The sequence below is a fragment of the Schistocerca gregaria genome, chromosome 7 (assembly GCF_023897955.1).
Source record: "Schistocerca gregaria isolate iqSchGreg1 chromosome 7, iqSchGreg1.2, whole genome shotgun sequence".
Classification (NCBI taxonomy): Eukaryota; Metazoa; Arthropoda; class Insecta; order Orthoptera; family Acrididae; genus Schistocerca; species Schistocerca gregaria.
The window spans coordinates 374137225-374209313 of NC_064926.1; positions in this window are offsets into that span (position 1 = coordinate 374137225).

The window sequence follows — 72089 nt, forward strand, 5'->3', positions numbered from 1 at the left end:
TTACATATTAATATGTGGATCGGCGGAAGCAGAATGTGGTCTGTCTCTAAGGCAACGCCATCTCGTAGTGCGGAGACTGACGAGCGCTGTGCCTGCGCTGTTGTATTAGCGGGGCGCGCTCTAGTGGGAAAGTTGTGTACACGCTGACTATGGTATCTGTCGGATACTTAACTGTTAACATGAACATAATGCATGCTTTTACTTAAAGAGGAAGCTAAACAAATGTGCATGCAAAAAACAAAACAAAAATATCGCTGGTCTGTGCATTGTTCGTACAGAACATTCTGACCGACAGAATCGGATGTTAGGGATAAGTGGGATTATAACATGATTGAAGAGAGGGAAAAATTTAATGACTTCATTTGGCGGTCAGTGGCTGTTAAATTCGCGCGCAAGTAGGTAATTTCACATGACTGTATTAGTTTGTAAAATGTGACCGAGTAGCTATTGTTATGTGCTTAGAGAAAAGTCTAGCTAGAGTACTCTTCTGTCCAGTAAATTGACCTGAATTAGCGATGTATGAGATCTGCACCTGAGAATCCTGGGTGATGCATGGAAATCACTGCCTCATTATCAAAATCATCTGAGTATACAGTAATAGTTCTGAAATGGTGTCTTTCAACTGAGAAAGTGGAACAATTTTTGTCTCAAGAATATAGATGTATTATTTGTTCCGTTTTTCCTCTCTTAAACTCTGTTTCACGCCGAAGCTAAAATATTACCGTTAAATGTTTCTACAAATCATACAATATTATGTATATTGTGGCAGTTATCTGTGATAGCATTATTTTCGTCTCTTGTGCCTATTCACTCCCATAGTCTGTAATAAAAATGTTTGATACTGATTCGACTTTACTGTCAGCTTTAAGGGCGTACAGAAGACATGTGATTTAAAGAGAAGGGGTGGGCAACTTGTGTTACATGACGAAATTATTCTGAGATTTTGCGACAAGTGGCTTCACGAATATTTTCTACTACTCAGTATCCATTACTTGGGATTTTCTTCAAGCTCACACTGAACTGATGCTTCTGTCTGTTTGTGTTTGACTGGCCCACACGTGAGATTGGTTTTCGAAGATTTTGTTTCCGGATGGGGAGGAGAAATGGGAGCCTCCTCCCCCGCCTCTTGCCGGGTATACCTTTGTCGAATATGTATATTTCAGTTTCATTGCCAGTTGGCAAACTTACGAGTTTTTTGTACATAACTTTGTCTTTCACAGCACTACTACGATCTGTGAGGTGCTCCAGATCATTCCTCATTTAGAAATCTTGTAAGTTTTCAATTTTGTGCCTGCACATATAGTAATGAATTAACGATGCAGTGTTTCCATTAGCATTCCTTAACAAGTCATTGCTCTCTCGATAAAAGTGCTTTAGAAAATGAATACTGATTTATCGTGGAACGTCTAGAAATTTTCGTCACTCTACAAATTTTTCTCACCTTGTCATGGATGCGTCCACAGGTCTTGGAAAGCTTCCTTTAAGCTGAATATAAAAAAATATTTATAAAATGATGGGGCTGTAGACTTTTAAAGACGTATAGTGCATTCTGAACCCTTCAAACGTCAGCGCCTGATCCTATGTGCCTAGAATACACACACAAACGATCGTTAGGCGCTCGTGTAACAATATTAACTCTCCTTTAGGTACGCTTTTAACTCACGATTCCAGACGCTTTTGGTTAAGCGACAGTTCTCATAAGCTCCGAAACTATCTCGGAATGAGGACGGTGACATCCTGTTTAATACAGGGTTTTCTTCGATTCGTCGCCTGCATACATCTCCACCTAGCAGAGGGAAGAAAATCTGCTCAGAAATTTACGGCCTCAACAAAGTTATTGGATGTGAATATATTTATGACCGCAATATCGGGACTCCTCATGAAATATCGTTTCGTTACTGGGGAAAAATAACGGTCTCCATTGACTCTGAAGAAATCTAAAGTTTCTTTCCATACCATGAACTCCATTAAGTCTCATGATTTTAAAGATTACCATCTTTTACTTTTGGGAATTATCAGATTTAGGGATTTCCATATGTGAAACATGACGAGATGTGTGTGTCCTCATATCAAATCCAACCGTCCTCTTTCCCCTTCCCTGCCTCTCTGTTCCTCCTACTCCCCCCCCCCTCTCTCTCTCTCTCTCTCTCTCTCTCTCTCTCTCTCTCTCTCTCTCTCTCTCTCTCTCTCTCTCTCTCTCTCTCTCTCTCTCTCTTTTTCTCTCTCATCAACTTCCAGGATAAAAAGGTTAAGGGTTCGTATTACGACGCACAGAACTCACTAGAACGTCCAGTAAGATCACATCTATAGCGGCACCATCATATTCATATGACAGTTCGAGCTGGTTACTTACTACCAAAGAACAGGGTGTATCAAAAAGAATCATCCAATTTGGCACGTCTATATTTATGAAACTAATAAACATACACAATGATTTTTTTATGAACAGATAACTTGAAAAGTTTTTGTTTTCATACTTTTCATAGGTGTTCAATATGCCCCCCTTGAGATGCACGCCACCCTTGCTGAACAATGGCGGATGGGTTCGACGTCTTCATCAGACACTTGGGGACGACCCGACGATCTGCCTTTACACAAAGAGCCTGTTTCTCGGAATTGTTCATGCCATCGTCTAACGCTCTGTGCTGCAAGGGCATCCCCACGATACCTAACACGAAAGACGCTGAAGAGTTATTACTGACCCTCACTGCGCAGAACGTAGAACACAAAACGCTTTCTGTTGTCCCGATGCCATTTTTACTAGAATTGAAGTGGGTGCACATTTCTACTACCTAGCGGGACCACGTAAAACGCGAGAGTTTGCTCTTTCTGACACTACGGTTTTAACGCACATAGCTCAAATAACATGATTTTTTAAATAGTTGGGTTGTTCTTTTTACACACCCAGTACATACATACTTTTTTTACGATCATTTCAGCCTTAACTTCACTTTATTGTATCTTTTTATGGAACTGATCTAAACTACCGTTCAACTGGAAAATCAGTATGTCATAGTGTGCTACTCAATTGAAAGAAATAACTTGAATAGTTGACAGGTATCTGTATAGATTATAAACATATCTGTGGAAATCATGAACTATATTTATTAAAATTCTGCGAACAGCAAATGAGCTACGGCTCTCTGATGAAACGAGACTCTGTCAGGCAATGGATGTTCATATGGAATTTACTTTATAAAATTTTACCTAACAAGTTATTAAAATAAATTGGCCTGCGTAAGTTGCACAAGTGATAAACGCTGTAGAGTGTATCCTATGAAACAGAGATTGGGATAAAACGTTAACAGTGAAATTTAATTTAAACTAAATTTAGCATTTGTTTTCCGTAATCAAATTAGAAAAGCACTGTACATTTCTATGAAAACATAACGGTTGCTGGTGCCTGCTTTAGAAAACCACGTGAGTGCAACACATAATCACATACCTTGACTGATATGCTACTACATTATTAGATTCTCATAAAATAAGAATCACATAATATTAAGGAGTTATTCATGTACTTCACATTCATACTAACACCACATAATGCATATAAAAGGAACTAGAAGAAGTACAAATTGCACCACAAACACACATAGTCGGCTAAATGTTTGCTTCATCGGCCTAATGCACAATACGGAAAACTCAGGCCGCGGAAATGAATGAGAATTACCATCCAAAATGCAGATCAGACCGGGAATACGTCTAAAAGAGAACACACTGTGAAGGCAATGTAATTTAAGCCCTATAATTATAGAATAAGAAGGGGAAACCGACGAGCTGAAGACTCGTTCGTTTTTCGATCACATGGCCCACATAGCCGTACAAAATTAGACGGAGAGTAAATATAAGAATTCTGAAAAGTCAGTTAATCCGTGGCAGGAACTACCAATATGAGTAAACTATCGCAAAATAATTGCAAAGTGAAATGGATTCCGAAAACTAAAGCTTCTCCAAAACAACGACGAAGACGTAGGATTGATCAAAGGAAGGCACACGCATTAACGGATGGAAATTACGGAATACCGACGAAGCTAACGAAACAGAAGACGAAATAATATAAGAAACGCAAACGCAAGCACGTTGACACTGGGAGACACGAATTCTAACTGAGACTCAGCAGAGTTTGCGTACCACGCTCTCACATTTCCAAGGTGGTGTCACGCGTGTCCGAAGGAGTTTTGCATCATATTTCTGAATGACACACACACTACATTATCTTATTAAATGCCGACACCGAGCAAGTGGCTTCCAAGCAAAATGTCTCCACTGAACGGGAATATACACCATGAATGTGCCAGTACAGGATGTAGACAGATGGTTGATGATATGTGGAACATTGAGTCTGTCCGTGAGTCATCCTCGGATAGCCAAATGGTAAGGCGAACGGTCGCGATAAGCGAGAAATCCGGCTTCGAGCCCCCGTGCGGCACCCATTTCGCTTGTCATCATCCATTTCTACATCCACATTCGTAACAGCGAAGACATTTCATGAATTTCATAATGAGTGTAGTCGCAGCAGTGCCTGCTCATTCGAACATGCTTGCATGTCTGAAGGAACTTTGCACCGTATGTTTGAGTAACACAGACACCGCAATATCAGATACATTAATATGTTTCACTCTGGTAGAAATGGTGGTGATAGGACTAAAATATAGCTAGTCAAGCAATTAGTCCTGCCAAACCTGTACTACTATTGCTTAGGGAAATGGTGCTTTGTGTAGTGTGGCCACTTGGCGTGTTTCGGATTTGCCGCAAAACGGTGGATGCTTACGGTGGGTGGAATAAAGCGCCATACAAGTCAATTTTTGTTTTGTGTTTGCCTTTAGGGCACGATGCTAAGGTTCAAGGAGAATCGAGGGGAGTCATCCGAGACTAAAACAAAGAAAGTAGTTCACGGAGACAAAAGAAGATCTAGAGGAAGTCCTTAAAACAATGGAACAAATTCTATGCAATCAGTATGGAATGAGAATAAACAAGAAAAAGACTAAAGTGATGATATGTAGTACAGGAGCAGAATATGAACCTGTGAGAATGAGAACTGGGAGAAAGGAGCTGCAACTGATAGAGGAATTTAATTTCCTTAGAAGCAAAATCACAAGGTATGGTAGAAACCAGGAAGAAATTTGAGCAGTATACAAAAGGCCAAAATTACATTTAATCGGAGAAGGAACTTAGTCACCAGCAAAAACATCAGTCTGAAAATAAGGAAACATATCATGAAATGTTTAGTTTGGAGTGTGGCCCTATACGAATGTGAAACTTGGACAATTTGAAGAGAGGAGAGAAGACGGCTAGAGGTCCAGGAGATGTGGTGCTATAGAAGGATGATGAATATCAGCTCGAGAGACAAAGTAACAAATGAAGAGGTGCTTAAAAGAGTGCAGGAAACCAGATCTCTGTAGAGGCACATCCAAACAAGAAGAGATAAACTTGTAGGGCACATCATACGACACAACAACAACAACAAGATCAACATCATAGGAACAATAGCAGAAGAAGCTATTGAGGGAAGGAATCGGCGGGGGGCGACCAAGGATATCATATATGCAACTGATCAATGAAGGGGAAGGCAGACAGAAGAGAGGAATGGCTCTGTGCTGCAAAGCAGCCTCAGGGTTGAACACTAAGAAAAAGGAAGAAGCAGTTTCAGGTGCTTTGGAAGTGAAAATGACAGAGAGGAGTGCTGCCGATTGTTTTGATATTTCTAGAACTACACTGCAAAAGAGATTCATATCTTGCAGGAAGTCAATAAATATTTAATGATACCTCAGATAGGGTTTATAACCAACATTTGTAGAAAATTTCGAAGAAATGCTTCTTAACATACATGAGAGATTTAGATCCCAGATTACTGCCGCTAACTAAGACAGAGTGTCAAAAGTTGGTTTACAATTTAGTAAAAGAAACTACCTCACAGACTTAACTAGAAAAGAAGTTGGTAGGTAAATATTTCTATCAAAAAATTATGAAGAAGCCTCCCAGCTGCCTTGAAAGGAAACCTGAGTCAGTTAGTTTAATGCGACTTGTCATGTTCAGTCGACAACAGTTTGAAAGGTTTCTTTATCAATTGTTTATTCATTATGTTGTACTTCTGATGGATAGACAATTAATCTGTTTAGGATCACATAAACACCATTTATATTTAAAAACTTCAGTCTCTTTTATGGCCCATACTAAGCGACACTTTCCTTAACATAGCGAATTAAATGTCCTAGAGAACCTTTTGTTGCTGTGTTTTGCTTTGGTTACAAATCTTTTTGACCATTTACAACAAACGTTGAAGTAAAGGTTTCATTCAGTTGCACCTTACAGCAAAACACCAAAAAAAGTCTTATACCATTTGTGACTTAAGCGAGGCATACTATCCTTCGTTTCACTAGTAGATCTCTGCATAAATGGAAGCCGACTCGAGGTACCCATGAATTCTCGATTAAGATTTGTGTGTCATTAAGCCGTCTGGTCCTGCCAGTTTTTCTCAAGCTCAGTTAGGTTGAATGCGAACGGATTGGCGACACATTCGTCACACGCTCCGCGCTCTTCTTCAGTTCTTTGGTCATTATGCCTCTCAGTACCAATTCTTCCACATAAAACATCAACGGCAGTTTCATGTCCACTACACATCAGTGTTTGGGTTGTACACAGGGAAAAAAGAATGATATACTTCTCCACCTCGTCTACATGCCAGTGGTACTAGGCACCCACTACCCTTCGCCTGTCATAAATAGGACGGTTTTCCTGTTAAATTACGTCTAAAAGCACATTCCGCAAGCTGCCGTAAGGTGAGTGGCGGAGGGTATCCTATACCACCACAAGGCATTTCTCTTCCTGTACCACTCGCAAATAGAACGCGGTGGAAACGACAGTCAACGAACCTCTGTACGAGTCCTAATTTTTATCTTCGTGGTCCTTACACGAAAAGTACGTTGGCGGCAGGGTAATCGTTCTGCAGTCTCTTTCACATGCCGGTTCTGTAAATGTTCTCAATAGTGTTCCTCGAAGAGAAGGTTGACTTCCTTCCATGGATTCCCATTCGAGTTCCTCACATGTATACGTAATTTTTTAGTGTTGTTTGAACCTACCTGTCACAGATCTAGCAGCCAGTCTCTGAATTTCTTTGATGTCTTCCTGCAGTCCCCTGTGGTGCGGACCCCAAACATTCGAGCCGTACTGGAGAATGAGTCGCACTGTTGTCTTCTAGGCCGTCTCATTCACAGATGAACCACAGTTTCCCAAAATGCTTTCAATGAACCGAAGTCGCCTATTTGCCTTCCCTAATACAATGCTTACGTGTTCCTTCCCTTTCACATCACTCTGAAACTTTACACATTGATACTTAATCGACGCGACTGTCACGCAGCACACTACTGATGCAGTATTCAATCGTTACGGGTTGGTTTCTCCGACCCATCTGCATTAACTTACATTTTTATACCTTCAGATGTAGCTTCCATTCATAGCATCAACTAGAAAATTCGTCTAAGAATAACGTCTCTTTAAAATATCCCTTTGCCACCCTACAACCCAATAGCGAATTGTCCAATAGTCGATTATCCCTTGCCTTTCTTGAGATATCCATTCCTCTTCCAACGGACGGCCTGTTGTGGCACTTACTGTCGCAGTTTCTACTGCCTTAGAGAATTACAAACGCTTCTGACCGTTCCGGAGTAGCTTAGTATCCAACTATGCTCCGGGGTACGCCTTAAAATCCAGTACAGTGGAGACTCGATTATATGGACTGATTGTTGTTATACGTCATTCGGATGATTGAAAATCCGGATAACTGAATGTATGAAGAAAAGCTAAATTGTGTTATTGACACTAGAAAGAAAAGCTACGTCGCCTATGTATGGTTATCTTTCAGTTACGTTTCAAATGGTTATCATTCTAGGTTTAATAAACTGTATAAGGAGTTTCATAAAAATAGAAAAACAAAACAAACTTATTACAAAGAATAAAATACATTTTCGTGCATACGTGAGTATTTTCTTGGAATTACTAAAATAACGCGGACGTTTATCATGAAATACATAACAAAAGTCACATTAAATAGTCATTGTAATTTTATATTGTTTAAAATATTACTTGCATTCTGCAGCAAACATTTTTTTTATGTATGAATTACTGCTTTGTATAAATGTGTTATGTTAGTTTATTATCTTTAATACTACAAAAAAAGTATGCATCGTACTTAGAATACTTCTATCAGCCTAGTCAATATTTAGAAAACAATAGCTTATCTTAGAATCTCAAAACTTTCGTAAAAATATAACTCTGTCCATAGATAAACCATTTGTATGTAAACAAAAACTGTCAGTCAACAACATGGCGGATAACGCAGTGCGCCTGTGCAAAATACGCGATGAAAAGTGTTTGTGTTGTTGCGAAGAAGAAGAAAATCTAAGGAAAAACAAGGAGAGGAGAATGAGGGTAAAATGAACAACTGATAGTGTGTGACTTTAAACTCACGAAATTGAAGTAAATGATTGGAGTCGTTGCTTTTGCACAGACCTGCTGCAGCATCGAAACTGCTGTTGAGATTGTACTACTGTAGTAACTGAAGATCCATGTAATTTGCCAGCTGAAGATGGGTGCAAACCCGAAATGCATATTGGCGTAAATAAAAAAACGCATTAAAAAGTGGCTGGTTGCCGTATTTTTTCAGTGAAATATTTTTTTTCTCTTCATTGCTGCTATATCACGAATTCTCTTTAACTTTAGTAAACTCATGGTAACACACTCTTTTCTTTATGACTCATTTGAAAGCTGTTTCCAGGACTTGAAATGATCCATCACGAGACAGTACTGCATCATTTCCTGCATCTGCGTTTCCCTCTATTTCATCTTTTTGGCATTTCCTGGTGTTCGTTTGCCGCTCGGGGCGCGGGCGGGTAGTGCGTGGGCTAGGCAATACATAGAAACTTGTTCGCGGTTAACAATCCGGATAATCACGAATCTGTGTAACTGATAATCGCGTCTCCACTGTATCTGATTCCAAAATCTCTGTTGAAATTTGCAGCACAACTCAATTAGACTTCCTCCTCTCTTATTCTTTCGAAAGACTCTACACTGGCTGTCCAGTGTTTCTCTCTCACTACAATGTTCCAATCACCGATTCATTTATATTAAAATTTGCTACCATTTCTGTGTAACATTACATGGTCCCAGCCAAATGCAGATGTTAAATATTTGTCGAGAATTCTTCCGGGTTGTATGGCCATGGTCCATGGAACACTTCTATCCTTCACGTTTCGTCCAAAGCTACGTTGGACAAATTTGGGGGTGCTCCTGGTTGTGCTGAGTGTTGCCTACTAACGAGTCGGACGTGGAAGAGCGATCTTAATACCGTGAAAAGCGGGCATGGTCTGGATTTCACGTGATAGCGGAAATAAACCTTGTCAAGGATAAAATATAACTATCGATCATAGTAGGTCAAAGATAAAAATTTCTCATCGATTCTGTAGCGCCAATGTCCATATAAATGAGTTTCATAGCTTCTAGTTTCTGTTAAAATTATACGTGGATAATAGTTCATCATAGTACATAAAAATTCAGTTTCCAAAAATTTCACTACGTGATCACCCGACTGAAGAGCCTGTTCCGCAACGGCTGATTTCTCTGTTTTCCCTAGTCGGCAAAGACTTTCATGTTCCTTCAACAGTGTATTCACATTTCTCTTTGTAGTTCCAATGTAGACCCTACCACATGTACATGGAATCTTGTATGCACCACTTGCAGACAGAGGGGGACGGTTATCCTTAACGGAACGAAGTGCCTGGAATATTTTTTTAGTCGGTTTGAAAATCGGTCGAACGTTATGTTTCCTTAAAATCGTGCCGACTTGATCCGTTACATTTTTGATGAAGGGTAGAGAAACTGTGTTCTTCCATTGCTGTGTCCTATCGTAGTCCTTAGGACTCCTGTTATTCGGTCGCAAAACTCTATTTAATTCCTTACTAGAGTACCAATTCTTCTCAAAGGCCTTCTTTAGATGCTTTAACTCGGTGTCCAGGTATTCCGGCGCACAAATCCTTTTAGCTCTGTCCATTAGACTTTTAATTACACCTCTTTTCTGTTGTGGATGATGACTGGAATCCTTATTCAAGTATCTGTCGGTATGGGCAACCTTTCAAATGACTTTGTTTCAAGCTGCCATCAATCTGTCTCATAAGAAAGACACCCAAGAAGGTTATTGCACTGTCTTTCTCCATTTCCATGGTAAACTGCATTTTGGGATTTATACTATTTAAATAACTAAAGAATTCCTCTAAACCTTTTTTACTATGTTACCAAACCACAAATGTATCATCCACGTATCGATACCATCGACATGGTTTCTTGTTCGCTTTTTCCAGAGCTAATTGTTCGAATTTTTCCATGTAAAAAGTGGCGATCGTAGGACTCAATGGGTTACTCACGGCCACACCTTAACCTCCTCATAACACTCATCCTCCCACTGGAACTGACTAGAGGTGAGACAGTGTCTGAAAAGAGCAGCCAAATTAGCTGGGAAAACATACGCCATGTAAACCATAACTTCGTTAAGCGGAATTATCGTAAATAAAGGCACTATGTCAAAACTGGCCAGAATATCCTCACGAAGCAAAGTTAGTATCTTCAGTTTCTCAATGAAATGGTTCAAATGGCACTAAGCGCTATGGGACTTAACATCTGAGGTCATCTTCAATATGCTAGCTGCAAGGTCTTTCTTAAGTTTATTGTATTGTCCTGACGTTAAAAGATCCTAAATCTTACTTCTATAATCCTCTGTATTCATAAGAACAATAGCATTGCCTTTGTCAAAAGGGAGAACCACTATTCCTTCGTCTGCATTTAAATCTCTGGGAGCCCTTACCTCACCTTTCGTTAGGTTACTTTCCAAAAATTTACCACGGCGCAAGACCCTGGTGTTCAGAAAAAAACAAGCACCTTCAACGACTAGAGACTGGACATTCATATTCACAGCACATGTACGTTAGTATGTTGTGTAGAAATGATTCGCATTTGAAACATGTGGGCCAAGACCAACATCGATATTGCGGCGTAACACTACCTACCAGTGAAATATGTCTGTGGCTCTCATTGTCGCTATAAACCGTAGGTAACTGATCAGTTTAACGTGATCAGATGTGCGGAATGTCTCGCAGATGTATGCGCGAACCGTACCGTCAAATCAATGAGTTTGAAGGAGGTCATTATTGACATGGGAGAATGTGATCCATCTATTCTGAAAATTGCACTTGTGTGGGACGAATAGATTCGGCAGTGCAAAGGGTGTGTGAAGAATAGTTCACGGAAGGTCGTACAACAGGACGAGATGGGTCAGGTCGCACCATCCAACTTCCGAAAAGGTGGACACCTCATTCGCATGGCACTGCGGGATTGATCTGTGTCCTCTAGGACTCTGACGAAATACTGGAACAGTGTAACACATGGCACACTATCAGGGGTGACAGTCCGTGTCGTTTATTACGGCATGGGTTACGTGCACTTCTCAATCTACCTTTAATGAATGTGCAGAAACATGCTATATGGCAGTAATGCGTTTAACGACGTCACTGGGGACAGGAACGGCAGCAGATAGTGTTTTCGGACAAATCCAGGTTCTGTTTGATTGAATATTATCGCCACAGACTGGGGTACAGGTATCACAGTGACTGCATTCACAGAAGACATACAGCACCGCCTGAAGGCCTTATGCTGTGATGTGCTGTTGGGTACAACCATTTATCACAGTTGTTGCACGTACAGGGCACTGTGACCCGTGTGATTTACGTGGATGAGATTCTGCGACCCGTAGCCACACCCCAGACGCCATCTTTCAGCAAGACAGTGCATGACCACATGTTGGTGGAAACATGTGCAATCTTGGTGTCACTGGATGTCAGCCTTTTGCCCTGGCCCGCCAGATCAGCTGAAATGTCACCAATCGAATGCCTGCCGAAGTGGCCGTGCGGTTCTAGGCGCATCTGTCTGGAACCGCGCGACGGCTACGGTCGCAGGTTCGAATCCTGCCTCGGGCATGGAGGTGTGTGATGCCCTTAGGTTAGTTAGGTTTAAGTAGTGCTAAGTTCTAGGGCACTGACGACCTCAGAAGTTAAGTTGAGCCATTTGAACCATTTTGAACCAATCGAAAACATGCCATTAAACATGGAAAGAATTATTAGGGCTCGTGGCGGACCTTGTACCCGCTAGCACATGTTGAACCGAGGTGACAGAAATGGTGCCCATTTCTGTAGAACATACTAATACACATGTCCTGTGAATACGAACGTCTGGTCTCCAATCGTTCGAGGTTTCCTGCTTTTTTCTGAACGTGTGTGCATCTACAGCTGCAAGATATTTATAGGAAACAGTTTATAGTTACTATAGCTGGATATACGGGATGTGAGCATAAAGTAATGGGGCTATCGCTTTAAAATACTTTATTTCAAAAACATACTTATTTACTTATTGTCAGCTTCAATAAACTCCACTCCTCCTCTATCCTTACAACGCTCCATGCGAATTTACCATTAGCAGAAACAGTGCTCAGTGTCTTCTTTCGTGAGCTCCTTGATGACGCATGCCGCTTTTCCTTTTACTGCTTCAATGGACTAAAATATTGTTCCTTTTTATGCAGATTTGGTCTTCTGAAATACACTCCTGGAAATGGAAAAAAGAACACATTGACGCCGGTGTGTCAGACCCACCATACTTGCTCCGGACACTGCGAGAGGACTGTACAAGCAATGATCACACGCACGGCACAGCGGACACACCAGGAACCGCGGTGTTGGCCGTCGAATGGCGCTAGCTGCGCAGCATTTGTGCACCGCCGCCGTCAGTGTCAGCCAGTTTGCCGTGGCATACGGAGCTCCATTGCAGTCTTTAACACTGGTAGCATGCCGCGACAGCGTGGACGTGAACCGTATGTGCAGTTGACGGACTTTGAGCGAGGGCGTATAGTGGGCATGCGGGAGGCCGGGTGGACGTACCGCCGAATTGCTCAACACGTGGGGCGTGAGGTCTCCACAGTACATCGATGTTGTCGCCAGTGGTCGGCGGAAGGTGCACGTGCCCGTCGACCTGGGACCGGACCGCAGCGACGCACGGATGCACGCCAAGACCGTAGGATCCTACGCAGTGCCGTAGGGGACCGCACCACCACTTCCCAGCAAATTAGGGACACTGTTGCTCCTGGGGTATCGGCGAGGACCATTCGCAACCGTCTCCATGAAGCTGGGCTACGGTCCCGCACACCGTTAGGCCGTCTTCCGCTAACGCCCCAACATCGTGCAGCCCGCCTCCAGTGGTGTCGCGACAGGCGTGAATGGAGGGACGAGTGGAGACGTGTCGTCTTCAGCGATGAGAGTCGCTTCTGCCAATGATGGTCGTATGCGTGTTTGGCGCCGTGCAGGTGAGCGCCACAATCAGGACTGCATACGACCGAGGCACACAGGGCCAACACCCGGCATCATGGTGTGGGGAGAGATCTCCTACACTGGCCGTACACCTCTGGTGATCGTCGAGGGGACACTGAATAGTGCACGGTACATCCAAACCGTCATCGAACCCATCGTTCTACCATTCCTAGACCGGCAAGGGAACTTGCTGTTCCAACAGGACAATGCACGTCCGCATGTATCCCGTGTCACCCAACGTGCTCTAGAAGGTGTAAGTCAACTACCCTGGCCAGCAAGATCTCCGGATCTGTCCCCCATTGAGCATGTTTGGGACTGGATGAAGCGTCGTCTCACGCGGTCTGCACGTCCAGCACGAACGCTGGTCCAACTGAGGCGCCAGGTGGAAATGGCAAGGCAAGCCGTTCCACAGGGCTACATCCAGCATCTCTACGATCGTCTCCATGGGAGAAAAGCAGCCTGCATTGCTGCGAAAGGTGGATATACACTGTACTAGTGCCGACATTGTGCATGCTCTGTTGCCTGTGTCTATGTGCCTGTGGTTCTGTCAGTGTGATCATGTATCTGACCCCAGGAATGTGTCAATAAAGTTTCCCCTTCCTGGGACAATGAATTCACGGTGTTCTTATTTCAATTTCCAGGAGTGTATAATAGACGTCACTGTGTGTTGGTTGGATTTACAAGTATCGAAAATACCGAAATGTTACGTGGAAGTTGTGAAATCGATAAACCGAAAAGACTCTAGCGATTTTTTAAAAATTGTGATTTCATCCTTTATTCATCGACAAGTGTGTGATCTCGGGACGCTTTTTTGCATAGCGAAAACGACACCCAGTTGGTGGTAGTGTGTACGTTTCATAACTTTTTTATACACCCATAATTGATAGTAATGCTATACTGCTGTTTGAACGGTAAGGGACTGTGACTTATGTTCAGGCATATCACCAGACGTTTGTGGGACGCAATCAAACTACTATTAACGTAAAAAAGAAAATTACGTATGTGTAGTCGTAAGGGAAGGATACATTTCTGGTTGTGAATTGTGATCTCAACGCATTCCTCATATATCCGAAGGAGTGAAAGATTCATTTCCTAAACGGCTGCACAAAATAGCAATGCAAGATATCAGCTGGATCTGTTTTAGTGTACAAACATGATGGGTAATACGGCTGTAAAAAAACGTCTCCCCATCACCATTCTGTAAGCGTATCCTCGCTTTTTCCTTGTCACATTATTGCCAATGATGTTGATTATACAACACCAACCCTTATCGGTGATATCCTTCCAACCCTTTCGACCGCAGGGGCGTTGTTGATTATCACATAGTACCCGACGACTGTGCTTCATAACACTTGTTTGAGAGAGTCTTGACAGGATGCATCACCTTCCGGAAGCGCTGACGGGAAAAACTGACCGTCAGATACTTTCCTAGGACTGAAGAGAATCACGACATGTAGCTGATGGGAATGTGAGCTTGTATAACTACACTGTTTGTGTGAAATGCGGTATGTGTTGGAGCGTAAAGTTAGTGTGGCTTATGTTTCGGCATATCCAGAGAAAATTACTGCGTGTCCTGTCGTGAGGAATGTGTAGGTTCAGCAGATCGATAGCCATAAGGGGAATGAAAGATTTTTTTCTTTTTTCACATGGAAAATTATGTGCAATATAGGTACTGAGATTCGTTCCAGAACCACAGCCGCCAAGAGGAGACATATCCAGTAAATTGCTCGGTGTCAGCCTGCGGCATCAATCCTGTTTCATTGTAGTGACAATGATAAATATGGGCAATGCTCCCAATATTCTGGTGAGTCAGGAGATGGCTGTAGAAAGTGCAGCAGCGAAGAAGCAGATCGAGGCTGGAAACAGCATCTCAGCTCACACCTTTGTTCCGAGATGGGGCTTGCCCATCCTTTGTACACCAGTTCAGAGTGTCTGAGAAAGCTACCGGCTTATGGCGAACTGGCTCGCGGCTGCCCCTGGGTGGGAGATTAGTAAACTAATACCCAGTAGCCTTCGGGACCGTGTGTGTGTCGCTTGTACACTATGTGGAAGTTTGAGAAGATTCAATACAACGAGTGTTTGCGTTGGGAGTATTGATAGCGTTTGAACCCCTACCACTGAAGTTGTCCTACCGTAGGCGCTAAACCACGGCCAGCCTTTTTTCCTGGCCGACAAGCGCTTCTGTGGACTGTGGTCTTGGGCCGTGTTTATGGCAGCAGTCTCCTCTGTCAGTGCTGCACTGCGGCACATTGAGTACGTGGGATTAGTTTGACGATCAGTAGACAATTTTTGTAGGGTTTAGCTGTCAGTTCAATATGGCGATCTGTTCAAAATAGGTTTTTTTGCAGCCGACAGTCTCGCTTGCGGAGAAAAAATTGGCGGAGGGTACTCCCACATTGTCAGCAGCAGCAGTTTGTTGGGTAAATTCAGTAAGAGGCGGCCTTTCCCCCATTAGCATCATCAGGAAGAATGCATTTGGTGTCATTCGGGCTATTTTCGTTAACAGATCCTGTTAGGACAAGAATTTCCATGCAGACAAGCTGAGACATCAAGAAAGCTCTTACAAAAGCGATCGTTAACTGGTTCTGCATCACATTACAATTTCCGAGAGGTCAACTTGGCTCTTATACACATAGCCATGTGACATCAATACAACAATGAGAACTTTGGATGGTGAGTTGCGACGTTAACATTTAACTTCAATGCGCCAGCCACAGTAGGTAGGTAAACGAACGTGCACGGCTAGACGCAGGTTCGCTAGGAACAATGAACGCTGAGCTATTAAGTGAAGAATTGGAACAGATTTCTGTAGTGCTGGACCCGCAGCTCTGCATCATCGCTCCAGCAATGGTGCCTAGGTGAGCGCGTATTTCGACAGGTATTTTTCAAGTGTCGTGTATCAATGGAACCCAAACTGACACCTGCGTGGGGTTTAGAAGATGACGGCCGCGACGTCACTTCGCGCGGACTCCTGGGCTAGTGTGCGGTAGCGTCCTGTGCGGTCCAGTGGACAGCGGACGGCGGGCGGTGCGTGCTTCGCGATCGAAAGTTTTTTAACTGTGGGTAATTACGTGTGATGTCTGTTTCATGACGGTATTTCTTGCACAATAGGAATATAAAAAGAAATGCAAACGATGTAATTACTTCTCACAAGACCTGCATCTTTCCAAACCGCAGAGAATTATAAGCAAGTGAAATCGAAGCCCAACAAACGGATTTTTTTTGTATATAAAAAGAACAATATACCCTTGTAGTTCCCTTCGTGAGATCTTTCTCTCTACTGCAGATCCTCCAATTTCCAGGATGGGGATGGGGGGTGGAGAGGGTAGTTGGGTGAGGGGGCTGGGGAATTGGTTGCTGGTGTGGTGATCGATTTCCTGAAAAAGTCTTTAAATAAGGAAACTATACTGCATGCACTGCCTTGAAACCCCTAAATAGTTTAAATAAACAATATTCCACACATTGCCTAAATTGTTTAACTAATATTCCATACACAGCAATCGATTTCTGGACAAATTCTTTAACTAAATAAATAAACTATATTCCATACACCGCCATAAATAACTAAACAGTATTCTAAAGTGTTGAAACAATATTCCATACACTACATTCGAATTCCCTTCAAATGACCGGTTAACTGAGTCTTTTTCCCTCCATTTTTCAGTAGGTAGGGTGACAGGTTAAGGGGTTTGTGGTGTCACCGCCACTTGCTAGATGGTAGCCTTTAACTCGGCCGCGGCCCGGTAGTATACGTCGGACCCGCGTGTTGCCACTATCAGGGATTGCAGACCGAGTGCCGCCACACGGCAGGTCTAGAGAGACTTCCTAGCACTCTCCCAGTTGTACAGCCGACTTTGCTAACGATGGTTCACTGCCTACTTACGGTCTCATTTGCCGAGAAGATAGTTTAGCATAGCATTCAGGTACGTCATTTGTTACGACCTAGCAAGGCGCCATTATCAGTTACTATCGATATTGTGAAAAATGTACCGTCAAGAGCGACGTTCATCCTCAATGGATTAAAGTTAAGTATACCACCAGCTACGTCCGTTGTTTCTAAATTCTAACTTCCTAGTCCTGTTCCAGACCTCACGCCAGCCTGCGTGAGCTAAATCGCGTTCCTTTCGGCCTCCTCTAGTAACACGGTGTTGGCTCTCCTGCCAACCACAACAGGGTTTACCAGGGGAGAGAGGTTAATTAATTGACCAATTTAATTAATTAGTCAATCTAATAGATAAGGATGAGAGGGGCTACTCCAATAACTCAGAGCTGAAAGTGTACCTGATGCAGCAAGGGGGGACATTTCCTGAGGGTTGAGGTGGGGGGAGGGGGGAGGGGGGAGGGGGGAGGGGGGGGAGGGGGGGTGACAACAGGTTAAGGACCTGCCAATCAAAGGAGAACACTAGGTTAATGACGTGTCAATCAATGGAGAACAATAGGTTTTCCGCCAAATGCATACCTGCACCTGATGTAGGCAACCTGCAATACCAAAATCCGCTGAAACATAGTTAGTTCCACTAATAAGAGTTTCTGTCCTTTAATTTGAGTTTCAGTTAATTAGCGCCGTTTCAGCCAATATGGAAAAAGTACTTAATTAATGTCTATTGTTATTGATTGTAAGAGTGTAATAATTAGGTGGAGACTCTTTCACCTTCCTTATGTCAGTCAAGGTTTATCGAACAAAAGGAGCCATTGCGTTAAAAGGAAGTTTAGTGAGCGTTTTCAGTGGATCAAGGTAAGTAGCTATTCGGCGACAACTATTGGCTTGGAGCGGGTAATCTGCGCCGGTGCACACGGCGAAGGCAGAGGGGTGGGGGTAGAATGCCTTAGGGCGACCTGGTGCCGGTGGCCAGTAGCAGCGCTGAGGAGAAAATGGCTTTTCCGATACGGAACGGACTCCCGAGGAGCTCAGCGCAATTCGGCCCGGTTGTTTGCGCCGCTTAATCTATCACGGTCCGTTGCCACGTGGTCTGCGGCGGTGTCCTATGTTTCCAGGCTTTCAGACCGCATCCCCATGAGCAGACTGCCTTGCCTCATGCACTGGTGCTACCGACACATTAGCTGAAAAGGAAATGGAAAAGTTTCCTCCTCCTTTTCACATGAAAATGGTTCTCGATTGTTATCCTCTATTCTTATTATTTTTATTATTATTAATTTTGCCAGCAACTTGAGGACATGGGTTGTTGCACAAATTATACCACGTGATCATAGGAGCCGATCTTCACACCACAGTATTTCGACAGGACACCTGCGAGTCACCCTGAAGTGAGCCATCGAAATCTCAGGATGACCGAACAGTCATCGGATATTCGTTTCTTCGTGAAAAGTTTAAAATTCGCTTAAGATTGTACGACAGTCTTTACTGCAGCGGCACTGTGTGGATGATATTCTTCGCAGTGTGGTACTGTATGTTTCCAGTCTCCTGGATTCTGCACACAAACGAGAATAATCGTCTGCTTGCCACTTCCCCAACGACTTCAGTAATTCTAAATATTAATATTCTTCTTGTCTCGTTTGATCTCAAGTTTCCCGTCACCGGTTGGGAGGAATCGCTCACGAACACGCACTCAGGACGAGCTTTCCATCTAACTACTTTTAACAGTAGAATTCCATCTAAGTAGGCGCCTTTCCAATGAGTTTTCCTATAGATAGAGACGAGTTGGGGAAAGCGAGAAGTGTTATTCTGAGGAGAAAGAATTGAGGCCGAGAGAATAGATAGATAGATATAGATAGATACAGATAGATAGATAGATAGAGAGATAGATAGACAAAGAGAGAGAGAGAGAGAGAGAGAGAGAGAGAGAGAGAGAGAGAGAGAGAGAGAGAGAGAGAGAAAGAGAAAGATACAGTCATACAACATCCTTACCTGGGAAAAGAACAAATACGTGAGGACGTTGAGTGTGTTACTCTTCATGATGGAAGCTGATTTGTAGACATATCGTGGTGAACCGCATCACACAAGTTAGAAGATTCAAGACTGTGTGTGCAGGAAATAAGCAAACAGTTATTCTGTAATAGATCACCTAACACAATTCCTACTATCACGAGCTCAGCAGAATAACAGTCCATACATGACGCTTTTGCCGGCCGTTGTGGCCGAGCGGTTCTAGGCGCTACAGTCTGGAACCGCGCGACCGCTACCGTCGCAGGTTCGAATCCTGCCTCGGGCATGGATGTATGTGATGTCCATAGGTTAGTTAGGTTTAAGTAGTTCTAAGTTCTAGGGACTGATGACCTCAGAAGTTAATTCCCATAGCGCTCAGAGCCATTTGAACCATTTTGAACCATGTCTTCCCTGTCTACCTAATTTTGCTTATGAGGGACAGGGTGTCCGTTCAAGTAAGCCACGGAATCTTTTTCCGTCCATTTCTCTGAAGCTGAGGTAGTGCTTGATTTTTGATGACCTGGTCACAAACGAGACGCGTCACTCTATCGACGTCCTTTTCTCAGCTCCTTTTTCAGAAACTATCACAAAACCATTTTGAAGCTAGATGTACAAACTGTTCGCACAAATCAAGTAGAAAACTTACACATTAATTTCTTCTTCTATCTCTCCTCCTCCTCCTCCTCCTCCTCCTCCTCCTCCTCCACAGCTCTTCATAGCGCTGTTGACGGTGCACGGTGTTCGCTCTAGTTCATTATTTGGTATCTGTTACTTAACTTGAACCATGTGGTCGGATATAATTCCTGCCACGGTTTAGTTAGTAAATTTAAGGGCGGAGAGCCATGTGAGCCGCCTCATTATCATTCTGTGCGATGTCGTGTCTTAATATTTTCTGTGTCGCGTTTTCTGAAGCGCTGGTGAGAGACAGCCCTGCATTTGCCTAAACGGGAATGGAGAAACCTCCTAAAAATCGCAGTCACTCTGGGTGCTGCCCCAGACAAAGTTGTTACTCGTGCAAGAATTTAGTGTGAGTTACGTTTAAATCCCTGTCTCGTAATCTAGTACACTGCACGTAACACTATTTGGTGTAATATCACATTTCAAAGGTCAATACTAGCTTCAAGTAAAAGTTTAAAAAAAGCAACAACAACATTTATTGAGGACTATAAGAAGAACTTCGTTTGTGAAATAGGAAACATGCTGCGAAATGATTAAAATATAACTACATTCATTCAAATTTGTACTGAAGATGTGTCATGCGGTTCGGAATCACTTTGAGGATACTAGCAGACGAAGCTGATTGGTATCGGAGAGTTCCAGGGGAAGCAGCAAATTGTTAAAGTCTGATGCAAAGGTAGGCAGTTGTGATGGGCAGATGTCTCACAACGTAGGTAAAAATCACGTTGAGTGCACAGAAAGGCTGAAACACAATTCGTTGTTCTTTTGAACAGTAGGGGAGATATGACTGGAAACTGTAAATGTCGTAAAATATATGGGACTAAACATTCGCATCAAGATTAAGTGGAACGACCACGTGAAACCATACACATAAAAAATTTTTTTGCATCACCCCAGTTCCCAGAACTCGGGAACAGAGAAGTTTGCTGTGGATATTGTATTACAGACACAGTCCTTTTGACTGTTTAGATATATCACCAAACCCTCCCAAAGATGTATACAACCACGCACGAGCAGCGCTTACTAGACGGAGAGGGTCCGACAGCAAAAGGCGTCCTGTCATTCCACCAGGAAGGAGGTAAACGGCTCGTGTTGTCCGTAGTTAAACCAGGCCTAGACGGTCAATGTCGTGGCTCGATCACTTCCGCATTGTTACTTTGTGCCTGGAAGGGCTCTCAACAAGCGAAGTGTCCAAGCGTCTCGGAATGAACCAAAGCGATGTTGCTCGGACATGGAGGAGATACATAGACAGGAACTGTCGATGACATGCCTCGCTCAGGCCTCCCAACGGCTACAATTGCAGTGGATGACTGACGGGTGACATCGAGAAAGTACAAAGAAGGGCATCTCGTTTTTTTCATCGCGGAGTAGGGGAGATAGTGCCACAGTCACGTGTGAATTGAGGTGGCAATCATTAAAACAAAGGCGTTTTTTTGTGACAACGGGATCTTCTCATGATATTTCAGTCAGCAGTTTTCTCTTCCGATTGCGAAAACATTCTGCTGGCACCAACCTACATAGGGAGAAATGATGATCACGATGAAATAAGAGAAATCAGCCTCACACAGAAAAATTTATGAGTTCGTTTTTCCCGTTAAAGAGTGGAACGGTAGAGAGACAGCTTGAAGGTGGTTCATTGAACCCTCTGCCAGGCCCTTTATTGTAAATAGAAGAGTAATCACGTAGATGTAGACGTGACCCACCAACCACTCTTAGGGCTCTAAGCCGAATCGCCGTTGAGGAGTGGACCAACAGGCCCTTGATGAACTTGTGGATAGTATGCCACGACGAATTCAGGCATGCGTCAATGCAAGAAGGCTTGCTACAGGGTATTAGAGGTACCGGTGTGTACAGCAATCTGGACCACCACCTCTGGAGGACTCTCTGTAAGGTGGTACAACATGCATTGTGTGGTTTTCGTGAGCAATAAAAAGAGCGGAAACAAAGTTTATGTTGATACCTATTCCAATTATCTGTACAGGATCTGGAACTCTCGGAACCGAAATGATGCAAAACTTTTTTTTTTGTTGATAAGTGTATTTGTAGGAACAGAAGATAACGGATTGTGATTAGCTGAAAGAAAAAGAAGGAAATTAAATCATCCGCAAAAGAACTGCATTGCAAAACCCTCCTCCGACTGATTCTTAAGTACTGCTCGACAGTTCGTGACTCTTAACAGTTCGGAGTAGTAGAGGTCATAAGAATCCAAAGACAACAAGCACGTTTCGTCTTGAGATGATCACAGACATATTTGTCACTGAGATGCTTGTCAAACTAGTGAGCAAATGCTACAAGGTGAGCGCGATCCATCATGGAGAGAATTTCTGTTAATTGTATAGCGTACGTCCTAAACCAGCATGGCAATAATTTGATTTCTCCCATTCAAGGTCACCCAGGAGGAGTGGTCTTTATTCAGGAATATGACAGGAAGGACCATTCGAAGCAGAAAAGTCTAGTAAACGTGGGCTGTAAAATGTGTACCTTGAGAGTGCATCAGAAGAAATGTGCTTCAGTCTCGAACAAGTACTCACAGATCTTAAGGTATGCGCTTTAAAGTATATGTTTACTAGACAGTTTTTCTTCTTGTGGTCTATACTACTAGCTCTCAAAATGTGGAAAGGAAAGAACTTCCAGTAGAAGAGAACTGTTTCACAGTATCGTAGATGAAGAAGCGGTCATAGCTCGTATGATATGTATTTTGGATCTCTTATTTACTGGGGTTTTCTGCTTCGAATGATCTTCACTCTTATGTCTCTGTATATTGACCATTTCTCCTGGGACATGTTACATTAGTGTCATGAAATGGTCCTCTTATAAGAGGATTACCAACAACCTTTAGACCCATGCAATATTATTGCCCGCCAGACACCGTAACGTTGTTAGCGGTTTAGGCCCAGATATATAGAATGTCCTACCATGATATATACCACAAATTTGCAGGGAATACATCTATTAGTCGAAAACTAAATCTGAAGGCGATCTGCAGAAACACTCAAATAGGTGCAATGACAGATCTGTTCGTAATCTTTTGGTGAGGGCTGGTTTCCGTTTTATACTAACAAGGAGATGATTTAAGGTCCGGCTTGATTTTCAGAGAAAAGAGTTATAAACATTAAGGGGAGAGAGTTATGAAGAGGTGTGTGGCTTAGCTTTGGCTGTTGTTCGCTCAAGTCTGTACGGTGCCCGGAACAGTCAACTCGCTGAGTGAGACCCCATCTGCTCACAAAGGTAAGCAAAGGCCGACTGCCGACAGTTTACTTACAAATCAATTCCGAGCAAGTTCCTGTCTCGAATTTTAACAAGGCGGCGCCCTTCCCCTGCTTCTCTTCCCCTGAAGCTTGCCGCAAGCCGCGCTAGCCTCACAGCGTACCGATCAAAAGAGCAATTTCCTGTGCGCGATGTTCGCGTCTCGCGATTAAATAAACGCTTTGAAGGGAAACACACTATGAAAATCCTCCCGCTGGAGCAGGCTCATCTGAATGCGTTCTTCCTGCGTGATACTAAAGTAAACAACGATTTGTCAGAGAAGCTTATCTCTACTACTATATAAAGACAAATTGTAGTTTAACGTTGTTACGGTAAAACCTCGGAACGTTCTTGACAGTTTACTTGAAATTCTCACACGATACTTCATAAATGTTCGCTCAGACACAGGCAACATATTTCATGAATATATACGGTACAAAAATCTATGTATCCTACATAAAGGGGAAGGGCTTATTTGCAAAAAATCTTCACCGATTGACTTCAAAGTCTTACACGGTACTCCAATAAACTTTCGGACGTACATAGACTGCATTGTTTTCAGACAAGTCGTTGTTTGACGTTGTCACCCAAAATTTCGAATTCTTTACAGATTTACTTAGAATGTTTACACGATACTCCATTAAACATCCGGAAGGAATATATATGCAGATCCATTGTTAACAATGTTTAAAAAACTTCCGAACCGATTTACTTCAACTTTTCATACGACACTCTGATAAACTTATTGATGAACATAGAATGCCTATTTATTAATATATATAAACTTATATTTATTAAAAATGTCGTGTGACTAGGGCCTCCCGTCGGGTAGACCGTTCGACGGGTGCAAGTCTTTCGATTTGACGCCACTTCGGCGACTTGCACGTCGATGGGCACGAAACAATGATGATTAGAACAACACAACACCCAGTCTATGAGCGGAGAAAATCCTCGACACAGCAGGGAATTGAACCCGAACCCTTAGGTTCGACATTCTGTCGCGCTGACCACCCAGATAACGGGAGCGGACTATATTTTTAATGTATAAAGAGGTAATGTTGTTAGAAAAAAAATCGCGAAACGTTATTGAACGGTTCATTTCAACTTCTTATTTGATTCACCAATAAATGTTTCGCCGCCGGCCGTTGTGGCCGTGCTGTTAAAGGCGCTTAAGTCTGTAACCGCGTGACCGCTCCGGTCGCAGGTTCGAATCCTGCCTCGGGCATGGATGTGTGTGATGTCCTTAGGTTAGTTAGGTTTAAGAAGTTCTACGTTCTAGGGGACTGATGACCTCAGATGTTACGTCCCATAGTGCTCAGAGCCATTTGAGCCAAATGTTTGGCCAACATAAGCAACATATTTGTTAACTACAATTGATACATAAATATATGTATATATTATATAAAAGGTAACGTTGTTACCAAAAATCGCGAAACGTTCTTGACTTACATGATTTGCTAATAAATGTTCGGACCAACAAAGGAAACATATTTTTAATACTTGTATGATCGTTACAGACAAAGACTATGTATTTTTAACATTCGTGATATATAAATAAATGTTTAGTAATAAATAAAAAGAAAAATTAGTGCGAAAAGTTCTTGACCACTATATTATTAATTTTCAAACGCTACTCTAATAAGCGATTGAAACAACATTGGCTATGTATCTTTTATATATGTAATATATATAGGTCGGATAACATGAAATGTAATTAGCAAAAATTTCTGAAAATTTGACAGATTTTTTAGAAATTTTTACTTGATACTCTAACAAAAGGTTCAGGTGGATATACGCTATATAGTTTCTTTATACATGTAGTTGTAAATATACTTTTACTGTGTAAGCACATGTCATTATTTAATGTTGAAGCTGTCGACTGAACTGACTAATTTACTTCCAATTTGTACACATTGTTGTAATTGACATTCAGACAGACTTACACTATATTGCCTAATTGCATAATTGTTTAAATTCCGCACTACTGTACTTAAAAGTGACTGCTAGACGGCAAACACAGTGGTTCTTCTTTACAGGACAGCATTTTTCTTCTCCCACTTTGTTTTTTAGACAACCTGTAAATAATTATTAGAGTACCATTTAAAATTTCAGTTAAATAGGTCAAGAACTTTTTTCCTCAAAACATATTTCCCCTTATTAAATATATATATCCTTAACACGCACATATGTCGATCTAGACATTTTTCATTGTTTAGAGTGCCATGAAAAAAATTTGAAACGTTAGGTACATTGACCTGGAATAAGCCACCTGCTAGGGGTGTCTTGATCAGAATGAACTGTTGCCAAATCCTACAAAACCATACACTGAACGGTGTTTCGAAGCTAGATGAGGTTCCAACCCCTACGACCAAAAAAAAAAAAAAGCTAGCCGTTAACCGTTTCATTACAAACAACTTATTAATACGAATCCACAGGCCTCTAAATTACTTTCCCAGTTTAAAGTACAGTAAAGTCGCCATCCGATAGATCCCATTGTAAACAGTATGAACAATGCGTATCAAGAGTTAACAAGGTTTCTTCACGATAACATAAAGAAGTCCTTTGTTCTTCGAAATAACTATTCTGTCGTCAATAGTCAAAATCCAGTCAGAAAAATCCAAGGTCTACAGTGCGACTAGGGTACTAAATTGTTTTAATTAGACATTACAAACCAGTATACTAACGTACCTGTTGAAACAACCATTGAGATCGTTGAAGAAAACTTACGTACTTTTAAGAAAGATATTTCTGATGAGCAAGTCACTGACCTAATTCGTTTGCTACGAGTAGCAGTAAAATACAAGTATTTTATTTTCAGTGGCTAATTATACTATCAGCCTAACGGCCTGGCATTGGGTAACCCACTGGCGGGCATCTTGGCCGATATTTTCAACAATTCACTGAAAGATAAATTCTTCAATAATTTTTCATCTTCTGTCCCTGGCATTTTGTCTTCCACTTGATACGTTGATGGCATTTTGATCATATGCAGTGGTTCCGTGGAAGGAATTCAGCATTTGTTTGAAATTTTTAATAGTCTTCATGAAAAATTAGTGTCACTTGTGATTTAAAAAATAACGACCGTCATCTTAATTACTTACGTGGGTCACAGTATTGCTATTGACAACGACAGATTTTCTTTCAGTATTTTTAGAAAAGCTATTAATGCAGATCAGTACAACCTCATTCCCATAAGAAAGTATTTTTCCATTCAGTCATTCATAGTGCAGTCACGGCAATTTTGCCACAGGCTTCATGAAGAGATGAACATAATAAAAACTATTGCAGTTAATAACGGCTATGATTCAACGTTAGTTGACAAGGTCTTCAAATTTAAGACTAACGCTAAAGTGACCACTTTTGGCAGCAGTGCCTTCCTGACAACAACGGGTATAAAAATGTTTTCTCGATTCCAATTGTAGGCCCTGTTACGTGTAAAATTCGTCGTCTTCTAATCAAAAAAAGGATTCAAAGTTGCCTTTTCCACGAAGAGTCACTCGCAAAAAAATATCATCCACAATCTCAATTCCATTGTTGCTCCGATACACAATTCAAGAGTGAATAAAATCACTTGTGATATGTTTCCCGTTAATTATATAGGACAAACTGGAATGTGGTGGTAAACCTTGCGGGATGTGAGGTCGTGGTCCAAGAAACTCTTCCGTTCCTGGTGTTTCGTCCAGGACTGCGCTGGACAGTTTCAGAGGCGCCATTCCATTGAGTCTTGCCGAATCGTTGACGAAACCTCAGAAACGGTAGAATTTCTTGGACCACGACCTCCCATCCCGAAAAGTTTACCAGCAGCTATGTCATCCGGTCGTGAAAGCCTTCATTCTACAAACTGGAAGGTCTTTTGGTGTCATGTACAAAGAACATTTGATGGGAAAAAGAGGCACTCATGAAAACAATTCCACTTTTGCTGATCATCTGCTAATTTCCAGACACAGAACGAAACTCCCTGAAGAAATTTCCATTTTACATAGAGAAAGGAAAGGTCATAGGCTCGATGTACTCAGAGAGTTAGAGATTTTCAAGCATATTTCTCAGAACGATGTCCTCATGCTCAATGAACAGTTACAACTGTGTAACAAATTTTTTCAATGCTTTCAATCCACTGCTCGCAGAATATTGATTCCTCTATTTTTTACTATATTTTTCCTCCTTATTGTTTCGAACCATTCTTTTATTCTAATGTCATAGACATGTGCTGCTAAAGTTACCTTCATGCTAATACTTCGTGGATTGTACAGCTATTTGTAAGATTTTTTCTATTTCATTGTGTCCCTTTCGAGATAGTAATTTCTGTAAAGCCTAACAGATGGCTCTATTATAGCTAATCTGCTTGACTACTGTGTTATTTCAAAAAGACGTTAATCTCTCTTTATAGTTTTCAAAAAGACGTTAATCTCTCTTTATAGTTTATTTTTTAAAATTAACTGTCTTTTTCAATTTTTTTTATAATGTTTCAAATGGAAACATTAACGGCCTCGCCCAATAGGTGGGGCAATTCGTATTGATTTCATGGCAGCAATATAAGCCACTGTGCCGATCAGTCTGATGTTGTTCCCAGCTGGGTACAGGTGGCAAAACCTACAACGTTGTATTTCACTTTTGACTTGAGTACAGCTGTTCAAAATTCTGACTATTGCTTTTTAGGAACGTAATTTTACGTAAGTAACTTTTGTGTGTCATGAAAATTGTCACATTGGTTAATCTGATTTTGTCATACCTGATTTTCTGTGTATTATTTTACAGAATTTAGCAACAGTTCATTCCGATGCAGACACACCTGATAGGTGTCGAAAACTAGGTCAATGTACCTAACGTTTATGCGAAACCGGTTGGCTGTTTGATCTTATATTCATACTTGAATTACTTATCTGCACCTGTTGTACTCAGTATGTTTACTTCATATTGTCTCTAAATCCAGTAATAAAGGATAACTTTCCTCCTTAATAGATTAGTTCAATTAGCTCCCCCAAGCGACATAATATAATAAACCCATCGAAACATAATTAACTGTAACAGAAAGCTTAAAAACTAAAAAAAGGCTGATCAGCATTGGACTAATATCAAATTGATCACGTGTGAAGTCTGCATTGGTGGGCAGTTTATGCAATCGTTCGATGGCAGATATAACAAATTACACGCCTGATACTTGACACTAACTGGAAGGATTTCCACCAACCGCACCACACCTGTTCCGTCATTTGGAATGGTCCACATTACTCAGACTCCACAGATATTTAACACTCTTTCCTTAACGTCCAGTATGGTTGCCAGATGAACAGCACTATTAAGATTTCTCAATCGAAGTATATCGAGCTTAACGGTGCCACTAAACTATCAGGTGTAGTAAATTTTACAAAGATGTCGATACTAGATTACGTTTAGTGTGTGAATTTTATCTATCGATCAACATGAGCCTTTTTTTTTATCACTAAGCACACCAGCATCACAGAAACGAACGGCGGTTGTAGGTCCTACTGAGTTAAAAATACAGGCTGCCTCTGTGGCGAGACAATGATGCATTTGGCGCGTGTAAGACACACTCCGCACTCCCGAGACTGCGCGGTGGCCCGAGGTTAGCGCAGCAGCAGCCGCCACAATGCCAACGGGAATATGAAAGGCAGCCACACACTCTGCGAGCTGCTGTTATTGCGGAACACTGGCTCAAGCGGCTGCGGTATCTGTAATCCCGGCACAATGGCAGCACGCCGTATTGTGCAGCTGGGGAGCACATGCTTTGCGACAAGCAACGCAAGTACTTCGAGCCAGAAAAAAAAGTAAAAAGTGGGGACAATACTCGCTTTTGCAAGCTCGTAAGCGCTACAGTTACAACAGTATCTTTCACCCTACGTGTTGTCAACACACTTTCCGAATTTCTAAAATGTGTAATCCTGTGTTCATTGTAATACTATAGGTGCATTTGGTAGGAATGTACCTCACGGACGAGTGTTTGGTCCAAAGTTATTAATCTCTGTATTTAGATTTGTGATGATTTAGGTCTTTACAGCTGCCAAAATAAATGTGGAACTTCATTGTAGATGAGCATCATCTGTTTATTTTTGTGCTCAATGCTACCGGTTTCGATCAATTGATCATTATCAAGCCGAAGCAAAGCTCAGCCACCTTGTCACTACAACATTTGAAGTGAACAACTTCGATGTTACAATAAATAATCTCTAAAAGGGACAGGTATGTAGGAGACTAATGCAAAACGATCACATATTTCAAATAATCGTCTTGTGCGCGTCTTGTTCACTTCAGGTGGCGTAATGGTAAGCTGGTTACGCTTTGCTTCGGCTCTGTAACTGTCTGCTGATCGAAACCTGTAGCACTGAGAATAAAAATAAACAACTACTGGTAATCTGCAATGAAGTTTCACAATATTCATATTACCGACATATTTTCCATTCTCTAACACTGTAACCTCCAATATCATTTGGGCAATATTCAGTTCCTCTGAGATCGAGACAAGAAAATCTAACGACAGCTATAAACTGTGCTATTGATCAAATCGAAGCATTCTACTATCGTGCGAAGAATGTGGGGCGGAACGTCAGCTCTGCTAAAAAGCAGTCAGTTTTCAGCACTATCGTCGATGATCCATCATTCTCACGTTCGTGATGCTTTCTTCATAGTGCTTTAATACTTTCCTGATTCCTCAGTTGGGCGTCTTGTTGAGACAGGCGCTTCAATTGGAAAGAAAAGTTTGTATCTGTATGTCGCTGAAGTTGTGTGACACATTTCGTATTTTATATAAACAATACAATCTTTCTGGGGGTCATTATAAACCATTAAATCAAATGTACAACCGATGCAGCGGCCCTCTTCCGACAAGGGAACCTCCCCATCGCACCCCCCTCAGATTTAGTTATAAGTTGGCACAGTGGATAGGCCTTGAAAAACTGAACAAGGCCTTGAGAAACTGAACACAGATCAATCGAGAAAACAGGAAGAAGTTGTGTATAATTTAAAAAAATAAGACAAATATACAAACTGAGTAGTCCATGCGTAAGACAGGCAACATCAAGGATAAAATTGGCTCACGTGCGCTGCTGTCCTGCGGTTAGGGTGAGAAGCTGCAGAACGAGAGGTCCTTGGTTCCAGTCTTTCCTCGAGTGAAAAGTTTACTTTGTTTATTTTCGTAAAGTTATGATCTGTCCGTTCGTTCATTGACGTCTCTGTTCACTGTAATAAGTTTAGTGTCTGTGTTTTGCGACCGCACCGCAAAACCGTACGATTAGTAGATGAAAGGACGTGCCAATGGGAACCGAAAACATTTGATCGCAAGGTCATGGATCAACTGATTCCTCCACAGGAAAACACGTATTTTATATTCTATACGACACTGGTGACGGCATGTGCGTCGCATGACAGGAATATATTGTCGACCCACATAACTTGTACACTTGGCGAATGGGTAAAATGATTCTTCTACCTTGCCCGATTTAGGGCGATATTTAGATTGGATGAAATCATTTTCGTCATTCATCAGCGATTGTCTCATCTGCGAACAGTAAAGGATCTGAACTCATAGTCGGGAGGATGGCGCTCGCCATTACCGTTAATCGCTTAGGCCGAATACGTGGATGGTTCGTTTGAAAGGGCACGACCATTTTCCCTTCCCTGTCCTTCTCTATTTTGAGCTTGTACTCCGTTCCTAACGACCTCGTCGTCGACGGGAATTCAAGGTCTTTTATCTTCCTTCCCGCCTTCCTTTCTTGCTTCCTTCCTACAGTCCTTCCTTCTTTCCCATTGTGTGCAAGCATTTGTTTGAGCATCCTGCACAAGACAAAAGTCTTCTTCAGTCATTCCAATTCGGGTCAACTTTGGGGAATAATACGTAGGTTTGAAGTCGCTTGTGCACACCTCGCTCACAGCACAAACCAATACCGACAGGAAGGAGGTGTCGCAAGAACCTGCTTCTCGATTGCATGCGTCCACTTCGACTTGAACAGTCTGCAGAGGGTTACCTTCAACCAAAAACTACTTCATCCAGTTGCTTGGAAATTGTTTCAGGGTAGCTGAAAGCTTCAGTGAGCCTCAGATTAACTGGAAGGATCGATCTTACTTAAAGGCGTGTGTCAAGCAGTCAATTTAAGCCCTGATAAACAAAAGCTTATCATGGTGATCTAAGTGAACGGGAAAGGTTCTACCACTGTCATAAAATTGACTCATTAACTGACTCTAATGTTGCATTTAAGATTTACAATGAAACAGGGCAATAGGTATTAAGCACTATTTCCTCTGATTTAAATGCTTGATACACTGAGGCGACAAAAGTCATAGAACAGCGATATCCACAAATACAGATGACGATAGTACGATGTAAAAAGGCCACTGCATTAGCGAAGCAGTTATTTGTACTCAGGTGCTTCATATGGAATGGTTTCCGACGTGATTATGGCCGTTCGACGGAAGCTAACAGACTCTGAAGGCGGAATGCTAGATGACGCCAGACCCATGGGATATTCGACTTCGAAAACTGTTGGAGAGTTCGATGTTCCGAATTTCACAGTGTCAAGGGTGTGCCGAGAACACTAAATTGCGAGAATTACCTCTCACCATGGACAATGCAGTGGCCGACGGACTGCACTCAACGACCGAGGCAGTGACGTTTACTTAGAGTTTTCAAAGATAACAGAGAATCAACACTTCGTGAATAACAGCAGAAATCCAGATCTTCTACTTTTCTCAGATCAAACAACTGCCGATGTGTGTAGAAAATGATTTCATCCGATCTAAATATCACCTTCCTGAATTGTACTCAGGTGACAAGAGTAGTCGATCGTAGCATTATTCCTTCTGATGAATCCACCTAGAAGAGGGTCGCTGCAAAAACTGCGGAAATATCTGTTGTACATTTGCTTTACTCGTTTTTTAGTGGTTCCAGAAAGGAACACGCTGCGAAATTTAGCATTAATGAGCTATGGCAGCAGACGATCGACGCGAGTGCCTTTTGCTAACATCAAGACATTGCCTGCACATCAGTAGGACCCCAGACTGCTGAAAAACTTTGGCCTGGTCAGTCCCGATTTCATTAGATAGCAGCTAATGGCGGCGCAGGTCCCACAAAGCCATGGACCCAAGTTGTCAATAAGGCTCTTTGCAAGCTGGTGGTCTCTCCAGAACGGTGTCGGCTGTGTTTACGTGAAATGGACTGGGTCGTTTGGTCCAGCTGAAACAATCACTGGGCAGAAATGAACATATTCGGCTACTTGAAGACCATTTGCATCTGTTCGTGGTATTCATATTCCCAAACAACGATGGAATTTTTACGGATGGCAATGCGCCAAGCTACCGGGCTACAGTTGTTCGCGATTGCTTTGAAGGATGTTCTGGACATTTCGAGTCAACGACTTGGTCATCCGAATCGCCCAGTACGAAACCCGACGAACATTGATAGGGCAGAATGGAGAGATCGGTTCATGCACAAAATCCTGCACCGTTAACCATTTCGCAATTACGGACGGCGATAGAGGCAGCATGGATCAGTATTTGTGCAGGGAACCTATAACGACTTGTTGAGACCATGCCACTTCGAGTTGCTGCACTAGGACGGCCTAAATGAGATCCGACTTAATATTAGGATATATCACATGAATTTTGTGGGCGGCCGCGGTGGCCGAGTGAATCTAGGCGCTTCAGTCCAGAACCGCACGACTGCTACGGTCGCAAGTTCGAATTATGCCTCGGGCTTGGATGTGTGTGATGTCCTTAGGTTAGTTAGGTTTAAGTAGTTCTAAGTTCTAGGGGACTCATGACATCAGAGGTTAAGTCCCATAGTGCTCAGAGACATTTTTGAACTAATTTTGTCACCTAAGTGTACTTATTTTCCTGTTTCCTTGTAAATTTCAATTAGTGGCGTATTACCATGCCTGTAGGCTGTAGCATCTTACCTTGAGCAAACGGTTGTTTTCCGACCTTGTGAAACACGTGTATCGTTTACCTCTTTGAATAGTAAACGTCACACTCGATTTTCAGTGGCTTCTGTGTTCTTACATATGCGTAAGGTATTAGAGACAAACTTTCGGCCAAAATGCGACTACCACTACGGCCTCTATCTTGGGCATAGACTACACGGGAGCCACGTGTTGATTACTCGAGGACTTTGATGTGACCCATCTGGGTCCTGTCTGAGTCTCGGTCCCGGCGATAAAATAGCAGACTCTCAGGCAGGCCCTATTTTCTGTTGCCTCCATAAATGGCCGTTCCTGAACAACCTATGACACAGCCTTGCGAGAAAGTTCTGAGGTAACTCGGGTTACCCGGTTTGTGTTAGCCTACACCTAAGTCCGAGCAAAGCAATCGTCCGTTCCAGAGTGTGTCTGTAAAGGTCATCGCAATCTTGTTGATAACAGTCTGAAAGCCTCTGCACTGCTATTAACCTAGCCCAAAATTACTAACATACAAAGATAATAATGATATGTGCTAGGGACATTCAATAAGTAATGCACACATTTTATTTTTTACTGAAAGCCGGTTCGTTTCAGTCAGGATTAAAATACAACATGTTGTTGTTGTTGTTGTTGTCTTCAGTCCAGAGACTGGTTTGATGCAGCTCTCCATGCTACTCCATCCTGTGCAAGCTTCTTCATCTCCCAGTACCTACTGCAACCTACATCCTTCTGAATCTGTTTAGTGTATTCATCTCTTGGTCTCCCTCTACGACTTTTACTCTCCACGCTACCCTCCAATGCTAAATTTGTGATCCCTTGATGCCTCAGAACATTTCCTACCAACCGGTCCCTTCTTCTTGTCAAGTTGTGCCACAAACTCCACTTCTCCGCAATTCTATTCAATACCCCCTCATTAGCTATGTGATCTACCCACCTAATCTTCAGCATTCTTCTGTAGCACCACATCTCGAAAGCTTCTATTCTCTTCTTGTCCAAACTATTTATCGCCCACGTTTCACTTCCATACTTGGATACACTCCATACAAATACTTTCAGAAACGACTTACTGACACACAAATCTATATTCGATGTTAACAAATTTCTCTTCTTCAGAAACACTTTTCTTGCCATTGCCAGTCTACATTTTATATCCTCTCTACTTTGACCATCGAGAGTTATTTTGCTCCCCAAATAGCAAAACTCATTCCCCACTATTTTGGCAAGAAAACCGTATTTTTTAACATAATTTCTGTTCAATGTGATCGTCTAGCGCTATCTTACTGGGAGGCTCTTTTCCCCCCTCATGGTACTATTCCACTGTCCGACGTCGGTGCCAAAGTCTTGCTGCATGAATTATCTCCCCGTCATCAACGTACTTCTTCCCTCGGAGTGCATCCTTCATTGGGCCGAAGGAAAGTTGAAAGGTGCGAGGTCCCGACTGTAGCGTAGATGAGAAGGAACAGTCTAAAGAAGTTTTCCCTGCTGCGCAGACCCGGGTGTGGTCTCGTCATGGAGGAGGAGAAGTTCGTTTGCGTTTTTGTGACAACATGCTGAAGTCGTTTCTTCAGTGTCACTTCCGAGTTGATAGTTGGACCACGAGGGAGGACATCAGACAGAATAACTCCGTCACCCTAGTAGACCATCGGCATGACTGTACTGACTGATGGTGCGTCTTCGAACTTTCTCTTCGGAGGAGAGGTGGTGTGCGCCGCTGCATGAACTGCCGTTTCGGTACCGGTAGAAGGTGACGAACCCATGTAAAATGGCCTGTGAAGATGTTCGAAAAAATATTGTTACGATCAGCCTTGTAAAGCGCTAGCAATTCCGCACAGATGGTTCTACGTTGCTCTTTTCGGTCTTCTGTGAGGTGACGAGAAGTCCAGCGGACACACACCTCTGAGTATCCCAACTGGTGGAGGACTGTGTAAGCACTACCAACAGAAACATCCAGTTGAGCAGAGAGGTGTTTTATTGTGGTTAGTCGATGGCCTCGAATGAGAGTGTCCGCACGTTCTAACATGGCTAGAGTCACAACTGTGTACCGTTACGTGGCACACGGGAGATCATGACATGCTTGTGCGACCTGTTGATGACACACGCCTTCTCCAACGACTTACCTTCCTTCTGTGATTCTTGAGTTTCTCCCGGCGTATTTGATAATCAAAATATCCACGGGTGTACTGCCGGTCTATAGTGTCCAACGGGCACAATATTTCGGCGATCAAACATGTCGCCATCATCAGGTGAACTGACGGACTGAGCTCCTGTGAACGTGCCGGCACGGAGATCCGTACGCTATGGCTGCTCAGGGGGAACTGGGTTCGGTCGCGGCGGCGGCCGATTTAAATACCCTCCGCCCGCGGCGCGCTCCCTCCGCCGTCCGCGCCCCGCGCCACGGTCTCGCGGTGGAACAGATTGCGACGGCGTCTGAGATGACGTCGGTGTGATGGCTCTATCCGCCGTGGTCGCCACAACTATGCGTTTACTCGATTTACTCTTGATTAACCCAATCGCTGGTTCCCAAGCCTTGCTAAGATTATAGCCACAGTCACGGTTTATGAGGTCGTCATTGGTACGAATTTCGATGGCCTCTCTAACAACGCTGTCCCAGTATCTCGACGTCTGTACCAGAATCCTCGTGCGGTCATACTCCATAGCGTGATTTTCCGACAAACAATGTTCAGCGACCGCCGACTTGCTCGGATACATTAGTCGAGTGTGCCTCTGGTGTTCACGGCATCGATCCTCAACAGTCCGCATCGTCTGACCAATATACGACTTGCCACATTGACACGGAATCTGGTACACGCCAGCCTTCCTCAAACCGAGGTCATCTTTGGCGCTCCCCTCCAGTGCACGAGTTTTATTCGGAGGACAAAACACAGTTCTGACTCGGTGTTTCTTCAGAATGCGGGCGATTTTTCCCGAGAGTGCGCCTGTGTATGGAATAAATGCAGTGCCTACCTCCTCCCTCGTGACTTCATCCATATCAACAGGTTGTGCTGCAGTGGTTGGGCGGAGAGCACGTTGGATGTGCCACTCTGAGTACCCATTTTTTCGAAACACAGTTCTCAGATGTTCCAATTCCTGTGGTAGACTCTCTGTGTCAGAGATAGTGCGCGCCCTATGTACTAGAGTTTTAAGTACCCCATTCCTCTGTGAAGGGTGGTGGCAGCTGTCTGCGTGCAAATACAGATCAGTGTGTGTTGTCTTTCGATACACCCCATGACCTAGGGTGCCGTCAGCCCTTCTCCTGACCAAGACGTCAAGGAAAGGTAATTTACCCTCCTTTTCAGTCTCCATAGTGAATTTTATGTTGGGGTGTATGGAGTTTAGATGTGTAAGGAAGTCAAGGAGTTTATCCATACCATGTGGCCAGATGACGAACGTGTCGTCCACGTAACGGAAAAAGCAAGTGGGTTTCCATTCGGATGACGACAGGGCTTCCTCCTCGAAGTTCTCCATGTACAAATTCGCCACCACCGGTGAGAGTGGGCTACCCATGGCGACTCCCTCCGTTTGTTCGTAGTATTCTCCATTAAAAAGAAAATACGTGGAAGTCAAGACATGCCTAAAAAGTTCAGTGGTATTCTCGTCAAACCTCTGACCAATCAACTCTAGCGACTCTCGCAGGGGTCAATGTGGCAAGTCGTATATTGGTCAGACGATGCGGACTGTCGAGGATCGATGCCGTGAACACCAGAGGCACACTCGACTAATGTATCCGAGCAAGTCGGCGGTCGCTGAACATTGTTTGTCGGAAAATCACGCTATGGAGTATGACCGCACGAGGATTCTGGTACAGACGTCGAGATACTGGGACAGCGTTGTTAGAGAGGCCATCGAAATTCGCACCAATGACGACCTCATAAACCGTGACTGTGGCTATAATCTTAGCAAGGCTTGGGAACCAGCGATTGGGTTAATCAAGAGTAAATCGAGTAAACGCATAGTTGTGACGACCACGGCGGACAGAGCCATCACACCGACGTCATCTCAGACGCCGTCGCAATCTGTTCCACCGCGAGACCGTGGCGCGGGGCGCGGACGGCGGAGGGAGCGCGCCGCGGGCGGAGGGTATTTAAATCGGCCGCCGCCGCGACCGAACCCAGTTCCCCCTGAGCAGCCATAGCGTACGGATCTCCGTGCCGGCACGTTCACAGGAGCTCAGTCCGTCAGTTCACCTGATGATGGCGACATGTTTGATCGCCGAAATATTGTGCCCGTTGGACACTATAGACCGGCAGTACACCCGTGGATATTTTGATTACCTTCCTTCTGTTTACAGCAGGTCTCGGTACACCTCCTGCAAGCGCCTACGGATATCTGCGATGCTCTTGTTTTCTGCCAAAAGGAATTCAGTGAGAGCTCTCTGCAAGGACTATGCTGTCGGTAACTATACTGACTTTAGAGGCGGGAACTGTTTGCAACAAACAGCGAAGGTTTGTACATAACGGTGTTGCTCACTGCTAAAATTCCGCTGACGTGCGTTCCTGGAAGAGGCAACCAATATAGTCCTTCCCATTAGGTATATCTTGGAACAAGTCATGACGAGATTTGAGCTGATTCAGAGGCATTCTAACAACCGTTATCGCCGAGTACCATTCGCGAGTGGAACGCGAAACGGGTGAAATGACTTGGTACAAATGGTTCAACCGGCTCTGAGCACTATGGCACTTAACATCTGAGGTCATCAGTCCCCTAGAACTTAGAACTACGTAAACCTAACTAACCTAAGGACATCACCCACATCCATGCCCGAGGCAGGATTCGAACTTGCGAGCGTAGCAGTCGCGTGGTTCCGGACTGAAGCAACTAGAACCGCTCGGCCACAGCGGCCGGCGACGTAGTACACATGGTAACTCACCATAAACTTCAACTTGGCTTGTTGACTGGAAATGTAGATGAACGAGTTCTACGTGGTGGTTTAGTAGTGAGAATGGCATCACAATGTTTCCACGTTCCCGCGCAGCTATCATGACGAGTGCTGTATCCTGCGTGGTACATGCGACTAATTCGGTTGCATATGTGTATCTGTATCCACGCGGACTTTATAAGGAAGAACACAGCAGTATACGTCTTAAATAGTTTTGCATATTCCCAGTGTGAGACGCTTATCGGCAGTGATAAAATAGAATGGAAAAATATGATCCTTCAAGCTTCCAGCAAAATGTATAGTTATCCTGTTTTTTAGGTTGTTAGCCTTCTTTTCATTTATTGTCTTGGTTTGTTTAGGAGAAGATAGATGTTATTTTCTGTCGTGCAGCGTTGTTGCAGCGCAGCGTTCATGCTTATGATCGTGTTGTGCTGTTAGTCGATTCCCAGGAATACACTACCTGATCAGAAGTGTGTGAACATCTGTTAGTGGGAAATGCGAGGTGTATTCATCTTTCGTTTGTATCCTTCACCGTGATGACGGTTTAAACTCTGGTGGCGAATCTTTCTTTGAGGTGTCTGACAGTCCGTCGAGGAACGGCAGCCCATTCTTCCTCAAAATTCATTATCGACAATGTCTACACACTTGAACAGTATGAAGAGATGTCGTGAAATAGAACCAATCCCTCCATTCTCCTCAGCTCGTAATCTAACGTTACAATTTAACACAGCACTTAGTAAGAAGCGTAGGTAGGTCACTAAAGCAATAACAAACTGCCTGTTGGATTCTGTCTCGGTTTCTTCGGCCGATGTTTATTTCATTGCTTTTTTTGATGTTTCGCCAGCACGAGTAGGGTGGCTTGCAAAGCTTCGCCCTCTATTTCTGGTGTTGGACTGCTGTGGAGGATGAAGCTTTGGCAATGTCACCCATTCGTGTTGGCGAAACATCAGAAAAATCATTCAACAAAAGTCGGCTGAAGAAACTGAGACAGAATCCAACAGGCAGTTTGTCAACAAGTGGTCAAAAATGCCTGAAAAGTTTAGCACTCAAGCTACGCCAGTTGTCCCAGGAGGAGTGATCAATAAACTGGCATGTGATTGGAATGGTCATTCGAAACAAACAAACAAAAGAAAGGCTAGCAAACACACGCTCTAAAATGCATATCTCAAGAACTAGGGGCACTTCTTTAGCTTCTGTAGTGTGAAATAAACCTTTATTACTACAAACCCTTCCCTTTTCATTTTTGGGGTGGAGATAATATGAACCAAAACAAAGAAAAAGTTGTCTAATAAACATGGGCTCTAAAATGTATACCTGAAGAGCTGTGAGCACTTATTCAGTAGGAGAGATGAAGAGATCAAAAAGTCCTCACAGCTCTTAAGATTTGTATCTTTACTAGACTTTCTTGGCCCATACTACCACTTAAATGAGGAAAGCAAAGAAATTGCAGTAAAAGAGACCTGTTTCACAGTATCTAAGGTGAAGAACTGCACATAGATCTTCAAATACGCATTTTAGAGTCATTGCTTACTAGACTTCAAATGATCGTTCCCGTCATATCCCTGCATATTGACAGTTCCTCCTGAGACATCTTGTATACCGCTCGAGCAAAGTTTCACAGGGATCAGCGTGTGGAACATGTGTCAGAATAATGAAGTAGAGGTTTGCGATTACTACGGGCCGAGCCGGACGCCAACCTTTTGCGTGAAAGAAAACATGTATTCGATACTTCACTTGACTACCGAACTGGCCCATTGGAAACAAGACAGTGGGAGAATTCGAAAACCATCTAGAGGACAAGAACTGCACGCGGGAAGGACACATGCGCGTAGAGAAACGATTCCGTCACTGCGAGTCTGCTGAAAGTGAGCAATGGGGGGGGGGGGGGGGGGGGAATACGAAAATTTCCGCCTGGGACCAAGTCAAAATGGCTCTGAGCACTATGGGACTTAACATCTGTGGTCATCAGTCCCCTACAACCTAGAACTACTTAAACCTAACTAACCTAAGGACATCACACAGATCTATGTCGGAGGCGGGATTCGAACCTGCGACCGTAGCGGTCACGCGGTTCCAGACTGAAGCACCTAGAACCGCTCGGCCACTCTGGCCGGCGGGGCCAAGTCGAGCACGAACATCGTACAACTACGAAAACATGCGAGTGACGTTTGATGGCGAGCTTCCGGGTAGGATGCCGAGTTGTTGATTCAGTGACCATCCTTTAAAAAGATATTCATTGCTAAATACCCTGGTCCACTGAGCTCAAGGAGACACTTGCTAAAGAATGACACCTAAGAATAGTGTTCCGAAAGAATTGGTTCTAAGACAGTCACATTCCGCTTGCATTACAGTCAAAATAAAAAAAAAAAAAAAAACGTGTGAGAAAGAAGTTAAGACTGACTCTTAGCCATAGAAAGAGAAGCTAAGAATCGACTAAGCTATCTTATGCAGGGCCAATATCAGAGCAGATGTCTAGAGCTACGAAAACATGATATCCAATATGTTTTTCTCCTGCCCTTAAAGATAAAAGTCTTCTTTGCAATGTTAATGACGACCTACATCTCCGGAAGCGGAGTGCGCACCGCATTCGATGTGAAAGGGGATTGTCCTACGTGGGACAGACTATTAGAAGAGTTGAAAGGAGATACAAGGAACATCGGTCACACACCAGACGAAAACAATAAAGTAAATCAGCTGTCGCCGAGCACTGCTTCCAATATTGTCTTAAATGAGAAACGATGAGATCGGTATCGTGTTTCAAACACCTAGTTCCTGGAACAGTGAATTTCAGGAGCATCTCTAAATACAGTTGTTGGAAAACCTAATAAACAATGGATGGAAGTGCGAATTTGAACAGGGATTGAAGTATCAGACTCAATTCATTAAAACCTTTTTGGAAATAATGACATTTTGTGAATGCAGTGAGTGATTATTTTGTAAAAACGAATTTTGTTTATTTATAGACGCAATCATATTCTTATGACGCAGTCATAACCGATTTCGACCATACAATGACCACCTACAAATAAGTGCAATATTTCACCAGACTTATTAGTAATGTAAATCAATTTATGCGAAATACATATAGTTCATACCTAAAGGCAGCATAAACTGAACACAGGTTCATGCATTGTCAAACCAGCTATAAAATCTTTTTTTTTTTCTTTTACTGAATTTAGAAATCACCCTAAGGGGGGTGGGCTGGCAGCATCTTAATACGCTTTTCTTCAGCCTACAGACTTTTTAAAACGGAAGAAGAACATAAGAAACAATAAAAGCCGGCGATAAAACGGTGACTTACATTGTAAAACGGCGGTAAATTGTGGAAAGTTAAAACATAAAACAAATGGTTGGTAATGCAAATAAAATACACAGGAAGCAGACAGGTCAAATAGTAGACAGACAATTAAAAACATGGCGACAATCTGGAAATATAAAAATCACACCCAGCGACAGTATGATTTCCGTTCGCAACACCTCGGAAAAGACACACAACACCGAACACTCACTGTAAACACTACACGAAAATGTCGGCACAAAGAAGACACGCCATAGCCAAGGGCAGATGGGAGAGGGGGGGGGGGCGAACCTGGACAGATGAGGGGAAAAACAATGAGGGAGGAGATAAAAACGAAGGGGGGGGGGGCCGAAGAAGGTAGAAGACTCATCAGGGGGAGGAGGGCAGGGCAGACGCGAGAGGGAATGGGAAAAGGCAGAGGAAGGACTCAGGAAGGGGGGAGGGAGAGAGAAGGTGGCATAGAGAGGGTAGGCGGGAAAGCTATAAAATGTGAAACACCTGTCTTATATAGATATAAATATTTGTTAGATTGTGTTCCACCTCTTTGCGCTAGATGCCTGCGTCCTCTATAAGACAGTCTTTATTTTTCAAAAGCCTAAAATATTTCAAATTTACTATTAACATTTTGGTCAAATGTATACAAAATTTAAAATTACAGAACAGATCGTAAAATCTGTGAAACAACATTTCAGAACAAGGAGAAAACATTACTATAGATCAAAATAGTAGTAGCACTAGTAGAGTGTATTTCTGACGCCCGATGGCGCTGTATTTCCGGCTATTGCCTGTTTATACCGTTGTCCATTAGTACGGCAGTGACGAGACGGGCAAGACGACGGGTGTAGTGCTCTCCTGCCGGTGGACAGCGCGCTCCTCCGCCTCAAAGGTTGTTGACATCTGCTGCGGCCCGCACTAGGCACTGCAATACTCGACCGCCGGAAGGCTCCATCCTTAGCTGAAGCACGTATGTAGTAAAAACGATTCCTTCAGTTTAACAGATCGTCCTAAATGTTGAAGTATGCGTCTGTTACAAATTCATTCTGTTCGTTTGTCAAGTTCTCTGAGTCTCGTAACATAAATCTCCAGTTGTTCTAAAATGTCTAATTGTTTACTTTTTGTAACTTAATGTAGAATTTGGATAGTTCGTCGACGTTACCAATATTATGACCCTCCTCTTGCATATGTAAGCCTAGCGCTGCCTTATTACTAGGATACATGTGTTCTTTAGATCTCACATCAAAGGACCTGCCTGTCAGCCCGATATAGCGTTTTTCGCATTCACGACGTGATATTTTGTAGACCCCGATTTACTATATATTTTACTTTTCCGTGCCAAGTTATGACGCAATAGTCTTTTTAAATTATCGGAAGCCCTAAATGAAATTTTAACTCCGTTTCTTCGGAATATATGTTCGGTTTTATCTGATGTTTTGTCTATATATTTCATAGTGGTATATTTATCCTTTTCAGATGTCGGTTTTACTTGCCGTTTATCGCTCTTTTTTATGTTCTTTCTAATTTTGGCATGTGTGGAGTTAACTATATCTGGGTCATAATCATTAGCAAGGGCGACCTGTCTTGATATGTCAAGTTCTTTTTCACTTAAAATTTTATATAATGGAAGTCTTACTATACAGTGTAACATTGAATTAAAAAAATGAATCTTTCTGACGTGGTGGATGATTGGAGAGGGCATTGATAACCACGTCTGTACATGTTGGTTTCGTAAATATTTGGAACGCTTGTCTACTACTTTCGTTATGAATCGTGAGACCTAGGAAATTTATCTTTTTGGCTACTTCTATTTCTGTCGTGAATTTTCTCTTGGAATGCATACGGCTTAACTTCTGTGCCACATCTTGTATTTGTCGGCCGGTGTTGCCGTGCGGTTCTAAGCGCTTCAGCCTGGAACCGCGTGACCGCTACGGTCGCAGTTTCGAATCCTGCCTCGGGAAAGGATGTGTGTGATGTCCTTAGGTTTAAGTATTTCTAAGCTCTAGGGGACTGATGACCACAGATGTTAAGCCCCATAGTGCTCAGAGCCATTTGAACCATCTATTCGTGACATATTTCACAGTGTCCACATATGCCGTTGAATGTACCTACACAAATATATCATTGTGCGACACATAGTTAAAGAGATACGGCGTAATAAATATTGAGATGCGTGAAAAAATGCCACATCATGCATGAAATTTACATAAATTTATTGTTTGCTACTAAGACACTCCGACAGTCAAGTCACCTTACGGAAATTCCTGATATCCGGCAGCGCTTTTGGCAACTTTCAGCTGCAGAACCCGAACGGTTGTAGGCGAAAACAATAGCTGTCTACAGAGCTATGAAGAAGCGTTGCTGTCGAGACGCCTACAAAATTGCGTTGTAGTTACAAGAAGCAGCTGCGCCCAACGTAAAGAAACTATCTCAGATCACCTCACACAGAGTCCGCTGCAGGAGTACATCTTAGATTTGGAAACAGTCGAAATGAATACCCGAGCAATTCCGGATTTGTAAGCTACAGTACTGGCCATTAAAATTGCTACACCAAGAAGAAGTGGAGATGATAAACGGGTATTCATTGGACAAATGTATTATACTAGACATGTGATTAGATTTTCACGGAATTTGGTTCCAAAGGTCCTGAGAAATCAGTACCCAGAACAACCACCTCTGGCCGTAATAACGGCCTTGATCCGCCTGGGCATTGAGTCAAACAGAGGTTGGATGGTGTATACAGGTTCAGCTGCCCATGCAGCTTCAACACGATACCACAGTTCATCAAGAGTGGCGCATTGTGACAAGCCAGTCGCTTGGCCACCATTGACCAGACTTTTCAGTTGGTGAGAGATCTGGAGAATGTGTTGGCCAGGGCAGAGTCGAACATTTTCTGTATCCAGAAAGGCACGTTAAAGACCTGCAACATGTGGTCGTGCATTATCCTGCTGAAATGAAGGGTTTCGCAGGGACTGAATGAAGGGTAGAGCCACGGGTCTTAACACATCTGAAATTAAACGTCCACTTTTCTAAGTCGCGTCAATGCGAACAAGAGGTAACCGAGACGTGTAACCAATGGCACCAATACCATCACGCCGGGTGATGTGCCAGTATGGCGACGACGAATACACGCTTCCAATGTGCGTTCACTGCGATGTCGCCAAACACGGATTCGACCATCATGATGATGTAAACAGAACCTGGATCCATCCGAAAAAATGACGTTTTGCTATTCGTGCAGCCAGGTTCGTCGTTGAGTACACCATCGCTGGCGCTCCTGTCTGTGATGCAGCGTCAACGGTAACCCCGGTCATGGTCTCAGAGCTGATAGTCCATGCTGCTGTAAACGTCGTCGAACTGTTAGGGCAGATGGTTGTCTTGCAAACGTCCCCATCTGTTGACTCTGGGATCGAGACGTGGCTGCACGATCCGTTACAGCCATGCGGATAAGATGGTTGTCATCTCGACTGCTAGTGATACGGGGCCGTTGTGATCCAGCACGGCGTTCCGTGTTACCCTCCCCAACCCACCGATTCCATATTGTGCTAACAGTCATTGGATCTCGACCAACGCGAGCAGCAATGTGGCGATACGATAAACCGCAATAGTGATAGGCTACAATCCGACCTTTATCAAAGTCGGAAACGTGATGGTACGCATTTCTCCTCCTTACACGAGGCATCACAACAATGTTTCACCAGGCAACGCCGGTCAACTGCTGTTTGTGTATGATAAATCGGTTGGAAACTGTTCTCATGTCAGCACGTTGTAGGTATCGCCACAGGCGCCAACCTTGTGTGAATGCCCTGAAAAGCTAATCATTTGCATATCACAGCACCTTCTTCCTGTCGGTTAAATTTCGCGTCTGTAGCATGTCGTCTTAGTGGTATAGCAATTTTAATGGCCAGTAGTGGAGCATAGTGCATGAAGTGGAAACAACAACTCGGCTAAATACCCGGAAGCTCACCATTAATCATTCACTCCGTGAAAGCCTGAGAGGCTACATGGGAGTAGTCTCATGGAACACTCGTTAGACAGCAACGAATACATACCATATTAAGTAACTCTGTTCGCCAACAACAGCAAAAGAACAGTCCTGGTGAGTCGGCCACCTGCAGGCACGGCGCGGCTGCAGGGCTGGTGAAACGCTGCAGCAACCCGACAGGCATTTGTCAGCGTCAGCAGCAGAGAGCAGCGCCGGCACAAAGGCGGGGCCGCGACCAGTGCGAGGAAGGCAGTTAACACCCGCGGAGCCGCTGCTCTCCACCACGTACCCGGCGCCGGCGCCGACGCCCGCGCTGCAGGGTGGAGCAAGAGAGCTCGTAAACTTCTGCGGGAATCTCTGCCTCTGAGGGCCTGTTAGCCTTCCGCGGCACCGTGCAGTCAACGGCAGCTGGTGCTGGCTCAACGTAATTAGAACACAACGTATTTTCAGGAAGTGGTGCCTTACTGCCCGTAACTATTTGCAAATTGTCGTGATTACCGCCACAAACTGCGCATAAGTATTTCTATTTAACAATCCGTTTCGGTCGACACGTGTTCATCAGGTTCTTAAAAGCATTTACACCCCTCATATTAGGAAAATTTAAAGTCACTAACGCCAGAAAGTAAAATCATGAATATAACAACAGAGGTAACTGATGAATTTATCATCAACGTCAGTAGTTTTATATTTGCCTAATATGATGCTCTAAATGCGTTTAAGAACTTGATAATGGTCCGTCAAGCGAAACTGGTTGGTAAATAATTTGATCAACAGCTCAGGGCAGCAATCATGACTTTGTCAAATTTGAAATTTGTGATATGTTCCTTTGGGACCAAACTGCTAAGGTGATGGGTCCCTAGGCTTACACACTACTTAATCTCACTTAAACTAACTTACACTAACGACAACACACACAAACATACACACATGCCCCAGAGAGGACTGGAACCTCCAACGGGGGCAGGCGCGTGAACCGTGGCAATGCGCCTAAGATCGCACGGCTACCCCGCGCGGCTGACTTTTTCAAATAATTAGAGCTGTCAAGCATCGTTTTCTGTTACCTATTCATGCTGTTCTGAATATCAGGGTCAAAAGAGGGATTAATACGTTCTACTTGAACCGAGGAGTAACACTCTTGAGACCTTCTGGCGAAGGGCTGATTTCATGCTGCAGGAACCTGTAGACCTATATTTCATTAACAAGGTGTCTTTTGAAGCTACGGTATCAAATCGGTTCCAATGCGTCAGTGCTAAATAATTAAGCTGCACAATGGATCTTGAGGAAAGCATAAAGTTATGGTTGGAGGGGGGAGGGGCGATTAAACTTAACCACTATGTCCTTAGAGAGTCCCAACTAACTTTCTACTAATGCTACGTAAGGATGGGGGAGGGTTTGTTAACTATGAAAGGGAAATCTAAGACATACGATGAAGTCATGATTTATTTAATAAATAGTACAGCTAAAATTAAAGCAAGCCAGCTTCAATTCAAACAGTTCGTTGAAAACACGTAGTGCGTATGGTATCAAAACCGATTCTGAGCCGGGTGCTGTGGCCGAGAGGTTCTTGGCGCTTCAGTCCGGAACCGCGCTGCTGCTACGATCGCAGGTTCCTATCCTGCCTCAGGCATGGATGTGTGTCATGTCCTTAGGTTGGTTAGTTTTAAGTAGTTCTAAGTCCAACGGACTCAAGACTTCAGATGTTAAGTCACATATGCTTAGAGCCATTTGAACCATTTGAACCGATTCTGATGATAAATTGTTGTCGAGGCTCGGAGGGAGATGGACGTGGTAAACTGATCACGACATCTTTCGATCATCCTCCTATCATGGAGCTAAACACTCAGTATGCAGTGGTTTCTAGGTGAAAGCATGAGAACCAGTGAAGTTAGACATAATACAAGGGAAAAGTGACTTGATGGTCCGAATATTCCACAAATTTACCAAGTTAATGTGGCTGTCCTGCCTCACCACTCTGCTGTGGCGACACATTCTTGTCGTAGTCTTACGTGCCCTGCATCTCTCCCCAGAACATGGGGCCCAGGTGCCGTGGCCTCTCCAAACTCTTTCCGGTGTCTGTCACTAAAATCTCCTTTCTCTTCCACGTGCCAAGCCAAAGGTGCCTGCTCTCTTCAATGTCATAAACCAAAATGATCCAAAACTTAACCTCTCTTTTTCCGGTGACTGTTTTCCACACATTTCATATTTTTCAACCAAACGCTTAATTCACCGCCAATGCTGGCGAATGGTGTGTGTTTTCAAATACTGCAATCCGCCCTCCACAGTCTCCATAAAACAATTCCTCCAATTTGCAGTCTTCAAGGTGAGACTCAGAAACTATGTTAGTGGACATCCGCCAATGAGTGCTAGTGTTTCTTTCCCGCAGGCGCCTTTTCGTCACAGTGAGAAACCAAAGAGGGAAAGCAATCATCCTACTTCCTTTGTTGCTGGACCACCAACCACAAGGTAATTCCAGCTAAGTGGTGCTTTGGTACGCTTCTTAAAGATGTCGATACCATTTACAAAGTGTCTAGCTTCACTGGCAAAGTGGGTGCGTGCTACGGTCAGCAAAATAATGTTGAAGGGGGGGGGGGCAGGGAACACGGTTAGGGGGGTGCGTTTTAATGCAGCGACAGAGACTAGGTATATCGTCCCACGGCTCTGGAGGTTGCGTTGTCTAGTGCCCCCTATCAATCTTGGCAGCATGGACACTCCAAAATGGAAGGAAGTCACCTCGTGCATCCCCTGAAGCCAGCCTCTCTTGGAGTCGGTGTTGGCCCTTGAACATTGACCGCATGCGCAGCCCAAACGGTCTTTGGTCTGTCTCAAAACACAATTAGTGTCACATACAGAAATAAAACCAGAATGTAAAAAGCACAGAGAGTTAGTTATGCCATTGTTACCTCTTTCACATCCATCGTTTAAATTCAAAGTGCAGTTGTCAAATCTAACTCTCATTAACACGCAAACTCATTCCGTCATCTCATACATGAATGAGATGTGCCTAGAGAGAATAACTAGCCACATCTTAACACACCTCGACATGCAAATCTGAACTGTGCAAGCCTCGTCATCTCTGCGTAAGTATTGAAAATTACATCCACTTGAGCACGTTCACTGCAGCCGAACCTAGGTTTCCCTCTACAGTTTGTCCCCTGGATTCATTGCTCCATTACCAAAGAAAACGTTCCTTAGTGCAAAATTATTTATCCTTTCACCCCATCCGTACATTTAGTCAGGCTATAGCCTGTCATGGTGGTCTAGTTGTAAAGCGGGTGCCCGGCAGCCGGGACTTCAAGGTATCGAATCCCAGTTTCATCGCGAATATTTTCAGCCTACCTTTAACGTAGCCGTAACCTCTTAATAATCTAAGGGGTTGCCAGGAACATCATGTGGTTCGGATTGCAAGTAAAATTGTATGTCCCCTTTTACCAGCTGGAGAACTGCAAACGGCCTTGTCAAAGAGGGCGGAGGAGCGGATAGAGGTTCACGGCACTCTCTTGTTCTAGGGGGTCGGAAATTGCCCCTAAAGGCGGAAGAATCAGCAATGATCAACGACATGAGGATGCAGAAGGCAATGGAAACCACTGCATTAAAGACACGTAACGTGTATCCACAGGATATGTGGCCTGTAGTTGAAGAAGTGTCATGATGATCTCTCCATAGGCAAAAGATTCCGGAATTGCCCCCATTAGGATCTCCGGGAGGGGACTGCCAAGGGGGAGGTTACCATGAGAAAAATATTGAATAATCAACCAAAGGATAATGTTCTACGAGTCGGGGCGTGGAATGTCAGAAGCTTGAACGTGGTAGGGAAACCAGAAAATCTGAAAAGAGAAATGCAAAGGCTCAATCTAGATGTAGTAGGGGTCAGTGAAGTGAAGTGGGAGGAAGACAAGCATTTCTGGTCAGATGAGTATCGGGTAATATGAACAGCAGCAGAAAATGGTTTAACAGGTGTAGGATTCGTTATGAATAGGCAGGTATGGCAGAGGGTGTGTTACTGTGAACAGTTCAGTGACCGGGTTGTTCTAATCAGAATCGACAGCAGACCAACACCGACAACGGTAGTTCAGGTATACATGCCGACGTCGCAAGTTGAAAATAAACAGATGGAGAAAGTGTATGAGGATATTGAAAGGGTAATGCAGTATGTAAAGGGGGACGAAAATCTAATAGTCATGGGCGACTGGAATGCAGTTGTAGGGGAAGTAGAAGAAAAGGTTACAGAAGAATATGGGCTTGGGCCAAGGAATGAAAGAGGAGAAAGACTAATTGAGTTCTGTAACAAGTTTCAGCTAGTAATAGCGAATACCCTGTTCAAGAATCAGAAGAAGAGGAGCTATACTTAGAAAAGGCCGGGAGATACGGGAATATTTCAATAAGATTACATCATGGTCAGACAAAGATTCCGAAATCAGATACTGGATTGTAAGGCGTACCCAGGAGCAGATATAGACTCAGATCACAATATAGTAATGATGAAGAGTAGGCTGAAGTTCAAGACATTAGTCAGGAAGAATAAATACGCAAAGAAGTGGGATACGGAAGTACTAAGGAATGACGAGATCTACGTTCTCTAGCGCTATAGATGCAGGCCATAAGGAATAGCGCAGTAGGCATTACAGTTGAAGAGGAATGGACATCTCTAAAAAGGGTCATCACATAAGTTGGGTAGGAAAACATAGGTACAAAGAAGGTAGCTGCGAAGAAACCATTGGTAACAGAAGAAATATTCAGTTGATTGATGAAAGGAGGAAGTACAAACATGTTCCGGGAAAATCAGGAATACAGAAATACAAGTCGCTGAGGAATGAAATAAATAGGAAGTGCAGGGAACCTAAGACGAAATGGCAGCAGGAGAAATGTGAAGACATCGAGAAAGGTATGACTGTCGGAAGGACAGACTCAGCATACATGAAAATCAAAACAACCTTTGGTGACATTAAAAGCAACGGTGGTAACATTAAGAGTGCAACGAGGATTTCACTGTTAAATACAGAGGAGAGAGCAGATAGGTGGAAAGGATGCATTGAAAGGGTGAAGATTTGTCTGATGTGATAGAAGATGAAACAGGAGTCGATTTAGGAGACATAGGGGATCCAGTATTAGAATCGGAATTTAAAAGAGCTTTGGAGCACTTACTGTCAAATAAGGCACAAGGGATAGATAACATTCCATCAGAATTTCTAAAATCATTGGGGGAAGTGGCAACAAAACGACTATTCACGTTGGTGTGTAGAATATATGAGTCTGGCGACATACCATCTGACTTTCGGAAAAGCATCATCCACACAATTCCGAAGACGGCAAGAGCTGACAAGTGCGAAAATTATCGCACAATCAGCTTAACAGCTCATGCATCGAAGCTGCTTACAAGAATAATGTACAGAAGAATGGAAAAGAAAATCGAGAATGCGCTGGGTGACGATCAGATTGGCTTTAGGGAAAGTAAAGGGACGAAAGAGGTGATTCTGACGTTACGGCTAATAATGGAACCAAGGCTCAAGAAAAATCAAGACACGTTCATAGGGTTTGTCGACGTGGAAAAAGCGTTCGACGATATAAAATGGTGCAAGCTGTTAGAGATTCTGAAAAAAGTAGGAGTAAGCTACAGGGAGGGACGGGTCATATACAATATGTACAACAGCCAAGAGGGAATAATAAGAGTGGATGATAAAGAAAGAAGTGCTCGTAATAAGAAGGGAGTAAGACAAGGCTGTAGCCATTCGCCCCTACTCTTCAATCTGTACATCGAGGAAGCAATGATGGAAATAAAAGAAAGGATCAGGAGTGGAATTAAAATACAAGGTGAAAGGATATCAATGATACGATTCGCTGATGACATTGCTATCCTCAGCGAAAGTGAAGAAGAATTAAATGATCTGCTGAACGGAATGAACAGTCTAATGAGTACACAGTATAGTTTGAGAGTAAATCGGAGAAAGACGAAGGTAATGAGAAGTAGTAGAAATGAGAAAAGCGAGAAACTTAACATCAGGATTGATGGTCACGAAGTCAATGAAGTTAAGGAATTCTGCTACCTAGGCAGTAAAATAACCAATGACGGACGAAGCAAGGAAGACACCAAAAGCAGACTCGCTATGGCAAAAAAGGCATTTCTGGCCAAGACAAGTCTACTAATATCAAATTCCGGCCTTAATATGAGGAAGAAATTTCTGAGGATGTACGTCTGGAGTGAGGCATTGTATGGTAGTGAAACATGGACTGTGGGAAAACCGGAACAGAAGAGAATCGAAGCATTTGAGATGTGGTGCTGTAGACAAATGTTGTAAATTAGGTGGACTGATAAGGTAAGGAATGAGGAGATTCTACTCAGAATCGGAGAGGAAAGGAATATGTGGAAAACACTGATAAGGAGAAGGAACAGGATGATAAGACGTATGCCAAGACATGAGAGAATGACTTCCATGGTACTAGAGGGAGCTGTAGAGGGCAAAAACTGTAGAGGAAGACAGAGATTGGAATACGTCAAGAAAATAATTGAGGACGTAGGTTGCAAGTGCTACTCTGAGATGAAGAGTTTAGCACAGGAAAGGAATTCGTGGCGGGCGGCATCAAACCAGTCTGTAGACTGACGACAAAAAAAAAAAAAAAAACTGTGGCAGATTAAGTATGTGCTAGTCGCCTAAATGGCGTCCAATAGCCATTGTACCACATCAGATGATTATTATTATTATTATTATTATTATTATTATTATTATTATTATTATTACAATGCTCTTCCTTCTCAGTTCGATATAGTATAATGTCTGATCCACCTGTCTAAATTTATACATTTTTCTAAAGCACCATTTCAATAGATTCTATTTTGTTTCTGTCTGAACTGGTTGGGTCCCATGTAAGGCTGTACTCCAAACAAAATATCGGAAAAGAATTCTTAACACTTAAGTTTACTTTCGATGTTGACAAATCTTTATTTTTTTCGGAAACGCTTCTGTTGCTGTTGTCAGATTGCATAATATGTCACAAGTCATTTGCTACGTTGCATATTATTTGTTAACCTAATACCGGAAGGGGGGCTACTTTAATTTTAATATACTCCAGTACCCTATTTTTTGTGTTTTTAATGCTCATCTTATAACCTATTAATTAGTCTACATTATGTTAGCATTCTCTACCTTTTGTTGATCTTCATTTCAAGACATTAACCATTTTGATGATATTCCATATCCCTTTCCATCTCTAAAGAATTTACAGTGTCTCTAGAAAAAACCACAAAGATATTGTTGCAATTTGGATTCGTATACATCTTTCTCGATTTCCAGTTTGAATAACATGAGGGTTAGGCTATATAAAACCTGCCACACTCCCTTCAGAATTACTGCCATTCAAATATTACAGGTGCACTCTGCGTTTTGTTAACGTTTGAGACAACACTTCTCTCACCGTAGCTTATCAGAGATAACTTTGGAATTTTAAAATGTGTAATCAAGTCGGAACTGCATAAAGCTTTCTTCAAATCTATAAACCGACGTAAGTAGTAAACATAAGTGCATCCGAGTCACTTTGTAAAATACAAATGTCATTGTTACTCTTTCTCACATCACAAGCCTTACCAGTGACCATCATCATCATCTCATGGCAAGCTGTTCTCCCTTGTAAATGGCGTCATTTACGTTTGAAGAAGTCACACCTCATTACTTGTAGTGGTGACAGTAATTTAAACTAAACAGCCAATGACATACCAGTACTTTAGAGACCAATAAAATCGAACAGTCAATCACATTATAGTCCAACATCAGCCATCTTCCCTGTACTCGAAACTATCTGAAGGACCTGAGTTTTTTCCCATCATGTTCAAAAGTAATTATCCATACTATAATGTAAAGAGAGTATCTTGCAGCATCTCTTGATCTAAAATTTGTCAGGAACGAAAACACACACACATCAAAATTGTTGCTTAAAACATATTTATGAACTCCCAAACTAAGCGAAATACGCCTAAATTGTCGCAGAATCTATGTGGCTAAAAAATAACATGTTTAAAGGCAGCAGACGTTTCATGTTAGGCTTAAACAGGGCGATGGACACAGCAAACAGGCAGCCTGTGCTGCTGGAAAGATGCTAAGAATTCCATTTTTTAGCCCTACACTTGACTTAATGCAAATGGATCATCAAATTAAACATTTTTACATCTAAATTGTTCTGTGAGAGTTGTCAAGTATTATAGTTATAAAGGCAAGTGTAATATCTGTGAACGGTTTTGGCACTTCAATCTAATACTATAATATTGGTGGTCAGAGAATTAATTGATGTCACCTGACGTTCACACTTTTTTCAGTATTTCTCTTTCACATCAAGAATTATTTTAAGGAGGAAGAGGATAATGCTTCATGTCCCACACCAGAGCAATGTAATCAATAGCACTAAATGCCAATCTTGCTTTTTATTAAAAATGATTCAGGTCTTCTGGAGAGTATGGACAAAAAGAATTTTTGAGGAAGGCTGCAGTATTTACTAATCAGAAATGTTGTGCCAAGGCTCTCTAAATCGTTTGGATAGCGCATTTCACATAATCACCGTTTAAATAATACCAAAATCCAGTTAAAATAAGCGATATAAAAACACACACATAGCCGAAAGACAAAGGCATGGAATGAATACCTTTTTAGGAAATAATGATAATGTGTTCTGACGAGATTTTTATTGCGATGTAACACTTAAACTGCATATCTTCCTAACACATAAGAATAATTTCATGATAAGAAATGTTTACATGCTACACAGCATTGAACATCGATGGTGGTAAAATAAGACTGAGATGAAATGTAACAAAGACATTGGTGGAACGAGACTGAACTGAAAAAATATTATTTTTGTCCCCGAAATTAAGTTATTAAATAAATTTGTAACGATTTCAAGTGCAGACACACACACACACACACACACACACACACACACACACACACACACACACTCGCGCCCACACAAAAGCACAGAGACACTCTAATTATAATTACGCAGCTATGATGCTGAACGAAAATGAAAACTCTGTGCCGAAATAAAATTGTATTATTTGTGAAAATGTGTAAGAATTGGAGTACAAAACACTTGTAGCACTACTGTCACACCTTAAGTGTACTATAATATTATAATAAATACATAAAGCTTGCATAATTGCACTGTTGATGAAACTTACAGTTTAAGCAGCACTGGTCGACATAACTGACAGCCAAGGTTTGGTTGTTGTACCACACATTGCAAATTAAATTCTTCCATATATAAATTGATGTTACCTATTAAAATACACCTGGTTCACTTGTTGGCACTACTGGCACTACTGAAATAAATTACAGCTTAGTAGATGAGTGTTGCTTGATTTTTGTAGCATGTATTATTAAAGAGCACAAATTACAAAAAATGTAAAAGTTTGCTCTAGTACATTAGAAGTTAAATACAAATACTACCACCGATCTAAGCCTCAACTTCCAGTACTCTTCTCAGCTGGAATTACTATAGTAAACAAATCTATTTCCAACACTATATTCATCAAACCAAAACTATACCACAGTCAACAAAACATTAAACTGATCCGATCTTGTAGTACATAAAGTTTGGGACTTCTACTGATATAACAAATGTTATACCAACCTTCATGCTAGGTTATTAGCTTTATCGTGGAGTATGAAACAGCTAAATCATGGTGTCGCACCATGCAAACCACATGACATATGAAACAGAATACGGGACACTAGATGGTGACTGCTATAATCCTAATCATGCTGACTACCATCATCCTGTATGCATGGTGGATCCTATTCAGGGTTTCAAATGGTTCAAGTGCTTCTGAGCACTATGGGACTCAACGTCTGAATTCATCGGTCCCCTAGAACTTAGAACAACTTAAACCTAACTAACCTAAGGACATCACACACATCTATGCCCGAGGCAGGATTTTAACCTGCGACCGTAGCAGTCAAGCGGTTCCGGACTGAAGTGCCTAGAACCGCACGGTCACCGCGGCCGGCCTATTCAGGGGATAAGAGTGTCAGTGGGCGAACATGGTTGGGGATAGTAATGGTTGACTTGATTACTTCTATCATGGCGAATGTTATTATCCAGAACGTATGGTGGAAATGTGTGTTCGTAAAACTAGCAGTAATGTCTCTTGGTCTCCGTCTATGATTTTTACCCTCCACTCTTCCCTCCAGTACTATATAGGTGATCCCTTGATGCCTCGTAATGTGTCCTACCAACCTATCCCTTCTTCTAGTCAAGTTGTGCCACACATTCCTCTTCTCCTCAATTTTCGCCTGCTTCATTTACTGCATTTTATACTTTCTTCTTTCATCAATTAAATTCATGATCTGTTCTATTACCTGAGGATTTCTACAAACCCTCGTCTTTTTGACTACTGGATCCTGTACTGCCTTCACTATTTCATCTCTCAAAGCTACCCATTCTTCTTCTATTGTATTTATTTCCGCTGTTCCTGCCGGCCGTTCCCTAACGCTCTGTCTGAAACTCTCTACAGCCTCTGGTTCATTCAGTTTATTCATTTCCCATGTCCTTAAATTCCGACCTTTTTTCAGTTTCTTCAGTTTTAATCTACAGCTCATTACCAATCTGCCCCTGGAAATGACTTACAATTTAAAACCTAGTTCCTAAATCTGTCTTACCATTACATTATCTGAAACCTTTCAGTATCTCCAGGCCTCTTCCACGAATACAACCTTCTTTCATTATTGTTTAACCAATTGTTTGCTATGATTAAGTTATGCTCTGTGCAAAATTCTACCTGGCAGGTTCCTCTTTCATTCCTTACCCTCATTCTATGTTCACCTACTACTTTTCCTTCTCTTCCTTTTCCTACTACCGAATTCCAATCCCCTGTGACTATTAAATTTTCGTCTCCCTTCACTACCCGAATCAATTCTTTTATCTCATCATACACTTCTTCAATCTCTTCCTCATCTGTGGAGTTAGTTGGCATACAAATTTTTACTACTGCGGTAGGAGAGGGCTTCGTGTCTATCTTGGCTACAATATGTTCACTATGCTGTTCGTAGTAGCTACCGGAACCCCTTTTTTCTTCATTAAACCTACTGCTGCATTACCTCTATTTGATTTTGAATATATAACTCTGTATTCAAGCTACCAGAAGTCTTGTTCCTCCTGCCAACGAACTTCAGTAACTGCCACTATATCTAACTTTAACCTATCCATTTCCCTTTATGAATTTTCTAACCTATCTGCCCGATTAAGAGATCTGATATTCCACGCTCCGATCCGCAAAATGCCAGTTTTGTTTCTCGTGATAACGACATCCTCCTGAGTAGTCCCCGCCCAGAGATCCGAATGGGGACTGTTTTACCTTCGGAATATTTTACCCAAGAGGACGACATCATCGTTTAACCACACAGTAAAGCTGCGTGCTCTTGGGAAAAATTATGACTGTAGTTTCCCCTTGCTTTCAGCCGTTCGCAGTACCAGCGCAGTATGGCCGGTTTGATTGATGTTACAAGGCGAGTTCAGTCAATCATGCAGACCGTTGCCCTGCAACTACTGAAAAGACTGCTGCCCTTCTTCAGGAACCACACGTTTGTCTGGCCTCTCAACAGATACCTCTCCGTTGTGGTTGCAACTACGGTACGGGTATCTGTCTCGCTGAGGTGCGCCAGCCTCCCCACCAGCGGCAAGGTCCATGGTCCATGGGGAGCAACAACCTTTTCATACTTTAAACATGGAGGTACCTCTGTAGTACCTGACAAGCATCATAGCATAATTTAGAAGTGGGTATATTTAAATCAAGTGTCCATTGTCTAAAAAATGGGATCAGTTACATTTTTCCAGTAACAGGCTGTAATTCAGATTGCGGATTTGTTTATGTGCTTGCATGCTTGCAACAGTATTTCAGGCAACGTGAGTTTTCTGTAATTGAAAAACTTCGTCGGATTAGTTTTGCAATGATGTCCCATCTAGGCCAACATAAAATATTGTTTGCTTAGCATTGTTTTTTTTATTTTTTTCATTATATAGACATGAAAACTGCGTGGAGCACTTGGCTTGAGAATTCACACTCATGTTTCAGGCAGCAATATCTTGCAGGGACGGATTCCTGACTAGAAGTGGAGGAAAAAAGTCCTATAAACTTATATCCGGAAATGGACTGTGTGTGTGCAACGACAGCAAAACATAGTACGTCTCAACGGATGTTCAAACTATCCTCCATGGGATTGCAGATGGTAGGGACACTAGCAATTGTCATGCGGAATACACATAATCGTACTTTGGCTTAAATGATATTGGAGGGCCACTTGCCTGGAGCTTGCACTAGGTTTCGTCTCAACCTCCTGAACCACCCGGTCATCCTTTTTTGGTGTACATACAGTCTGCTGCCGCCCTGCGCGTTCGTCTGTCTGAAAGGAGCCATTATCTCACAAACAACGAAAAAGGGCTTCAAATATTGTGTGATGTGGTTGGTGTCTGTGAGGATACTTGTTTTGGTATAGCCGTGCTGCCTCTTGACCATCTACCTGCTTGGGCAGACACAAACACCATTTCGGCTTGTTCCCGACATGAATACCAGTCCAATATGCTGCTTACACACAGCTTTCAACAGACAAGAAATACACGACATATGGTCAGAGGATTCGTCAGTCGTCAGCGCCATCTATCATGGCAGTGATGGATTTCCAATCATATGTTCATAGGAATTTCTTTCCTCCATTTCCAGCCAAGAATCCGTCCCTGCAATTTGTCGATTTTATTTATGTTCACCCTATATCGGTATGGAGACGAGATACAGCAAAATGTGTTAGATGAAAGCTGTAGGTGCCAAAGCGTGTCAAACATTGGAAGTAATGGCTGTGACCTAGAAACTTGATTTTCAAGGTGATTTGGAGGTTAAAGCGATTTAAAAAAAAAACAGGAACACTAATATTTGAATTAATATTTGAAAAGAGTGGCAGATCTTACTTATAAAATGATATATTATTCATAATCGTGGCGAAGTTCAGTGAAGGTCAAACAAGCAAATATGCTTTAGGTAGTAGTACGGATTGACTCGGATTAGAAGAGGGATACAGTTAAGTGAAGTCTTAGGTGCATGCGGGAAGGGCATAATGTGTCTTGGATGGTAACCATTATGCTTTTTTTTTAAAGGCAACTATCGAAAGTCATTCGGAGTTCGAATTTTGTTTCCTGGAAACCACTATTTCTGGTTTTGAGAGAACAAATACAGATTTAAACTTTCGTTTTAATTAACATGTTTCCGGCAAAAATAAATGAATCAGACTATATAAATGTTATCGTGACATTCACCAAGACACAACGAACATAAGTAAAACGTAGAAAATTGATTTACAAGTCTCTGGATGAGTCCCCTTGCCTCTCATTCCTAGGGATGCTCCTTCCAGTTTTTATCTGACATTGTATATCCATATCTAATACAACTGATACCACGCAATTCGCAGTCAGCGAATATATTTCGAAAGGTTTTAAATTGGTCAGTGGCTTATTGTCTTGTCTCTCGTTTAACTACCGTCTGTTCTCGCAATTACTTATTTCTGACATAATTTGCATGTTTCTTGATTTTCTCTCGTAGTAATTCTGAGTCGGTGCTTTTCTTGCACCAGTTGTCGACATTGACGCTTTACAAATTTAAGCAACAAATTGTAGTTCAGTTGCCTGTTCTGTGTCTACAAAAATATTTATAGTATTTCTGTAGATTTCAAAAGCTTTTCCGGTGCGATTCTTAGGTGAACGAAGGCTTCTCTTGTCCCTTTGTTCTATTTAAATCAGAAGTGATCATCTCAGACGTTTCCCTAAACCTTTATTTTTCTCCTTACGTTCAATAGTTTAAGGCGTTTAGTGTTTTATATTCTCCGTTACTGCATGCACCTTTCTTATCAGGAATTGTCTCGCATGCCCAAATGTGTCTCTCCCTTTAGAAGGAACAAATCCTAAACTATTCTCGCAGGTTTCCCTCAACCTCTATTTTTCTCAACGTGTTTTGTATTCTTCATTACTGTATGCACCTTCCCTTTCTGAAATTGGTTCGCATAACCATACGTCTCACTGTTTTACAAGTTATCTACCAAATAGTTCATTTGTAAAGGTAGCATAATGTATTTGCAGTAAAACAGTTAAATATTTTCAAATTGTTAATTATTACAGAGATAATTATTGCGCATATTTGCGAATGTTACTTTCTGTTAAGTTGGTCAGTCTTAGGCTAGGCAGCCGAATGTCACCCACAGATTTAGCGCAAAGAGTTAGTTATGACTCAGCTAACGAATTCATAGACAGCCTGTGTTGTAGTGCATCATATTTTCAGGACAGAATTTCCCGAGCTTACTGCACCGCAGTGTCGTCGGCAACGAGGTGCTGCAGTATTAATCACAAAAAAGTGGAGGCGCTGCAGTAACTCGGTACAAGGGCTACACTTGTAAACTGAACTACATTGTGACATGCAAGTGAGACCTTGCCAAAGTTACGGATAGCGTGTTTGCTTTACACGAGCGTGTTTCGGTTGTACCCGTGCCATCCTTTTCAACTTTAAAGACGTTCCCGCGAACTTTTCCCCTCACCACCACGCTGCCATAAGCTCACCCACTTTCGATCGTTTGCTGGCACATTTCACGAGCCAGAAAATAAACCGTTTGATGCTCCGTAAGTTGGCAGCATTTCTCCTTTTTTTTCGCCTGTGCGTTGTACCTTCTTCTTTTGAGTGATCGACTTCTCATTTCAGATGAACGTGACAACACTATGGTTAGCAGAGTAGATGATTTTATAGTAAAAACGAGATAAATACGGTGAAAATGCACATCTATCACACTGCTAAAGCAGTCCTTAGAAATCGACAGTATGAAAATCAAAACAATAAACACTCCTTAGTCAAAAAAAAAACTAGTAATGGAATAACTTTAATAACTTTTCTTCTCTGTATCGTATCTGGCGTCCACAATTTCCTGTGCTGTAGAAGCAACGACAACTTCTGTTGAGATTTTATTAGTGGACGCACAAATAGTTAAGCCGTATAAAGTGAAGATTTCAGACAGGGTAACTATCAGGTGGTACAAAATTTCGTCTTTGCTGTATCAAGTGTGATGCACTTATAGCACAGCCTAGTAAGTAAAGCACTTTTGTTCTAACTTTCCTCTCCAGTCATAGGTGGGAAAGGATGCTTGATTTGCCTCGTTAATCATTGATTGCCATCTCTTTTCTTGAGTTGAGGATATTTGCCTTTCTTATGAGGAGTACTTCAACGGTATCTACATTTCAATACAATACTCTTAGATCTATAAATGTTTGCTAACTCGCAATCTTTTGTCATTAAGGCTGCAGTTGCTAGGCTACGGGGCTCATAAAGGCTGTAAACATTGACTCTCAGCTCTCATAGAAGTATAAGGTTGCTACAATTATTACAGTACCAAAAGCAGTAAGGATAGAAAATTAAATGGTGTTTTACAAATTGAAGCTTTATTGAATCTATAATTATTGCGAAACAAATAGCGTTCCTCTTTTAATCATCAAAGCAAGTACGTTGACATGCTCGATATTTAATTCAATCAAATACACTTAGATTCGTGTAAATTGCTAAATTATAGGTCCATTATAAGTAGAATAATTCCACCATTACAAAACCACAGTTGAAGTTCTTCACGAGAAAACTCAGTTGTTGTCGGACAGTACCTCTCTTTGTAATTTGACAAACTGACTTGATATAAGATACGTTATAAAACCATTCGATTCCCTTGTCTCTTGCAGGTTGATGGTACTGTTGACATGTGAACATCTTTACTGAAACTTGTTCCACACCAGAGAATGAATTTACCCGATGGTTAAAAATAACTTATGATGCCTTCACTGACAAAATGTTAAAAGAAGGATATCTTGAGCGTTTATGTATCTCTGTAACTCAACTCGCATCACATCTACGGTGACTGATTAGTTGGTTCCATGCTGAGGAACTATTGTATGTGATCTTCCTAATAAGTGAACTTTGAGAAATACATTTACGTATAAAAGATTTATTATGATATCCATCCTGAGGCGCACTTAAGTTAAGCTGTTATTCACAAAGAGTATATTTAAGCTCCACGAAACTCAAATAATAAAATTAAAGGATTAGTTGCACTTTGTCCAGGAGTGTAATTTACGTTTATTTATTCTTTACAATTACAGCCTGTTATCTGAAAAGCTAAAGGTAGACATACAAATCACATTTCCATGGATAATTATAAACTTACGTATTAATTATTTCTTTCTGATACATATTTTTTAAAACAACTACTACTTCTACTACAATAAAACCCTTAACGGATTACCTAACTACTACTACTACTGCTGTTAGCACTACACAATCTGCTCAGCTATTTTTTCACTTACTTTGCTGTACTTAACCTACAGATGGTCGTTTCCGCTACTGATCCGCCCCTGATGCTATCCCGGTCAATAGCCGTTGTGTACTGGACTCCTTGACCGTCGTGCAGCACGTCACCTGCGTTCCACCATAACAAGAAATTCCACTATACGCTGCTACATCTTAGAGCCTACACTTTCAAGATCGCTTGCACCAGCGCAACGTAAATTCTTGAGAAGCCATTTCATTCGGTGCTCGTCGACCGCAGTTGTCTTTTGTACATTTGCAGAGTATGTTGTGTAGCCGGAATGACAGCATACCATACGTGCCATGCATGGCTGAATGACTCGCGAAGTCTTCCTTGGTCCTCCAGAATACTGCGGCTACAGTATCTTCCAAGACGGGCCTGGTTGATTCGCTCCTGAATGCTGCTTTAGGATCCGACATGCTTAATGATTGACGGCCATTACCCATCGTATATTCATGGAGCGCGCAAAACCATAATGTGTACTCTGGCGTGTCCACACTGCCGTAGGTCCAACTATCATCTGTCTGTCTTTCGATTTTGTATGGATACATAGCATACGGGCCGTGACGGGTCAGTTAATGTATCAGTCCACTCGAAAGGTTAATAAATATCATTTTCAGTCCCTCCCTGATGCAAGAAAGATATTCATATGTTCTCCTGTCTGTGCCTAAACTGTACCATTCAATTTTCAACAGTTGTAAAATACGGTCTTTCATAATTTTTCTCGTATAGACCTCAGTGCTAAGCAGCGTTCGTACTACCATTTCATTGTCTTTCTTTAACCAGTAACTAGTTACCCTTTTCCTAATTTCCAAGTCCAATAACCATATTTCTAAACTAACAAAGCATCATGCGGGATAGTACAACAGGTACCAGTTAATATTAGGAGCACTCCTCGTTGGACGGCCAGTGTGGCGCTTCAGTCTGGAACTGCGCGACCGCTACGGTCGCAGGTTCGAATCCTGCCTCCAGCATGGAAGTGTGTGATGATGTCCTTAGCTTAGTTAGATTTAAGTAGTTCTCAGTTCTAGGGGACTGATGACCTCAGATGTTAAGTCCCATAGTGCTCAGAGCCATTTGAACCATCTGAAATCCTCATTGAACCCTTCTCACTACTGAGGCTGGATTCATTAGTTGCAAGTCTATGCGCTCAAACGCGCACTCCACATCCTGCAACTTATGCTAGTAAAGATTGGTGATATGCTCTGGTTGTTTTCAAGACAGGCAGAAATTTCCTGTTTTCAGTAGTTATAATTCTGTTCATCGCGTTTGTACCTTTTCTGCTTCCATTGTTAATATGATGTGCAGAGTTAAGATGTTCGTCTAGAATACCCCTAGATATCTCGTCCTCTAATCGTTATGTCATATAATTCAACTTTATGGTTTCTTGCTAGGGTCCATTTCGTCAGGAGGTGATGTACGTTGTTTTGTGATGTGCTAGTGACAATTTGACACTTCCGACATCATCCTTGAGTTTCATGGAGCGACGCATTATGTTCATCTTTTACGGTTTTCTATAGTCAGAAATTTGCTAAAATACACGTTCCGAGGCATCGAGAAATCGTGGTAGTGAAGGAGATTGTGTGTGTTGAGGGGGGGGGGGGGGGCATGGTGAAGAGCCGTAGAGGAAGACCAATGGTCAGTCACTGTAAGCAGGTACAAATGCTGGTTTATTCACAAATGTCTTGAATGTATTCCTTCGACTTCTGACAACAGTTGTGGAGTGAAATTGACTTTTTTGTATTTTCTTTTTTTAAGTCTCATCTCGTTATTTTGTGCTCATAGTTATCGCTTAAAAGCAAATGGTGTGCCTGCTCATGTGGCGTAGGTTGAAAGTTTAAAGTACGGCGAATGAGCAGACGTGCCATTCGATTTCTAGTGACCATTATGAAAACTAGACAGTGACTTGACGTCTTACTTTCGTAATAACGTAAGTTCTGCCAATGGCACATTCTAATAAATCCACATGTGCGATCGAAGTATTTGTGAATAACAAAAAAAAGAGTTTTCCGAAAAGAACGTGTGCTCACATTTGAAAACTTATAATTTAACAGGATGTAAAAGTAGGTTGCAGCAGTTGGGCACAGATGAAGAGGTTTGCACAGGATAAAATGGCTTTTGGAGAGCCGAAAAATGCGAGAATTATCGCACCATCAATTTAGTAGCTTATGGATCCAAGTTGCTGACATGGATAGTATACATAAAGATGGGAAAGAAAATTGGGGATGTGTCAGATATCGGTCACTAAGGCTTTAGGAAAAGTAAAGGTACCAGAGAGGTAGTTCTAACCTTGCGGTTGATAAAGGAAGCAAGACTAAAGAGGAATCAAGACACATTCGTTGAATTTGTCGATCAGGAAAAAGCGTTCGACAGTGTAAAATGGTGTTAAGTAAGGGTTAACTTTAGGAAAATATGGATGATAAACAATACAGCAAGTGGGAAGAAGGAACAATAAGAGTGGAAGACCAAGGATCAAGTGTTCGTATTAAAAACTATGTAAGACAGGGATGTAATCTTTCGCCCCTACCGTACGTTTTCTACATCAAAGAATTACAGGTTCTGCTAAATGGAATAAGTTGTCTAACGAGTTCAGAATATGCACTGAGAATAAATCGAAGAAAGACGAAAGTAATCAGAAGAAGCAGAAATGAGAACAGGGAGAAACGTAACATCATGAAAAATGGTCACGAAGTAGATGAAGTTAGGAAATTCTGTTACCTAGGCAGCAAAATAACCTATGGGGATGGAACAAGGACATAAAAAGCAGACTAGCATTAGCAAAAAGGGTATTCCTGGCCAAGAGGAGTCTATTAATATGAAATATAGGTCCTAATTTGAGGAAGAAATTTCTGAGAGCGCATCATTGTATGGTGCTGTAACATGCACATGGAAAAGACGGAAGACCGTCGAAGTATTTGAAATGTGTTGCTACGGAAGTATGTTGAATATTAGGTGGACTGATAAGGTAAGCCGGCCGCGGTGGTCTCGCGGTTAAGGCGCTCAGTCCGGAACCGCGCGACTGCTACTGTCGCAGGTTCGAATCCTGCCTCGGGCATGGATGTGTGTAATGTCCATAGGTTAGTTAGGTTTAAGTAGTTCTAAGTTCTAGGGGACTGATGACCAAAGATGTTAAGTCCCATAGTGCTCAGAGCCATTTGAACCATTTGATAAGGTAAGTAATGCGAAGGTTTTCAGAGGAATCGGTGAGGAAAGGAACGTTTAGAAAACACTGACAACAAGAAGGGACAGGACGGTACGATAATAGGTAAGACATCAGGGAATAACTTCCGCGGTACTAGAGAGAGCTGTATAGAGTAAAAACGTTAGAAGAAATCAGAGATTGGAATACATGCAGCAAATAATCGAGGACATAAGTTGCAAGTGCTACTCGGAAGTGAAATGATTGTCACAGAAGAGGACCGCATCAAACCCGTCCGCAGAATGACGACTTTAAAAAAATAAAAAAATGGAAATAAAAATAAGAATTGCATCAAAAAATTGAACATACCTGCTAATTAGAATTTTGGAACACGAATTACGTTCGAGTATAATGACTTTACTGGAGACTATAAATATACTCTGTAGGAATCAGTATGGGTTTCGAAAAAGACGACCGTGTGAAACCCAACTCGCGCTATTTGTCCACGAGACTCAGAGGGCCATAGACACAGGTTCCCAAGTAGATACCGTGTTTCTTGACTTCCGCAAGGCCTTCGATACAGTTTCCCACAGTCGTTTAATGAAGTAAGAGCATATGGACTATCAGACCAAATGTGTGATTGGATTGAAGAGTTCCTAGATAACAGAATGCAGCATGTCATTCTCAGTGGAGAGAAGTCTTCCGAAGTAAGAGGGATTTCAGGTGTGCCTCAGGGGTGTGTCGTAGGACCGTTGCTATTCACAATCAACATAAATGACTTTGTGGGTGTCATCGGAAGTTCACTGAGGCTTTTTGCGGATGATGCTGTGGTATATCGGGAGGTTGTTATAATGGAAAATTGTACTGAAATGCAGGAGGATCTGCAGCGAATTGACGCATGGTGCAGGGAATGGCAATTGAATCTCAATGTAGACAAGTGTAATGTGCTGCGAATACATAGAAAGAAAGATCCCTTATCACTTAGCTACAATTTAGCAGGTCAGCAACTGGAAGCAGTTAATTCTAAAAATAATCTGGGAGTACGCGTTAGGAATGATTTAAAATGGAATGATCATATAAAGTTGATCGTCGGTAAAGCGGATGCAAGACTGAGATTCATTGGAAGAATCCTAAGGAAATGCAATCCGAAAAGAAAGGAAGTAGGTAACAATACGCTTGTTCGCCCACTGCTTGAATACTGCTCAGCGGTGTGGGATCCGTACCGGATGGGCTTGGTAGAGGAGATAGAGAAGATCCAACGGAGAGCAGCGCGCTTCGTTACATAATCACTTAGTTATCGCGAAAGCGTTACGGAGATGATAGATAAACTCAAGTGGAAGACTCTGCAGGAGAGACGCTCAGTAGCTCGGTACGGGCTTTTGTTGAAGTTTCGAGAACATACCTTCATCGAGGAGTCAAGCAGTATATTGCTCCATCCTACGTATATCTCGCGAAGAGAGATTACAGCCCACACAGAGGGATACCGACAATCCTTCTTTCCACGAACAATACGAGACTGTAATAGACGAGAAAACCGATAGAGGTGCTCAAGGTACCCTCCGCCACACACCGTCAGGTGGCTTGCAGAGTGTGGATGTAGATGTAGATGTAGATGTAGACGGTGTCACAATTATATTACAACGAATAAGCCCTCGGTCACAAATATTAAGTCAAAATTTTGACTTAATATTTGTGACCGAGGGCTTATTTGTTGTAATATAGAAATGTATCAGATCACTTTTCAGCCTGAAGACCAAACCAACGACAGGGTCAGCTGTAAAACTAGCGCTGCCCTGGAATTTAGTTGAACTAAATTGTAATTACTGGAGCTAGCGAAATTTTAATGAAAAATATCTTGCGCGTGGGGGGAGACAGGTTTTGAAGAGGCAGCGCATAGCAGGGTGTATAGGTAAAATAAAGTTGCTGTGCCTTCAGTGATGCGTCCAAGCCGACGCTCTAAAGCGATACACAGCTTGGTCGTATCGACGCACAATAAAGGCAGCTGCAGGCAGGGGCTTCACAGTGGTACCCGAAACTCTGGCAGCGGCAAAGAGAGTGCCAGCCAGGGCGCGGTGGAGCAGGAAAGCGACGGCAGGGGAAGCCCCGCCACTGCGCGGCGCCACCGCAAAGGCCTCCGGACGCGGGACCAGCGGCTGCTGCGGTCGCCGTGGTGAGCGGCTACGGCTTCTCCTCTGCCGCGCGCTCGCTCAGCAAATGGCGCGGCCCGCCTGGGACGTGCTGGCTTTTGCGGGGATCCCCTGTATAATCGGCGAAACGGAAAGCTAGTGCCGCGCAACCACTATTTAAGCCGCTTGTTCTGTGTATCGAACGCTCCACTGGGTGATCGCAAATTATTGGACCATCGCTGAACTTGTTGCTGTTGCGGTCCTGTGTCCGTAGACTGATTTCGTGCAACTCTCTATGCCAGAATGTCCTGCAACCCATTTCGTCCCCGTCCAGCAACAACAAATTATACCAATTTGAGCCCGTTAATTGAATTGGAGACTTGATCTCCACATACTTTCTCCATTACCAAAGTGATGATTACTTTGTGCCTCGGGATGTGTCTTATCAAGTGATCTCTGCAATAGACGAGTTGTGCCATATTTTTTTCCAGTTCGATAGAGTGCCTCCTCTTTAGCTATGTTATCCATTCATCTAGTCTTCTCTGGTCGAGATTTAAAAAGTTTCTATTTGTTTGTTGCCCGGACTGTTTATCGTCCACGTTCCGCTTCCGTACAAGGCTACATCCTCACATAAAAAAGTGAAGCGTCTAGAAGAGGAAGAGGGAATGAAGAGACGTTTCACGGCCAGAGAGGGAATGCGATGTTAACAATGCGATGTTAATGCAGTGGTTACAAAGTCGAGCCCAGTTTACGAAGAACTTCACTGTATGAGCCTACTTATCAGTGTGACGTTGCACCCTGAAATATGGCAATAGAAAATCAAACGGGCCAAAACCTGATGAAAAATATTTATAAGCTAACAAATATGTAAATAGCAATTATAGTCTGTAAGAAAATGCCAAGAAAAATATTTTGTAAAATTTATTTAAGTTCTTTGCATATGGATAGTGACAATGAAGTATCTCCGACAAGTTCTTTGTTGGCGGGAGATTGATACATCGGGAGCGCGGCAAGAAGCGCGCAGTATTGTCGATTGAACACTCTTGAGTCAACCTTCGTGTATTGAAGCTGTGTGCAGAAACAGAGGTGTGTGCCTGTTCGCCACCAGCTATATATTACTTGAAGAATGCTGTAATTATATAATTGGTAATTATTCATGAATTATTAAAAATCGACGTCATGCAGACATCAAAGGTATTTAAGCGCTAACTGTATATTGTAAGTTCGTTGTTACATTTTAATCTGTTTTATGTAAACGATCCCCAGTTTTATAATTTGAATCATTATAAACTGTTAAAAATTTGTATTCAATCATTTTCAGAATAGATCAGTTTATCTCAGTCAATATGGTATTATTTTCCATTTAACCCAGTAACCACAAGATGCAACTTTTGTTGAGTTTTCTCGATTTTTTAATTTAATAATGACATTGAATTTTTCACCAGTAACTTCAGTCAAAAAACCAAATGAATATTAAATAGTTTTAGCTCACATATTTGCAATCCCAGTAAATGAATGCCAACAAAAATAATTATCAACAATAGATCAGAGTGAGCTTATTCAGACATGCAGTCAGGTGACATTATCCAGAGGCGACCCAGTAAAATAAAAGGTAAGGAAGGTATGTATGTATGTTTCAGGTTCACTGCATAGACAACCAGTGCTAAGCGCCACGGCGTAAGCTTGTGTGTTCACGTCGAAATAATCTTCTTTCGATCAGTCACATTAATATTATAACCAATAAAGGCCCAAGGCGTACAACATTGTGTACGCTAAAAGCTATCAGATCAGACACGTTGCCAAAAGCAAGTCCAGACAGGAAAGTTGCAAGGCACAAAAAGTTCAAATCTTTCTTTCTTTCATTACACGGAAAGTAAGTTAAATTACTTTATTCTAGTCTGGAAGGTTTTCTTTTATTTATTCGAGGGGAAGGTTTCAACCTCAATGTCGTGGATCCATGCACTGGTTAGGTTGGTGAGGATCTGATTAAGCCTTTCTATCCCCATCCGAAGAACGCTGCCATACAACTGTTGAAACTGGTCCATGTTACCCAGGATACAGAGCTGACGTCATCAATATTTTGTTGTCTAGGGCAGATTTGGGGATCTTGATGCCCATGGGAGTACCTCAACATCGTGCACAGAAAGACTTGCCTTCTGTCGACGAGAAATACCCTGTTGAGAAATAGCACCACCATACTATTGCGTGAAAGGCAACACATGAGGACGTAAGATGTTCGTGACGTACCGTTGTGCCGCCGTAGTGCCTTAAATCAGTACCAGCTCTAAAGTGAAGTCATATACGTTAGCTTCCCACACCATGATGCCATGAAAACACCACTGTGTCTCTCCAGAACATTGCAAGAATTTCAACGTGACCATTTCTCAGGTCGCCGCCATACTCGTCGACTGTCATTCAGGGTAGTGTAGAATCGCGATTCATCGCTGAAACATAGTGCAACGTCTTTCATCAACAGTCCATGGCAAGACACAAGTTCCGACACAGACACGGACACGGGAACGGATACCGACTAATCCTGACACAGATGTTGTAGAAGGGCCAAACTTATAATGACAGCGTCAGAAGACTGTTTGATGCATATAAATTGACATATAATGCAGGTTGCCATCTCTCGACTCACAACCTTGTCATTTGACTTGCTCGTTGTACTAGATTTAGTTTCAGTTAGATCAAGTAGTTTAACTACATTTTGAAACACTATATCCTTTATCTCCACGAGACTTAATGTCGAAGTATTAACATAGTAGTTTCTAGTACATCCAAGAATTCCAGATTTATTACGTATAAGGCATACTCATTTCTTGTTCTACAATGAAATATTTTTAACCATTTGTTGCTTTTAATTACTTGTATATTTATTTAACTATTTACAATGTTTGGATTTTTGTAATTTTTTGTCTCTAACCGTTGTTGATTTTGTAATAATACCTCATTTATAATTTTGTATAGAGGAATCTGATTATGTTCAACTTCTAGCTACATGAACAGCTTTTGCATATAGAATTGTCTAAGCGAGAATTTTGGCTTCAGTTGATAGTATTGGTTTTCAGATTTCATCTTTTATTTTTTTATGCTTTAATTTATTTTTGTTGTTTTATTAGTCATGAGATATTCAAACTTCGTTCATAAGTTTCATATAGGGAAATTTGGTTCTGTTCAACTTACAACCACAGGTACATCCACAGTATCTGGAACTGTGTAAATCAGAATTTGGCTTCAATTGACACTACACATTTTAGAAATTTCATCGTCTACTGGCAGAAGCCTACCTCGGGGAAGATCAGTTTGGATTCCGTAGAAATGTGGGAACACGTGAGGCAATACTGACCTTACGACTACTCTTAGAAGCTAGATTAAGAAAAGGCAAACCTACGTTTCTAGCATTTTTAGACTTAGAGAAAACTTTTGACAATGTTGACTGGAATATTCTCTTTGAAATTCTGAAGGTAGCAGGGGTAAAATACAGGGAGCGAAAGGCCATTTACAGTTCGTACAGAAACCAGATGATAGTTATAAGAGTAGAGGGACATGAAAGGGAAGCAGTGGTTGGGAAGGGAGTGAGGCAGGGTTGTAGCCTATCCCCGATGTTATTCAATCTGTATATTGATCAAGCAGTAAAGAAAAGAAAAGAAAAATTAGGAGTAGGTATTAAAATACATGGAGAAGAAATAAAAACTTTGAGGTTCGCCGATGACATTTAATTCTGTCAGAGACAGAAAAGGACCTGGAAGAGCCGATGAATAGAATGAACAGTGTCTTGAAAGGAGGATTTAAGATGAACATCATCAAAAGCAAAACGAGGATAATCGAACGTAGTCGAATTATGCCCGGCGATGCTGAGGGAATTAGATTAGGAAGTAAGCCACTTAAAGTAGTAAAAGAGTTTTGCTATTTGGGGAGCAAAATAACTGATGATGGTCGAAGTAGAGAGGACATAAAATGTAGACTGGCAATGGCAAGGAAAGCGTTTCTGGAGAAGAGAAATTTAACATAAAGTATAGATTCAAGTGTCAGGAAGTCGCTTCTGAAGGTATTTGTATGGAGTGTATGGAAGTGAAACATGGACGATAACTAGTTTGGACAAGAAGAGAATAGAAGCTTTCGAAGTATGGTGCTACAGAAGAATGCTGAAGATTAGATGGGTAGATCACATAACTAATGAGGGGGTATTGAATAGGATTGAGGAGAAGAGGAGTTTGTGGCACAACTTAACTAGAAGAAGTCGGTTGGTAGGACATGTTCTGAGGCATGAAGGGATCACCAATTTAGTATTGGAGGGCAGCGTGAAGAGCAAAACGTGTAGAGGGAGACGAAGAGATGAATACACTAAGCAGATTCAGAAGGATGTAGGCTGCAGTAGGTACTAGGAGATGAAGAAGCTTGCACATTATAGAGTAGCATGGCGAGCTGCATCAAACCAGTCTCAGGACTGAAGACCACAACAACAAAACTTAATTTTATTTTATACTTAATATAATTATATTTTTTATTAGTTGAGTTAAATTCAAACGTCACTTACTGCATTAGACAGTATACAGATACGCAGAGCAACAACCAGAGCATAAAAATTAGAAACAGGTCAACCTCCTCGTGGCGGGGACGGGCAACGGCATGGCGGCTTGCCTAGCTAACTTAACTTATGAGCATCCATGACGGATAAGTGACTCACATGCTGTCTGGCTTGTTACTTGTCTTAAGTAGCACTCAGCCCACCTTAGTAACCCAGGTGATGGGCTACTCTGTAGTGTTTAAATAAATAGAAAGTCCATGTTTCCCTGTCATGGCACCATAAAACTCTACCTTTGTGTTGCGGTGTTCGTGGCAGCCTATGTTCGGGACGGTAATTCCCTAATCCGGCTTCTGTTAGTCTCCAACCAAAGGTACGGCATGATACATAATGTTTGTGGGAGTCCGTTAGATGTTTTCGTATGGCAGGCGCTGATGTGAAAGGATTGTAGTGGGTTTGGTGCACGATACGCCGAAATTCCCCTGTTCTGCTTTTGATATTCGTCCCAGTAGGATAAGTCTCTAAAAACACTGGGAATCGAATCTGGGTCTTTCACATAACAGCCAGACACTCTGAACACTGAGCTAAGGAGGTGGTTATGATCTTTGGTTTGTGGGACGCTCAACTGCGCGGTCATCATCGCCCATACAAAGTCCCAATATTTTCACATTC